The 54,353-nt window shown below is 34.2% G+C and overlaps 8 protein-coding genes and 1 pseudogene across 11 annotated transcripts; 4 read left to right on the top strand and 5 right to left on the bottom strand.

Moving 5' to 3' along the window:
* Positions 1 to 275: 275 nt before the first annotated feature.
* LOC129896972 (enolase 1, chloroplastic) lies at positions 276 to 5,929 on the top strand. Its single transcript, XM_055972978.1, has 7 exons — positions 276 to 903; positions 1,573 to 1,880; positions 2,194 to 2,348; positions 2,435 to 2,752; positions 4,910 to 5,056; positions 5,156 to 5,206; positions 5,680 to 5,929. Exons 1-7 carry the CDS (start codon positions 482 to 484, stop codon positions 5,743 to 5,745), a joined length of 1,467 nt encoding a protein of 488 aa, XP_055828953.1. The 5' UTR covers positions 276 to 481; the 3' UTR covers positions 5,746 to 5,929.
* A 641-nt stretch (positions 5,930 to 6,570) lies between these two features.
* On the bottom strand, positions 6,571 to 11,161 carry LOC129896973 (plant cysteine oxidase 3). Of its 2 annotated transcripts, none has more exons than XM_055972980.1 (5): positions 10,939 to 11,161; positions 10,289 to 10,440; positions 9,641 to 9,803; positions 7,192 to 7,275; positions 6,571 to 7,061 (listed from the first exon to the last, which is right to left on the bottom strand). In XM_055972980.1, exons 1-5 carry the CDS (start codon positions 11,090 to 11,092, stop codon positions 6,937 to 6,939), a joined length of 678 nt encoding a protein of 225 aa, XP_055828955.1. In that variant the 5' UTR covers positions 11,093 to 11,161; the 3' UTR covers positions 6,571 to 6,936. The 2 variants fall into 2 exon arrangements, with proteins under 2 accessions (XP_055828955.1, XP_055828954.1); XM_055972979.1 differs by having other exon boundaries at positions 7,192 to 7,392; positions 10,939 to 11,159.
* A 1,919-nt stretch (positions 11,162 to 13,080) lies between these two features.
* Positions 13,081 to 16,714, top strand: LOC129895079 (protein MIS12 homolog). The gene is made up of 7 exons (XM_055970719.1): positions 13,081 to 13,345; positions 13,446 to 13,503; positions 13,840 to 13,959; positions 15,032 to 15,127; positions 15,213 to 15,351; positions 16,239 to 16,370; positions 16,455 to 16,714. Exons 1-7 carry the CDS (start codon positions 13,224 to 13,226, stop codon positions 16,520 to 16,522), a joined length of 735 nt encoding a protein of 244 aa, XP_055826694.1. The 5' UTR covers positions 13,081 to 13,223; the 3' UTR covers positions 16,523 to 16,714.
* Positions 16,715 to 17,973: 1,259 nt separating this feature from the next.
* On the bottom strand, positions 17,974 to 19,220 carry LOC129893755 (protein STRICTOSIDINE SYNTHASE-LIKE 11-like; annotated as a pseudogene).
* A 939-nt stretch (positions 19,221 to 20,159) lies between these two features.
* On the bottom strand, positions 20,160 to 23,257 carry LOC129893980 (protein STRICTOSIDINE SYNTHASE-LIKE 11-like). Its single transcript, XM_055969451.1, has 5 exons — positions 23,230 to 23,257; positions 22,496 to 22,778; positions 21,921 to 22,065; positions 20,911 to 21,059; positions 20,160 to 20,824 (listed from the first exon to the last, which is right to left on the bottom strand). The coding sequence occupies exons 1-5, from the start codon at positions 23,255 to 23,257 to the stop codon at positions 20,317 to 20,319; spliced, it is 1,113 nt and encodes a 370-aa protein (XP_055825426.1). The 3' UTR covers positions 20,160 to 20,316.
* Positions 23,258 to 27,572: 4,315 nt separating this feature from the next.
* On the top strand, positions 27,573 to 29,502 carry LOC129893754 (H/ACA ribonucleoprotein complex subunit 2-like protein). The gene is made up of 4 exons (XM_055969138.1): positions 27,573 to 27,929; positions 28,026 to 28,095; positions 28,973 to 29,078; positions 29,186 to 29,502. Exons 1-4 carry the CDS (start codon positions 27,791 to 27,793, stop codon positions 29,345 to 29,347), a joined length of 477 nt encoding a protein of 158 aa, XP_055825113.1. The 5' UTR covers positions 27,573 to 27,790; the 3' UTR covers positions 29,348 to 29,502.
* A 133-nt stretch (positions 29,503 to 29,635) lies between these two features.
* On the bottom strand, positions 29,636 to 40,545 carry LOC129893753 (inorganic pyrophosphatase TTM1). 3 transcript variants are annotated; one of them, XM_055969136.1, is made up of 12 exons: positions 40,253 to 40,545; positions 38,392 to 38,754; positions 36,746 to 36,860; positions 35,767 to 35,962; positions 35,557 to 35,670; positions 35,290 to 35,463; positions 34,438 to 34,632; positions 33,647 to 33,769; positions 33,465 to 33,577; positions 33,189 to 33,312; positions 31,155 to 31,427; positions 29,636 to 30,155 (listed from the first exon to the last, which is right to left on the bottom strand). In XM_055969136.1, exons 2-12 carry the CDS (start codon positions 38,735 to 38,737, stop codon positions 29,940 to 29,942), a joined length of 1,989 nt encoding a protein of 662 aa, XP_055825111.1. In that variant the 5' UTR covers positions 38,738 to 38,754; positions 40,253 to 40,545; the 3' UTR covers positions 29,636 to 29,939. The 3 variants fall into 3 exon arrangements, with proteins under 3 accessions (XP_055825111.1, XP_055825110.1, XP_055825112.1); XM_055969135.1 differs by having other exon boundaries at positions 38,392 to 38,744; positions 40,253 to 40,542; XM_055969137.1 differs by having other exon boundaries at positions 29,636 to 30,152; positions 38,392 to 38,744; positions 40,253 to 40,538.
* A 3,650-nt stretch (positions 40,546 to 44,195) lies between these two features.
* LOC129894976 (uncharacterized) lies at positions 44,196 to 47,680 on the top strand. The gene is made up of 6 exons (XM_055970580.1): positions 44,196 to 44,567; positions 45,222 to 45,364; positions 46,003 to 46,146; positions 46,268 to 46,453; positions 46,583 to 46,707; positions 47,251 to 47,680. The coding sequence occupies exons 1-6, from the start codon at positions 44,363 to 44,365 to the stop codon at positions 47,474 to 47,476; spliced, it is 1,029 nt and encodes a 342-aa protein (XP_055826555.1). The 5' UTR covers positions 44,196 to 44,362; the 3' UTR covers positions 47,477 to 47,680.
* A 60-nt stretch (positions 47,681 to 47,740) lies between these two features.
* Positions 47,741 to 49,647, bottom strand: LOC129894977 (alternaria stem canker resistance protein 1). Its single transcript, XM_055970581.1, has 6 exons — positions 49,267 to 49,647; positions 48,889 to 49,115; positions 48,645 to 48,800; positions 48,376 to 48,561; positions 48,098 to 48,282; positions 47,741 to 48,009 (listed from the first exon to the last, which is right to left on the bottom strand). Exons 1-6 carry the CDS (start codon positions 49,405 to 49,407, stop codon positions 47,978 to 47,980), a joined length of 927 nt encoding a protein of 308 aa, XP_055826556.1. The 5' UTR covers positions 49,408 to 49,647; the 3' UTR covers positions 47,741 to 47,977.
* Positions 49,648 to 54,353: the final 4,706 nt, after the last annotated feature.

Raw genomic sequence — 54,353 nt, 5'->3', positions numbered from 1 at the left:
TTATCATAGAGAAGCTAAATATCAAAATTTTAATTTTAAGATATTTGAGTTGATAATAATCCAATCAAAGTTTAAGAATTAATTAAATTGATCCACAAAATGAAGTGTCATATAAATTCCGGGAATATATTCAAACAATTCTTCATTTTCTGGTCCTCAAAAGTTGATTAGGTGGCCCAAGAATTTGTAACAGGAAATCTGATGGAACCCACAAATACCAAAACACTAATTTGTACCTACCAACTCATTGGCCTTTCGAAGTTCATATATATGTATTCTACTACTAACGTCTCCTCCAAAGCACCAACCAACTACCCTCGAAGCCATTTTCATCACCAAACTCTTGCTTTCTTCGCCCTTCGGCGGACTTTCCTATAAACCCTTTTGCTTCATTTAAATAATCCCCAAAACCTTTTTCCTCTCTTCAACTGCAAAATTTCTCTTTCTCTTTCTGCATTTCACGCACACACACACAAAAAAAATGGCCTTAGCTCCCTCTCAGCTCTCTAAGACCTTTTTTTCCACCAAACCCAAATCGCAAACGCCGCTTTTTTCATTACCTGCCACCCAAAAGATTCAATCTCGGCCGTCGTCTTCCACCGTCCGATGCTCCGTCGCCGTTTCTCCATCGGCAACTGCATCCAAGGCATCAGCCAAGGTGAAGTCTATCAAGGCAAGGCAGATCATAGATAGCAGAGGAAATCCTACCGTCGAGGTTGATCTGGTCACCGGCGATGATCTACTTTACCGATCGGCGGTTCCGAGTGGGGCTTCCACCGGGATCTATGAGGCACTAGAGCTCAGAGATGGTGACAAGAGCCTTTATGGAGGTAAGGGGGTCCTCAATGCTGTCAAAAATATTAATGATTTTTTGGGGCCCAAACTTCTTGGTGTTGATGTGAGGTAATTTAATCTTACTACTTAATTTTCACATTTCTTAAAATTCGCGTTTTCTTCCCTTTTTTTCATTTTTATATTGTAAAAGTTTCGATCTTCCACTAGTATTTGCTCTCAATTTGTTATAGTACTTAACAAAATGGTAGTTTTCCACAAGCTGAAAGTTTGTTTAGAGCATTCTTACTGATCAAAGAGAGTTGTTTAGAGCACTTGCACAATCAGAATCAAGATCTTTCTATGTTACAGTTTGCTACTGTCTTTATTGGTTGTCAATAAGCTGACAACTGCATATATGATTTTGGCTAGTAATAATGAAATTTGCTGAAACTTGGCTTGGTTCAAGTTGAGGTAGACAATAAGAAGATGACTGATAGTGTAAGACAGAAAGACAACTCAAAAGATAGATAAGTAGAGAATACTGGTGGTGCTATTGCTTGTATGGTACTGCATTATTGTTACACATGGCCAAAAATATTTATAACAGCTACTCGATGTACACTAATTATACACGGTTACACACATATATACATATATTGTACACTATTTTTTGGTGGACGGCTATTCAAGTTAATTTCTCAATAATAATAAATGCCATAGGAAATGGCTGCCTTGGTGGCTTCTTAATACTTCTTCAGTTCCATTTAAATGTGGCAATTTTCTTTTCTCCTTGTGAAGGAACCAAACTGATGTTGATGCTGTTATGCTGGATATTGATGGAACTCCTAATAAATCAAAACTTGGGGCTAATGCCATTCTTGGAGTCTCTCTCAGTGTGTGTAGAGCTGGTGCTGGAGCAAAAGCAGTACCTTTGTATAAACACATTCAAGAAATATCTGGAACCAAAGAACTTGTAATGCCAGTTCCAGCGTTCAATGTGATAAATGGAGGGAGTCATGCTGGCAACAATTTGGCTATGCAAGAATTCATGATTCTACCTGTTGGAGCATCAACATTTGCTGAGGCACTTTGTATGGGTAGTGAAGGTGAGGATCGTGTAAATATATTTTCCTCCTGTCCTCTGGAATCAGGATTAAGGAAAATAGTGCACATATAAAATTGCTTCCTTTCTTGATGGCTATCTGTCTCACTTTGACAAAATAGTGTTGGTTTCAGTAAATCTGCATTAGGAGAAGTAAAACGGTAGCTAAAATTCTTATTCTGATTGTCAAAATGCTGTTTTGTCCTGAAGTTCCTATAGCCCCATGACCTGTAACCTTTGCATATGATGTGTTCTGCAAACTTGTAAATAATCTCTCTACATAGTATTTTAACTGTCAACACTTGATTGGAGAACAGTCTACCACACTCTAAAGGGAATTATCAAAGCTAAGTATGGGCAAGATGCATGCAATGTTGGTGATGAAGGTGGATTCGCTCCAAATGTCCAGGATAACAGGGAAGGGCTAGTATTGCTTATGGATGCAATTGAGAAGGCTGGTTACACTGGCAAGGTCGCCTTTTTTTTTTGGCCTTGCAGTTTTATTAAATTATTTTATTTTCGGAAGTTATGGACTTCCTAATTGAAAGATTGGTGCAGATTAAAATTGGCATGGATGTAGCAGCATCCGAGTTCTTGACAAAAGATGCAAAATATGATCTCAATTTCAAGAAACAACCAAATGATGGAGCTCATGTACTTAGTGCTCAGAGCCTCTGTGAACTCTACAAGGAGTTTGTCAAAGATTTTCCTATTGTATCTATTGAAGATCCCTTTGACCAAGATGATTGGAGCTCTTGGGCATCTCTACAATCTTCAGTTGATATTCAACTTGTTGGTGATGATTTGCTGGTGACTAATCCAAAGAGAATTGCTGAAGCAATTCAGAAAAAAGCATGCAATGCATTGTTGTTGAAGGTAAAGATTTGTCTTTAAGCAACATACACATTTCTGTAGCAAAGTTGCCTTGTTCCATCAGTAGGCTTCTTTCTCATTTCGAATGCTTAGTTGCTCAAAGTTCTAAAACTTAATTGTACATAAATTAAAGAAGCAAAGTGAAGTTATGCTACCTGTAAGGTACAATACCTTTGAGTTGATCCTGGGCACTTATAAGCAAAATAGCCTTAATACATTGACAGAAAGAGCCTTAAAACAGTGGTGCTTAATTTGGTGCTTTTTAGAAAGACTTACGAGTATTTAACTAGTTCAGAGAACTAGTTCGGATTTATGCTGGGATGCTCAACTACAGAAGCCATTCATCTTATGAGGAGACTGGTGGATCAATATAGGGAGAGGAAGAGGGACTTGCATATGGTATTCATCGACTTAGAAAAGGCCTACGATAAAGTTCCAAGAGAGATACTATGGAAATGTTTGGAGGCTAAAGATGTACCTGTGGCATACATTAGGGTGATCAAGGACATGTATGAGGGAGCCAAAACCAGGGTAAGGACAGTAGGAGGGGACTCAGAGCATTTCCCAGTTGTTGGGATGGGGTTGCATCAAGGATCGGCTCTAAGTCCATTTTTATTTGCCTTGGTGATGGATGCATTGATGCGACAAATTCAAGGTGAGGTGCCATGGTGTATGCTTTTCGCGGATGACATAGTCCTGATTGATGAGACTCGTAGTGGAGTTAATGCTAAGCTGGAGGATTGGAGACATACCTTGGAGTCTAAAGGGTTTAAGCTGAGTAGGACCAAGACAGAGTACTTAGAGTGCAAGTTCAGTGAGACACCTCAGGAGGTTGGCGTGGAAGTTAAGCTTGGTGATCAAGCCATTCAAAAGAGAAGTAGTTTCAAGTATCTTGGGTCTATCATGCAAGGCAGCGGGGAGATTGACGATGATGTCACACATCGTATTGGGGCAGGGTGGATGAAATGGAGGCTCGCTTCCGGAGTGCTATGCGACAAGAAGGTGCCGCCACAACTTAAGTGCAAGTTCTACAAAGTGGTGGTTAGACTGGCTATGTTGTATGGGGCAGAGTGTTGGCCAGTTAAGATCTCTCACATTCAAAAGATGAAAGTTGCCGAGATGAGAATGTTGAGATGGATGTGTGGTCACACCAGGAGCGACAGGATTAGAAATGAGGTTATTCGGGACAAGGTAGGAGTGGCCTCGGTGGAAGACAAGATGCGGGAAATGCGACTGAGACGGTTTGGGCATGTGAAGAGGAGAGACACAGATGACCCAGTGAGAAGGTGTGAGAGGTTGGTCATGGATGGTTACAGAAGAGGTAGGGGTAGGCTGAAGAAGTATTGGGGAGAGGTGATTAGACAGGACATGGCTCAGTTACAGCTTACCGAGGACATGACCTTAGATAGGAGGGTGTGGAGGACCCACATTAGGATAGAAGGCTAGTACATAGTCTCGTTATTCTTGCCTATTCATAGGCGCACTAGCACATTACAATTCCTTGTGCTCTCATTTCTGCTATTTCTGTTACTATTTATTACTTTCAGTACTTTTGATTACTCTATTTTATCTGTGATGCCTTCGTTATTTATTTTCCTATAGCGCTTTGAATTTCTTAACCTTATCTGACCTCCTTTTATGCCTTTTTTGAGCCGAGGGTCTCTCGGAAACAGCCGTCCTACCTTGGTAGGAGTAAGGTCTGCGTACACTCTACCCTCCCCAGACCCCACGTTGTGGGATTTCACTGGGTTGTTGTTGTTGTTGTTGTTGTTAAGAGTATTTAACTAGCAGAGATTATCCTAGAAAGATCTTGGTCTGAACAGTACAATAGTAGTATGTTTATTAACCTTTTTGAATGAACACATTTTCATAAGACAGAATACTTCACGGCTTATGTTTTGTCTGCATATATTTTTATGGTGTGATTAATCTGAGTCCCTCTTTTCAGGAGTGACTTGAAGCACTTGACTCGTCAGAGTTCACATGAACTATATCACTTTGTTTTCATGTATAGTTCTATTTGAAGTTTGAATGGAAAAGGAGGAGAAAGTTCAGACATATAAAAAACTATTTATACATTATCACGGATCCAGTCCTGTTAGATAGAAACATTGCATCAGGTTGTGAGGACTTGGCTCATCAACTTTCAAACTGTTGCAGGTTAACCAGATTGGCACTGTGACAGAATCCATTCAAGCAGCGCTAGACTCCAAAGCTGCGGGCTGGGGAGTTATGGTCAGTCACCGAAGTGGTGAAACAGAGGATAATTTTATCGCAGATCTGTCTGTTGGTTTGGCCAGTGGACAGGTACTCTCGACTTCCAGCTGTTAAACGTTGGTTAATCTTTTCCACTCTTATAACCACCAGCAGCGCATTAATATTCTTTTAAATTTTCCCATAATGCAGATCAAGACGGGAGCACCCTGCCGGAGTGAGCGGCTGGCAAAATACAACCAGGTTGGAACACTTTAATTCCCTTTCTTCCTTTGTTTCTTTCATCTTATTTTTAATTGTTACCTTTGTTCTTGTTTAAGTTATTTCATTAGTAATATATTTATTTAGGTAGTAGTCTCTTGTCAGAGTGTTTAGTAACCTTTATTCATCCTGCTTTTGGCAATTTTACCGTGACTGCTTGGAAGTTGATAAGCTTTCTATGTGGATACTCATCTCCATTGCCGATTGTAAAATTAGTACTCTAGTCGTTCAATCTTCCTCCAGAAAAGTCCCCCCCGCCCCCATCCCCACCCAAAAAAAGCACCTTGTAGCATTTCAACTGGATTGTGTTGATGTCTGATGTCCCATTATGTTTAGTTTGATCTAACTCTTCTGTGTTTGTTGATAACTTAAGGGTGAATGCGTCTATTTTATTTTATTTTGATAAAAATGTTTCTGCTTGGTTGAGTGGCTAAACTCTACTATACTGACTGCAGCTTCTGCGTATCGAAGAGGAACTTGGAAATGTTCGCTATGCTGGTGAATCTTTCAGATCTCCGTGAGAAAGCAATCAAAAACTAAATTACTATAGGGAGAATCCAGAAAGCTTTTCTTTTTTTGTATACTCAGTCGGCGTTGTTGTTCGATATGTATTCATGGAGGATCAGGTAGGCATTAGAAGCTACATCTGATCAACTTTTCGTGCAGTTCTTTTTTGAAAATAAACAAGTCTTTCATGCGTGTTTATTTTATTTTCCACAAACAGAATTCCGTCTGCAGTAGTAGTGCTCTCTTAATCAAAAGAATAAGGGCCCTCCATATTCTTTTGGATGTCATGACAGTACTTATATCTAGTTGTTGTGGAGGATTAGTGGCCTGATATCCACTCAAGTCAACAAATTGTTGTGTTTAACAAATATTTCAGGTTTTCTCGTTTCCATATATCAGTTCTCCAGATGTTACTAGGGACAGTTCTCTCATATAATCACATCAAAAAATTAACACCACAAAGTAACCAACCAGAGAAATCGCATTCCTGATAATGGGCTGCATGACTACAGCAAAGGCTACCAGTTTTACTGAAACTGACTATGCTTTTCACTAAGCTACTCGATAGGATTATAATGCTGGAAATGCAAGTTCTGAAACACAAACATGAAAAATGACCATCTAATATCAGTCTTTATCGAGAGTTCTCTGCTGATGTAAATCAAGACTTGGAAACTTGAGTGCAATGGACAGTGCACTTTCCAATTACACTTAAAAACTTAGCAGCATCAACTCCTAAGACGAATGACACATTAACAAACACTGGAGTAATTGAAAGATCTTGAATTCTGTGTAGATAAACAATTTCCTTTTTGACATGAGGAACATGGAAAAAGAAATTACAATGGCTCAAAAGTTTATATTGAGGAAAATACTTCGTTGACATGTGGGGAGCAGATGGTGATCATATGGAACTAATACTACCTACTGTAGTCCCATAAGTTGGGAACTAATACAAACTCCAATATAAAGTTCCAAATGCTTGACTACGATATAATACTGTAGCATTTTCATGATTCTAACAACATGATCAACAGCCTTCTTGAAAATTATGAAGAAAACGGAAGAAAGAAAACACAGTAACAATACACAGCAGTTAAGCATCAATAACTGATTTATAGGTCAATCTTGGGTAGGGTCACAATAAAAGGGCTCCATGAACATCCACACTCCATACTTAATCAAATGCCGGAAAACGTATATTGCTACCTCTGGATGTCTGGACCCATGTAACTTCCTGGGCGCATGTACAGATCCTCTGGTGTATCAACCACAGCAAGCCATGCATAGTCTTGTTCTTTTCCATTACCTACAATTTCATCTCCATTTGCTGCAAATGCATGACATGTTTATCTCAATACAACTCTCGAACAAACTGATTACATCTGACTCAAATCCAAAATAGCTAAGCAATCCTTGAGAAAGACAAGGCTTCAAAAGGAAAGTAGATAGACACTAACCAAAGCTGGAATAAGGATAATCATGGTAGTAGGTACATCTTCTGCCAGCTGCTTCAAGATAAGAAGGAGCAAGAATGTCCAGAACTGCACAAGGTGTAACGGCAGTAAAACAGTGCAGATTCCCTCCACTCTTGGGATACAAAACAGATGTACCATGTGGTGCACTTACGACCTTATCAACCGCCAACCTAGCTAGTCTCACTGTCAAATAAATGCATCATGTTTCTATTTCTTAATGCTTTTCGTATATAATAAATCATAAAGATCCACAAATGGAAAAAGTAGGGAAAATAAGATAGTGATAACTATCAAAATCAGCAATTTTTTTTGTAGTCTCAGAGATATTACCCAGAAGAAAATTTCAGAGATCCTATTGCACTTTGAATTAGCAGCATGTATTCAAATAATCAAAAGGATATGCAAATGCATGTCGAGTGCTATGATTCCGAGTGTCTAAGACGGTGCTGGTGGATATCGATTTTTGACAAGGATAGTCTATGTACATGAAGTGCAAACATTTAAGAGCATACCTCTTAATCAGTGAAAGAATATACGACAACAAAGAGTTTTTCAAAGTAATATATACTGAGGAAAGCACCAACAAATAGGACAAAGCAGTAAAATGCTATAGCGCACAAGGCGAAGAAAGTAAAATCTCAACGGGGATCGACTCAGTCCAGCTCAGCTCAGATGCTACTGGACTCAACTTGACAGACCCCAAAATGAAATGGATCAAGCACTAGCAGATAGATTGCAACAAATAATTGAGCTCGTAATGAGTGGGATTGCTAACCAAGTGTTGCCAAAACAAGAAAACTGGAACCATAAATTTCTCGACCATCGCTTGTAGATTTGTTAAACATTATCAATATATAAATATGATGAAATGAAGAAAGGAAAACAGCAAAACACGATATTTTTTACATAAAACCAAATAAACCCCAAATTACATGAACTAGCGCTGAAATACCGGATTCTCCAAAAACACAAGCTCTAGTATAAATCAATAATGCAAGATAGTTCTGTCATGTTAGAAGAATGGTTCTCTCTTGTTTACCAGAGTCAACAAGCTGCAACCTAAGATTCATCCATAGAAATCAGGCAAGCGCCAATCCTCAAGAAAATAAGAAATTAAGAATTTCACTTATTAATCCAGGTTGCCATTTAGTACATCAAATCTTGATTACTATCCCGTCAACTGCAAAAACTTCACACCTCCAGTAATCGATTTGCCAAAGTGAAGATGGGTTCTTGTGAATATACTAGGGATCAAGAATTTATCATGGTAAATACTGATAGAACTTAAAGGGGAGAAGTTATGGCGCTGAAGATGTCACTGCATACGGTGGTGGTAGTGATGAGAGTTCTGCCAAGAGAGATGTGTTTTCTGACAGTCCACACAACATAAGTAATGGGTAAAAAGAATGAGAAAGAACAGATCCCACATATATTTCAAAAGCAGAGGATGTACAGGCAATTGCGCAACAACTAAGAATGGTTATGCATTCTAGCCAAAAAACGATGGATGGGAGCAGAACAGATCTGTCATTTGAGAGAGAGGAGTAGTGGGTATGAATTCTAGCCAAAAGGAACGTGGGACACAGTGGAGGAATTCGTCCGTTCATATACAAGGAGGCACCGCTCTAAAGACAATGCTGCAATCAAAAGAAATATAGACAAAAGTGATCGGTAGCTAAAGAAATATAGACAAAAGTGATCGGTAGCTATTGCACATACCATCCTCTTATTTGTCTCTAAGTTCAAATTTTAAAATTTCAACATAACTCTGAAGTGCAAGAAAGTTCCTCATTAAAAACCTTATAAAAGAAAAGTTTGTTTTTAAGAAGTAAAAGGGTGATCTCTTATCATGATGCTGTTTGAAAGAAATGAGGTCATCTAAATAACTACCCTAACAAAATCTCAAGTCCATTGAGCATCATAACAGCCACTGAAGAGGGACCATAATGGACGGTCGAGTTGACAAGACCATCAAATATAAGTACCATACATATTGGTGAAGCTAAAAGAAAGACACGATCATATCCTGAATTGCTACAAATGCAAATCCTGCGCTATTATTTTCAAATTTTTTATCATACAATTTCTGGACGGCTGGACCATGTAGAAACTTTGCTGTCTAAAAGTTCTCTTAACATATTGCGGAGCCTCGGCAGCAAGAGGATCTAATTCAATATATTAAACTTCCATGTTAATAGTTTTGCCTGCTTGTCCTAGAAAAGTTTCTATATATAACTAATGGTCGTATCAAGTCAATGAAGTGACTTCTGGCCACTTTATCATCCACACCCACAAATATTTAGATTCTCTAAAGTTCACTTAATGAGTACTCTAATGAACAGAATGTGAATGCTTTATTTCTTTGGCACCTCGTCTTACCAAGAGAGGATTTTAGAAGCACTTAAACACTTGAAATTCGTTTAAAACTAACCTGTAGGATGACCAACACGTTCACTTTTCCTGATGCAAGCTGGCTCAACCCAATCATAAGCTTTCACGTGCAAGGATCCATAGAGGACTTTACTCAAAACAGTCATTCCAGGATGATCATGCAATGGAATGACAGCAGAAGTTGGGAAACAAAACATACACATCTGCATACATCATTTCCAATTGAGTTTGTAGTAGATATTACACAAGCTTGAAATACTCATCTAATGAAAAACCATACATTTGATACTACTAGAAATAAAGTAATGAAGGCATGATGTCAATAAACGTCTTACGTCTGACCATTAAAATTTTCCTACAATATAACTTGAAGAATTATTTTTTAACCATAAAAGTAGACCTGTTCATTCAGGCTTTAAAGTCAGGTGTATTTTAGAATGTCCTTGCATGCATCCAATTAAATTTGTATGTTTTTTTCTCAAAGGTTGGATGGTGGAGATCCCAAAAAAAAACCTCATTGGATATACAAATAGTGAGGATATGTAGCTTTCTCCTTCTGTAGTACATTTCCAAAGGCTGTGTTGACACGAGGATAAATCGTTATTAAACAACAATCCAATGAGAGACCAAGTAAATGCATATGGCAAATACACATGCATTAATGCAGCAAAATAAGAAAATATCTTACTGTAAAGTTTTGACCCTCGTGAATATCTACATATGTTATCGGTTGAGCCCACCGATCCACCCTGTTGAAGACATTGAGTCCAAAAAGACCATGACCTCTTTCATCATCTAGGCTTTCATCTTTCAGTCCAACATCTTCAGGACCAATTGTATCTGTAAAAAAATGTTAAAACCTCTTGTAATACGCAGTCTATGATACCATAAACCGTACCTTTCCTGAACTTCGATTTAAAACACTTATAACAATCCCCATTACTTTCTTGTACACTCTGCACATTTGTATGTGATACAAACAGCAAAATAAATGTTTGATTACCATATTTGTGAAAAAAGATTTCAACTTTCTCCATGTTAACTATTGCCACTCATACAACATTTTGTAAATCAACTTCCTTCGTTAGCATTTTCTATCTTTGGCAGCTATGCCTTGCACCAAGCCCCCCTCCCTTTAATCGACTTCATTCATCATAATTCACATCTAACATTAATATTATGTTCATAAATAACTTCGCTTCCTCAATTTCCTTAATAAAAACGGCTCCGGAGCTCATAATTGTCGCATTAAACAAGAATTAGCACGCTAAGTGAAAATGTTAAACATTGAGATAGAGAAGAACCGGTTCCTGAAGCAAAAGGGTAAAAGGTAAGTACCCAAAAGGGAATACAGTTTGTGGATAGCTTGAGAAGAAGGTGATGAAGTCGCAGAAGGCGCAAAAGTCTGCTTACAAAGGTCGTATAAAGCTTGAATGGAACAAGGACTCTTCTTCGTCATCGTGAAGAGCCCTCGAATTCGTTGCGCAAACATTACCAGTTTGCGGATTATCGGTCAGATGAAAATATCAGTAACTTATTAGATCATTTTGACATATTCCGGAATAATTGAGGACCTAAACATAAATACCAATAAGTGCTCATTATGAGAACGGATATACTTTTGAATTATTGAAAATAGAGAAAAAAATTGCTACGTCTCTGCTTTTTATCACAAATGTGAGGTACCGCTTGTGACGTCATGAGAATACACAATTAACAAAGTGAAGCAAATATGTCTGTCTCGTGACTTCACATCAAATGTAACGACATAATTAAGAGTGATTACATGCGGAGACAAGCATAAACAACATAGTATTCATTCCGTTTATTTTAAAAGTATAAATACTAAACACGAAGGAATTGGAGTACAAAATTAAGTTTTTAAAAGTATTTAACTCGCATTCATTTTTAGTTAATTGGTCCGTAACTCTATTAGCTTATTGATATAATTTCTTTTATTGAATTAAAATTTAAATGGTAAGTAACTAAGAAATCATTTGATTGGGAACAAGTTATTCTAAGATAAATTATTCTATCATTATGATATAAGTAGAGGGATAAATAATATGAAGACTACCTAACCAAATACAGAATAAAATAATTCGGCATTTTATCCCCGGATTATTATGCCTTATATCTCGCATTGAACGACTCTTAAAGGCTTGTTTGGTACTAGAGATAATGGATAAGTAATCTTGGAATTAATTTTAAGATAAATTTATCCTATGTTTGGCTGAGAAAAAATTGTGAAGAAAAATTATTTCGGAATTAATTATCTCAATATTGTAGTGTTGGTGAAAGATAACTAATCTAGGGATAGTTATATTTCCGTATAACTTTTTTTCCAATCAAATGAGCCTTAATTCTAATAAGACAATCAAGGGGTCGTTTGGTTTGGATACAAGTTACGATGATATTAATTATGTTGGTATAAGTTATGCCGGATAAGTTATGATGGATTAGTTATGCTGAGAGCAGTTTTGGTTGCTTGTTTGGTTTATCATAGTCAAAATTATATTCAGTGCATAATTTTTAAGAATAAGTTGTTTGTTTACAAAAATACCCTCCACCTTATTTAGTTTATTTTTCTAACATTTTCTTTGCAAACTTTAATTATTCATTCTTAAAAATAAAATTTTCATCTTATTTAACTTTAATATTTTTGTGTATGTATTTTAATGATTGTACCGTGTGTTTTTAAAATTAAACTTTCATCTTGTTTAACTTAAAAATAAAACTTTCATCTTATTTAGCACAAAAAAAAAACTTTTATTTTAAGTTTATTAAAGTAAAATAAATTCTATAATTAAAATTATCTACATTTTAATTGATATATAAAATATAATTTTTAAGTGAGTAATAAATTATTTAATTAAAAATATGTAATTTAGTATTGAAGCGGACATTTTAAAAGAAAGCAAAATATAAATAAACATAAGAATTAGACAAATAAATTCAACTTATAATATATTAATAAATAGAAATTGTATTATAAAATATAATTTTTTAATAGAAAAATATATTATCATAAAAATAACGATTAATTAAGGTTGTGAATGTTATTATAAATGTTGTTAAAAATTATGTTAATATACATGAATATAAAAAGTGGTGTATAAAAGAGAATTTAAAAATGGTATTTTTGTTATTTTACATACTTTATCCCATGATAAGTTATCCTGCGATTACTAATCCATCTAGGGAGGGATAACTTATCCCAATACTAATTGTTAATCCTAAGATAACCTATCTCATCCTTTACAACCCAAAAAAGATTTAAGAACACTTAAAAATTATCTCGAAATTAAACCCTCTTATCCATCACACCAAACGACCCCTAGCAATATTACACAATTACTAAACTAAATTTTAACAATAATTCCAACAACAAGATAATACAATTAGTAATCTAAATCAAATTAAAACACTTTTTTAAAACCAAAATATAGCTTAAACAGCAGTCCCAATAATATTTTACTGCCTATTTGGGATTGTTAAATGAAAAAAATAAATCCGACATGGCGGGAAGCTGAAGCAAAAGAAGAAAAAGGGCTTGGGTATCAGAATTTTGAAATTGCAGAAGCACCAAACCCTTGAGGAAATTGAAATAAGGGAGCGGGCAAATGGAAGGCAGCGAGAGCGAGAAGGTGTTCGATTCATTGAACCTAAATCCCCAACTCTTCATCAACGAGGCCCTCAATTGTGTCGATGATTTAGTAGACGATGCTTTCGATTTCTTCCACCAGTAAGTAGTACCTTCTCCAGTCTTCATTTTTTCAAGTAATTTTCGGTCATTTGTTTCAACTCTTGTGCCATTTATCTTACCTTATGATGCTCTGTTGTAGAGAGGCAGCAAAGCTTCTGAAGACTGATGGCACAGATCGAACCGAAGATCTGAGAAAGGTTGGAGTTCATACTATTTTAAGCAAGTGCGTCTTTAGTGCATTACTCCCTCCGTCCCAATTTATGTGGCATGATTGGAATTTCCAAAGTCATCCAAATTTTTGTGGAATTTATATATTTTAAATTATTAATTATTGTGATTTATCCTAGATAGTTTTCAAATGTATAAACTTTAGTTCAAAAAACTTAAAACTTCTGTATCTGAATTTTCTGTCAAAGTTTTAGAAGTTTGAATCTCGAAATTTCAATTGTGCCACATAAATTGGGTTAGAGAGAGTATTATTTTGTTAAGTTTAAGCATCTCAGGCCACTGACAGGCAAAAAGTTCACTTGTAGGGTGTGGCCAACATTAAGAACATAATCCAATTGGCTCTGGATAAGCGGTTGAGTATGTGGGAGAAGTACTCTTTGCACCACTGTTTTACGGTTCCACGAGGGTTCTCTTTGCCCAAGGCTGTATGTTCTCTATTATGGATAGTATCCTGTGTCTTTTTCTTTACCTCGGTTGAGAATTATCATTTGTCTCATATTAAGCGTGTAGTTTCATTTTCTGCATATTGGAAAATCAATATGTCCACTTAGTAAATTTTAGAATGTCATTTATTTCTATTCCATCCTTTGTTTTAAGACTTGCATATTTATAATCTACATAGATTTTACACCTAAGACAAGTTATATGAAGCATCAAACAATTTACCTCTGGATCTTTTATATATGCATCAATCATCATGCTGAAGAGCTGATTGAAATGGTAAATTTTTCTTTTTCATGCTTTTTGTTTCTCTTTGTCGCTTGATGAAGATAACTCAATATATAAGAAACTAATCTTTCATAATTATTGTTTTCCTAAAAGGATATTAAGTAAAGTTTGGAGGAGATCTGTTTAATTATTCTGCCAAATGTTGTTTCAATAGCACATCTCGAGTTCAGATATGGAGTCTGAGAACAAAAAAAATTTGTTTCTATGAGATGATTGACCACTGGCTCTTTGATCGTTTCCACTCCCTAAGAAATAGGAGTACCTGGTAACCCAGATGGTTAGAGTCTTTCTGTGATAGCATACAGATAGGGAACACGGCGATTCGGCTTGGTCCACTTTTGTAGCCAAATTTATAAGTAGGAAATAGTAATAGAATAAAAAGTAGGAGTGGAGAGGATTCATGCAAGTTGTTCATATGGATGTGGGTCGAAGAACGTGCTTCCCAGGGCACATTACACTGAAGGTGCACAATTGAAAAGGTAACTATCATCTATTGCAACCTGCAGTTGAATCCATATTCAATTATCGGAAAGTAGAAGGAATAGAAGCATCAATTTTCTATTGGTCATTCGTCTGATTGGGACTAAATGGAGCGCTGTATATGAGCAGAATGCCTGAATGGAAATTAAATCTCAATCTTGGGGACTAGGCTTCATGCATTTTATTCTTTAATTGTTATTTAAAAGTTGATTCATTATTTGCTGATGGTTAGTAGACAGTAATTACTCATATCTATGATTTAAAATTAATTTTGGGATGTTTATCTAGGACGGACCATCCAGCGACTCTTCACTTGATACTAATGGTATTGAGAATCCGGAACTAGACTCAAAGTTGGATTTTTTAAGGAACAAACTTTCTCAGGTAGGGGGTCCTCAGAAAATTAGTAGATGCCTCATTTCTTTATAAACTGATAATTCTATTTCTTTGCAATTTACTATCTATGCAGGTGGGAAAAGAGTCTGCTGAGCTCAACAGAGAACTACGATCACTGGAAAGGCAGTCTATGTTAAGTGGTCGCTCTGCTGCCTCTCTTACTGAAGCATTAGATTTGTATCAGCAACAGTCAGTGCATGAGAAGTTTGAAGGTAAATCTTCTGCTCAACTCTGGAAATGCTTCTTGACTTGAGAATCATGAAACATCATTTTGGGAAACATAGCAGCCTAGTCTGGTTACCTTTCTTTAGATGCAAGTCTTTATTATTGAAAAGCAAAAACTGTGTATGTGGTATTTTATGACTAGATAATCCCTCTTTTGTATTTTGGGTCAGAACGTTTAGCAGCTGGGCTAACAAAAGATACATGTTACTGAAAATGATCCGGATTTTCACATGAAATATACCTTCCTTTGATCTTGACTATAGTCTAGGCATTTTTTTTTCCATCTTTACTAACTAATATAGGTTACTGTTCTTCCTTTGTCAAGACCGTGAATGACTTGGTATTTTGACACCTTGTTATTAATCGTTTCCTTGCTCTTCCTAGGGAGGTTCAGCCACATATGGTAAATTCAGTATCTGCACTGACTCATGTGTGTGTGTTGAGGTTCTGCACCTTGACTTAGCTTCTATTAAACAGCAAAGAAGGAAAGAAGATAGAAAAAGAGCAGAATTAGACATGTTATCTTAGACTACATAGAAGATTGCCTTTGCGTATGGTGTGGTTGTAGCTTGTGAGAAAAATAGATTTGGGAACTCTATGTGTGTTCTTGAATAATGTGCTGATCATCTAACATCTCTTAAATTTGAGAGTAGAATCGACTTAATCTAGCCTCTGCTTCTAAACTTTTCCTACTTCAGCTCATTATGTAGCTCCTTTATGGATTTGAACTGGTGATTACATTCCATATTGGGAATCCTTAATAGGGATCACTTTGAAACTTTCGTTTGCACGGTTTTGTGCTTGATGATATAATTCCAGTAAATTCACTGAAAAGCTATTGAATATGATGCCCTTAATTGGCTGTTTCTTCCAGAATTAGTACGAACTGCATCAGATTTTCATACCAAATTGGAGACATTCACAACCAGAATGCTGGAAGAGCACCCAAGAGCAAAGAAAAGTCGCATTTCAAATGGAGAACTGTATAGATTGAATAACGATAAAGGTCAGCATTCTGGCAAACTTTATTCAATTATCTGAGGATGGACTTGATATAGTTGCGTGCTAAATCTTGCATTTTATCTTGTAGGCCTGCTGAGTGCGACAATGGAGGAACTTCAAGAACTTGTGGATGATATAAAGACTCTTCGTAACTAAGCAGTGGCTTAATTCACTAGTGCTGTAAAGAAGTGCTCCAGTGGATTCCTATAAGTCATGTAAGAAGTTTTCGATGTGATATATTTCTTCGTTTTGAAATGCCTAATATGTGAGCGATAACAGTAAGTGGTTCACTAGGACATGATCAATGATAAGTACGGAAAAACAAAAAGTTAAAGCCTCTTGATATTATGAGTATCTGAACAGATGCAAATATTCCATATGTTTGCATAGATAATTAACCACCAAGATCATATAAACAACTAAGCGATTATCCAATTAACATTGCTTGTTCATGTCCGTTTAATCTTCTGCAGTATTAATTGCTCCCCGTGCCTTTGCCTGTAATTGTGAGCTGCCTGTAAAATAATTCAGGCCCTATTTCAGCTAGCAGTTTTCTGTTGCACTGTTATTCCACTGCTAAGCATATTAAGTTAATCCCTGTACTGTGATGATCATTATAAATTTTATTGAGGAAGATGGAATATGAGATTGTCTAACCTGGGACACATAATGGCTTGTGAAATTACAAAGTAAATAACTCTGGCATCATTATTGAAGTCTAGTAAGTTACGATAGGCAAAGGGCGCTGTCTATACTTGGGCTCATCTATCAACAACAACCATGAGGCCATGACTGATATCATCCATTTATAGGTCACTAATTAGGTGGTGAAATTGAAGGCTCGGGGTCCTCCACATATTGGTTTGTGTATTAAGGCCATTATTGCCGATGCATTTTTCTTTCTTAAAGGGGAAGCATATGACTATATCATGTAAAGAGTACCGGTTCAAAAAGAAGGAAAATAAATGTAAACAAACCTTAGGAAATTGCAATTAGAACAAAGAGAGAGGAATAACTAATATTCCGAAGGACCTGTTTGAAAATAAACCATTTCAAGCTTCCACCTGTTCTTTTTTACTTTTTTATTGGTCAATTAAAAAGAGGGAGTGAGGATATGGAACACTAAGTTCATAGGCTCTTGAGAGGATGGAAATTTGTTCAAAGGTAGGCAAAATAATAGTACAAAGAAAGTTGTTACTTCAAAAATCATTTATCATCCTAAAAAACTCTGGATGAGATTGATGATGTTTGGTTCTTAGTCCTATCAGTAGTCCAATAGTAATGGTAAAACAAGTCACTGACCCTTGTCGATAATTCAAACTAGACCTGCTACCAAGTGTGGTTCGTACTCCAATAGACGGCTAAAATTATCCAAAGTTATCTGGGTAATTGATGAGTAAATTAAAATTTTGTGTACATTAACTAACTGGAAATTGACATTACATGAAAATGCATTGTTGGAATAGTCCACAATTTCTTTTGTAAGTTCAAGATCACTGTCCAGGTAGTACAATTGTTATGCTTTAAGTAAGGTCTACAACCTTTTTATTTAGAGTAGATAGTAAATGCTTTATATCATAAAGCTTATTCTTGAACGATAGAAGACATCAAACTCTAAAAACACCAATGAAGTTCTGGTCTACAGACCCAACATAAAGTCTGCCATTATATTCTTGAATTTCAGTTATCCCACTAGAACTATTATATTGAGCTGTGAAATTACAAACTTTCCACGACTTCTCTGAATTGACTGATCCTTTGTCCTACTGAAAATGTAGTAGGTTGTTTCATGGTCCTCTTAATGTTATCTGGATTTCCATCAACATTTGTGAAAACATCTGATGAATTTGCTTTTGCGCCTTTGAGCCAAAACCTCTGAATTCTTTGAGCAATATAATCTGTGATCAAGACATATGAATTATCTTTGCTGAGTGCCACCCCAGCTGGCCCTGAAAGTCCACTTAGCAATAATGTGACCTGTTTTGTTACGATATCATACTTGAACAATCTCCCTGATGTATCTCCGCTTTCAACTATTCTAGTCCTGTTGCTGCCAAAAGTTTTCAAGTTATTTTGATTTAGTAACCCCTCTTTCTTAAGAATATTCAAAGTAATACTGGAAAAATTAAATTGGACATAAGATAAGTTTTTATGCGACTAATCCAGTTTGGAATATAGCTCCTGAATCTACGAAATAAATTGCTCCGTTATTTTGATCGATGTCTAGTCCATCGAGAAAGGCAAAATGCCTGCCCTCAAAGCTAGTAACACTTGTAACAAGCCCTCCGCTTGGTCTAACCACCACGAGTCCATAATATGCATCAGTTATGTAGAGGTCACCAGTGTTGTAAAATCCAAGGCCAAATGGTCGTCCACATATTTGTTGTAATTCTGGGCCATTTTTTCCATCACATCTCTCCTTGGTCCTGAAGAGGAACAGTATGAAGAAAACAAAAGAATATCAAACTTTGAGTATGAAGTAGATGAAGGGGGAGTTTACTCTTTTTCAATATGAAAAATTTATCTATTTGGTGATTTAACAGCAAAATCAGTGAAGCCAACTTTTAGACCTTGATATTTGACTACTCTGCCATCTGCAATACCTGTGTAAGGTCCGTCACCTTTTCAATCGAAAGCAGAGCCTCAGGGCCTATGGTTCGTGATGGAAGTTGGAGCTTGCTAAATGCTGGAAATCGACAGCGAGCAACACTAGGAGAAACATTTAGCATGATCCAAATCTGGACCAACAATACTGTTTTTTTAATTGAGATTGTTTCCATCTTTCTGGTGTACCCAGTAAAATGATATGCTGTTGATACTTATACTAGCAATTGCCCACCGCCCCTAGCTTGTTAAAGAAAATAGATTGGGTCTAATTCAATCTCAATAGTTGAGCCTAACACCCTTTCCCCCTCCCTCCCCTCCCAGATTTGATTAGATTACGGCTCAACATTGAATAAGTCAAGAATTAGGGATAAGTCTACCTCTCTGATATTTATAAAAAAAAAGATCATGGGTCTAACTCAACTATATCAAAAGTTCGTTCGATGTTTGTCCAAGATCATATAAGGAGACAAGTACTTCCCTCAACCAATATGAGACAATCTAACACAACAATAACAACTCTTACAATGAGTTTGCTGATTGACATATAAAGTGTTATGGAGTGAAAACCTATATATGTGTAAAAAAACAAATATAGACAGTTACGTATACATTTCCAAATTCAGGATTTTAACTAAGAAATCATATCAAAATTCTTAATCTGCCACTGATCCAGAGCCTCTGATTTACTAGCGTCCCTCTCTTTTCGAGTAGACATTGGAGGGTGTGGGTTGGGAGGGGGGGGGTCTTAAAAGAAAATTTCAATGTCAAATCTTTGTGGTCACCAAGAAAGAGCTAGCTGTATATTTAGCTAGCTTCAGCTATACAGTCTAGTAAGTGATGAAACTTGCTCAAATTAAGTAATTAATCCTATTTCCCTGCTGATCCATTTCAAAATCTAAACTAGATGAGATGAATTGTTATAGTATTTCAAATCATTCATGGCACCAAAACATTTTAAAGTTTATTTAAAAAATACGGTAGTTGTCTCATCAATAGTCCAGCAGATGCCTCCAATAATTGTGTATATTATTTTCTTTGGTTTCAAATAACCGTAGTTTTTTCATCAATATGATTCAAGCTAGACCAGCCAAAAAGTGTGGTTCATATTCCAATAGGCGAGTAGAAATGTCAAATACTCACGGTTGAAAGTAAAATTAAAATTCTGTATACATTAACCAACTGGGAATTGATATTACATGGAAAATGCATAGTGTTAATAGTAAGAAATTACTTTTATAAATTCAAGATCACTGTGCACATAGCACAGATGATAAGCTGTATCTGCATCATTTTTATTTGGTGTAGGTAGTATCATAAAGCTTATTATTGAGAAGCGAAAGACATCAAACTGTGTAAACTCCAATGACGTTCTGGACAAATGCTCTGTAAACACCAATGAAGTTCTGGTCTAAAGACCCAATATAAAGCTTGCCTTTATATTCTTGAACTAAAGTAAGGCCAAGAGGAGTATCATTATATTGAGCTGTGAAATTACGTGTTTCCACAATCTTTCCCAACTGATTGATCCTTTGTCCTATCGAATATGTAGTATTTTGTTTCGTGTTGGCAATAGCCACCCCAAAGTCCCCCAACGCAGTCCTTATGTTATCTGGAATTCCTTCAACCTTTCTGAAAACATCGGATGAATTTGCTTTTGGACCTTTGAGCCAAAACCTCCGAGTTCTTTGAGCTATATATTCCGTGATCAAGACATATGAACTATCTTTGCTGAGTGACAATCCTACTGGCCCTGAAAGTCCTCTTAGCAATAATGTGACCTGTTTTGTTGCTATATCATACTTGAACAATCTCCCTGATGTATCTCCACTTTCAGCTATTGTAGTCCTGTCACTGCCAAGTAGTTTAAAATTCAGTTAGTTTACCTCTTTTTGCATATTAAATGTACTTTTTGCAAAATAATTTTTAGAGGGACTAACCCAATTCGGAATATTGCTCCTGCATCTACAAAATAAATGACTCCGGTTTTCTGGTCAATGTTTAGTGCATCGAGAAAGCCAACACGAGTACCCTCAAAGCTAGTAACAAGCTGTGTAGCAAGTCCTCCGAGTTTTTGGCCAAAATCATCCTTAAACTATACCCCAAGCTTAGATTACACTCTTAAAATATTATTCTTAGCAGAAAACATCTTCCAAGTATTTAAAATTTAACAATTTTCATCCTTCTGTTAGAATTTTTCAGAAAACTAACAGATCCTACAAAAATCAAGTCACCCATTTGTATTTATTATTCTAAAATATGCCAAAAATATTATCATGAACTTTTGGGGCAATTGAGTTTAGTATTATGCAAAATCTTTTAATTCACAGTTTTTTTCATTTATTTTTCATGTGATTTAATATTAAAAAATTATCAGTTGAAATATGTTTCTTCTCAACTGAATCTGCTTAAGCGATGTTTGTAGGAGACTTCCACTTCTAATAATGGAGAATGAAACTCAAATGGAGACATAATCAGAATTTTGATTAAAAACTCGAATGCGAGACATAAATAGAATTTTGATCACCTTAATATCAGATTGCACTGAAAAATTATTGATCTAACTACAATTTGACTTTAAAAAAGGTAAAGATAATTAAGCTCCAGCTTTTTTCCTTTGGTAATCGAGAAGAAGAGCAAATCATGTATCCTCACGTTTTCCTAACATTTTTTGTTTCAGCAAGTAATGGTGTTCACAATTTTTAATATTCTTTTTTTTTCAAGAGCTTTTTATAGAAGGTAACGAATTATGCAGAAAAACTTTTTGTTCACATGAATTGCACATGTTTTTGTAGGATCCTTTAATTTTTTGATAGTATCTAACTGAAGGATGAAAATTGTTAACTTTCAAATACTTGGAGGATATTTTCTGTCAAAAAATATATTTTAAGGATGTAATTTAAATTTGGGGTATAGTTTAAGAATGTTTTTGGCCAAAAGCTTCAAGTACTCTGGTTGGTCCAACCACCAAAAGTCCATAATATGCATCAACTGTGTAGAGGTCTCCAGTTTTGTCGTAAAACTCAAGGCCCAACGGGTTCCCACATATTCGTTGTGATTTTAGGTCATTTGTGCCATCACATCTTTTATTGGTCCTAAAAGTACATAATATAAGGACAAGAAAAATAAAACTCAAACTTAGAAATTGAATTTAGAGCCCGGATGGGCTTAAAAAAAGTAACTTTTATGTATGAAGTGCTTTTAAAACTTTAAAGTGCTGAAAGTTATTTTTATAAATAAGCAGTTGAGTGTTTGGATAAAAGTGCTTAAATGAGGAAAATTATGTGAATTTTAGGGTTAAAAGAATAAAAAGGGTAGTTTGGAAATTTAGTTAAAATATAAGGGATATAAAAGTAATTTCCATGGTCAAAGAAAATGACTTAAAGCACTTAGAAAAAAAAAGTTAGGAATCCTAACTTTTCAATTTTAATTGACTTTAAAAACGCAAACACGTCCAAAAGCTGAAAAGGAGTTTTAAGTTGGTTTTGACCAACTTAAAGCCAATCCAAACGTGCTCTTAGTTACCTATTTGGTGATGTTATAGCAAAATCAGTGAAGCCAAGTTTTGGACCTTGATATTTGATTATTCTGCCATCTGCAACACCAGTGTAAGGTCCGTCACCTTTTTTATCGAAAGCAACAGATTCAGGGCCAACGACTCGTAATGGAAGTTGGAGCTTCCTAAGTGCTGGGAATTGACAGTGAGCAACACTGGAGGAAACATATAGCAATATCCAAATCTGGAGAAGGAATATTGTTTTCGTAATTGAGATTGTTTCCAAGTTGGTGTAATCAATAAAATAATGATCTGTTGATACTTATACTACCAATTGTCCACCACCCCTACCATGTTAATGTTAAGAAAATAGACCTGAGGTGAAACAATGTGAGACAATCTAACTCGCCCCCCACCCCCAATTCAGATTTGGTTAATTGGAGCGTGAATAATATAAGATGAGGGCTCAATGTTGGGAATATCATGAAATAAGGATGACTCTTCTAATACCTTATTAAATTTTTTTAAAAATATTGATGGTCAGTATAACCCAATTAAATTTACATAACAGTGGTGATTCTTATAATGAGTTTGCAGGTTCGATAGAATCAAGTGAGCTTTGGGGTAAAACCCTATATATGCGTGAAAAACAAGTATAGATGGAGTTAGATATACATTTTAAAATCCACTTTTTAACACAATCGAATTCATATATATGTAATTTGTTTGATCTATCACGGATCCAACAGAGCTGCTTATTTACTAGCTTCTTCCTCTTTTAGAGTGGTCATGAAAGGGAGCTAGAGGGATATTCGCTGGCGGGAACTTACAAGTACTATCAAATATTAATCGAATTTAAGTTATCTCTCTATTTCTTTCTGTACTCTGATTACTCTATTTAATCTGTGCCGCTTTCGTTATTTGCGTTATTCGTTATTTTTGCTTTCCCATATCGCTTTGAACTTCTTAGCCTTATCTGACCTCTTTTTATGCTTCTTTTGAGCCGAGGGTCTCTCGAAAACAGTTGTCCTACTTTGGTAGGAGTAAGGTCTGCGTACATTTAACCCTCCCCAGACCCCACGTTGTGGGATTTCACTGGGTTATTGTTGTTGTTGTATATCATTAGTGTAAAAATTCTACATCATCAGATTATTTTTATCTATTATTACAGGTAACTTGTCTTGTAGATATTCTTTAGGTAACTTGGTAGTACAAATAATTCTTTACACTAACTCATATTAATCAAACTTCCACATCTTAAAAAATAATGAGAGTAATATTTACGTCGCACTGCTACCTAATGTATATATGGTCCTTCATTATACTACACAAAGAAAAGGAAATGTTATAGGTTTGGTGTAGGTTTATATATGAGGAAAATAGTCTTCCATAATGTTGGAGGTCTCAAGTCCGAAACTCCTTGGTAGCAAAAGCAAGAAGTTTGCCTTCTGGGTTGAGCTTTACCTAAATTGTCTGATTTACGAGCTATTGCATAAAAGTGGAATTTTTACCTTGTACGTATCTAAAGAATAGCAGTTACGAATTTCCCTTATCATCAAAAGGAAATTTAAATAAAATCGTAAGAGCTAGATGTATAACTCACTTCAACTACATCCTCTAATAAGTGAAACGTGCCAAAAATAGGTAACTAATCCTATAGTATCTACCATAGGATTAGCATATTGACACATGGAATAATATAACGAAATTATAATTTAAAATCATTCTAAAGTAAAAAAGATTTAAAAAAAAAAACAAAAAAACTATAGGTTAGTTTTAGCATTTTAATATCAATATTGAGTGATATTAATTTGCATAAGTGGCATATGTTATAATTCTCTCTTTAGTGCATAAAAATGTCTTTCATTATCATCTTTAGTTAGTGCAAGATTATTCATTTCATTATGTATTTTTAACCTAATTATCACTAATAAGTGGTGCATTAAATCATAATGGTGCACTAAATGATAATAATGAAATTTCATTATTTTTTCATCTTTGAATGATTTCCTCTCCTATAAATAGAGAGGTCTTCTTTGTTTTGAATAAAAGATAAGATAAGATTAAGTGCATTAAGTTTGTTAAAAAAAAAAGAGTTCTTATAAGTTGAAGGGAGGTGTTCTTATTTGTGGAGCTTTAAACTCAACTCTTATTCAGAATTTGTTGAGTTACATTTTGTGATAAGGCTATTGTATCCTAGAGGGGACAAGTCAAGAGGACTACTGCTGAACCGGTAATTTTTTTTACTGCAATGGGCTTGAATCTCCTTAAATAGAGCGAGATATCCGCGCCTCAGCCAAAAAGTGAATTTATTTTCTTCATTTTATTTTTTAATTATAATTTGTAATCTTGTAATATCAACAACACTATAGTTGTTTAATCAATAGTAAAGGCATTTGCCTACATTAATGTGTGTATAATATGACTTGAGAGAAGAATTGAACAATTTTAGATTTGTTTGTTCTTGACTTTCGGTTTCAGTTCTTGAATGCTTCGAATATAAAAATCTTAAAAGAGCTTTCTCTTGTAGTGTGCAAATGCGCTTTTTCGTGTCTCTTTCTAATATTATGAAAATCTCTATTTATAGTTGTATAAAGTAATAGTTGTATGTAGGTGAACTCTTTCGATTGATTTAATTGGTCTATTTTATTTAATTATTAAATACCAATCAATCATAATGATCCGGTGATAAGCTCTAATCTAATTGGCCAGAACATGTCATATGTAATACATAAATATGATTCTTGACTTGACTTCAGCTGACATCGATAACTTCTAACTTTACTAATACAAAAATAGACATTTTAGTTATTTAAAACTTGAACAAATAGACATATTCGTCCTACATGGCATCCTACAAGACAATTTTGTGTCCTACGTGCATTGTGCCGTGTAGGACATGCGTATCTACTTATTCAATTTTATATAAGTTTAAGTGCCTACTTGTGCACACTCAAAGTTGGAGGGCATAAATATGAAATGAGGCCAAGTTAAAAAGCATAGATCGTGTGATTTGACTTGCCATGCCACATATCTTGCCACTTGGTTGATCGTATTGACTCATTCATATGACATGACGCGATGAGAATAGGCTTAAGATAGCTATTTGGACCTTGGGCTAGTAAAATAGGCTCATATTTTGGAACACCATTAAACAATTTATTTTGATTTGAGCTTGATAGTTCTTGAATTTAAGAGTTAGTCCAAATTTCACATGGACTTTAATTCCATAAAATTCATTAGCCTATACTTCATAATAAAAAGAAAATTTAATGTTATGCATATATTATAATTAAATGGAATGCTATTACATGAGAAAATATACAAGTTATAGCACAAAATTGCTTTTGTTAATCTATGATTCCTCCCGCACCTCACCATTCTTCTTTTGCAGTCCAAATGGAATGATTTTGAGTTCTCTCATCAAAAAGATTTAAGGATATTAATAGGATCTGGCATATATAACAACAACATACTCAGTGAAATTCCATAAAGTGAGATTTGGACAAAATAGAGAGTACACAGATTACCTTATCTCTCTGAGGTAAAGAGGTTGTTTTTCATAAGAAAATAAGTATCTAGCATATGTGAATCGCAATAAGGTGTATAGATCACTTGCAGATAGTACAATCGTGATGTTGTAAAAAAATTCTGCAGCATTTTTATTTAATATATAGAGTAAGATATTACATGATACTCTTTATCATAAAGCTTATTCTTCTAAAAAGGGGATTTTAATTAAAAGAGACTTTTGAGTTATCTATTTGAGGATATAGGACACAAGTTTTAAAAATTGGGTAAAAGGGACTCTAGTATAATTAGGTATTAATGAGTTATGCTAATTTAAAAAAGAATATTTTTATATACCCCAAAGTTTTGCTATTTACAAATGGGTCCAACATATAAGAGGGTTGTAAAAAACACATATCTTCTGGTTGTTTGAACTAAACAACTTTTGATTGTTTAAACAACTTCTGGTTGTTTGAACTAAACAACTTAGGATTGTTTAAATATCTTCTGATTGTTTGAACTAAACAACTTTTGGTTGTTTAAATAATTTTTGGTTGTTTAAACAACTTCTGGTTGTTTGAACTAAACAACTTAGAGTTGTTTAAATATCTTCTGATTGTTTGAACTAAACAACTTTTGGTTGTTTAAATAATTTTTGGTTGTTTAAACAACTTCTGTTGTTTGAACTAAACAATTTAGGGTTATTTAAATATCTTCTGGTTGTTTGAACTAAACAACTTTTGGTTGTTTAAATATCTTCTTGGTTGCTTGAACAACTCATGTTTATATAAACATTTACAACATATCCTCTCTTCTGTTCTCTTCTCTTTTCATCAAATTTTTAATATAATTTTCACAATCAAATCGGAGTGAAGAAAAAAATGAGAATGACAACATCCGAAAAAGAAGATGAAAACACAAAAAGTTTAAAAAGAAAGGGAAAAACGGAGAAGAAAAAAAGTAAAGAAGTTAAGAAAGAAGAAGATGAAAGAAAAAGAAACAAGAGCGTTTAAAAAAATGAAGAAAAGAGAAGAGAAGAGAAGAGAAGAGGAAAATGAAGAACAAAGTTTTAAAAAATGGAGTAAAGAAAAGAGAAGAGAAAAGGGAAATAGAGAACATAAATTTAAAAAAGCGGAGTAAATGAATGAAAATTAGGGTTTTATTAAAAGTTTTTAATCTTTTAATTTTTATCCTAAACTTTTAAATATTCTAATTCAACTCATCTCTTCATAATTAACATCTAATTAAATATTTATAATAAAAAAAATAAAAAAAAAATACAAATCCCCTATCCTTTATTTCACTCTCAAAGGTCCCTTTTACCTTATTTACCCTGGTTTGTCCAGTATTTGACAATTTTGAACTTCAATTGTCAAATTTCCTATAAAAAAAAAGTAGAATCACGTTCAAACATAAGTTAACTTTCAAATACTTTTTTTTCAACTTCATCTTCGATTATTCTCATTTTTGCTAACTTCAACGAAATATTATCTGCAGGCTTAATTGACATGAGAAAAGTATTAGAACGACTAACCCAGTTCGGAATATAGCTCCTGAATCTATAAAATAAATGATTCCCATTTCCTGGTCGATGTCTAGTAGCAACTGGTGTAATAAGCAACATATGCCATTTCTTAAAGAATTTGTTAAACTGAGCCGAAGATTCAAAAGCACTCCTTATTGACCCATAAAGGCCCAACTTAAAGTTTTTCTTGGTGGAGGCTGAAAACTTGGTCCTTTTAACCCTAGTAGTTTATTGAGTTCCCATTTCGACAAACCCTACGGCGACGCCCTTCTTTTGCTTCAATAGAGAGATGGGTGGTAGTGATAGCGAAGTAGAGAAAACGGCACAGAAAGAGAAGGAGAGAAAGAAGTTATTGGCTATAGCCCCTATTGCTAAACCTCTCGCTGGAAAGAAACTCAGCAAACGAACCTTCAAGCTCGTCAGGCGAGGTATCAATAAACTTCTGGGAACTAAGTTTTTTTTTTTAACTCTTTTTGTTCTGTTATATTAATATTTGTTTAATCACACCATTGTTCTGTTTTCAGCAACGGAACATAAATGCTTGAAGAGAGGAGTTAAAGAGGTAGTGAAAAGTATTCGACGCGGTCATAAAGGGTCAGTCCACTTTTTTTTCATAGCCAAACTTAAACTGTTTAACTCTCGAAATTCGAATGGTATTAACCACATAAATGGGGAGTAGTTGGGACACAGAGAGTAGTAGGCTTTCTTGTTTTGGAATGCCTCTTTTAGACACGAATTCATGTACATTGTGGCATATAGAACCAGTAAAGAAATGGATCTCAAATCTTACTTGAGCTACATCCAAAACCATATAAGGAGAGACTCATCTCATTAACCACCGAAGTGGTACTTCTTCTGGCGAGCATATTGAAAACTGAAAATTGAGTATTTCTTGATGATTGTCCTCAGTCTGTTTACATGTATCATAGTCCTATAGGATTAGATCAAGCCTCATGCTTTAGAATGGACTTTAAAATGGATAGACAACTACTTCTAACCTTAGGGATTCACGGTTCGGTTTGGATAATTTATTGTTTAAAATAAAAAACCTAAATTAATTTAGTTGGTTTTTAAATTTTTAAAATCAGAATAGCTCATGTGAAAAATTTAGGCCTTTTAGTTATTCCAGATTTCTTAATTGAAGCAATCAAATCAATATCTAACTGTCTATAAAGAACCAACACTGATTCTTTCATTGCCACTCAGTATCCTTTTGTGAGGGTGGGGATGGGGGGTTAAGTTGTACAGCATCAGTACCTTATTAGCTGCTCTATAGCATAGCCCATAAGCACTTGTACAAGCAAATTCCACAGCTTGCTAATTTGGCTCAATGGTAAATTTTCTACCTTGAAATATTTGTGACACGAACTTGTCTACATGCTATATCGTACCTTGATGTTAAACTGCATATTTGTGATTTAACACATCATGTACAAGCTTATGAACATCATTTGTCTTTTGGGAATTACAGATTGTGTGTTATAGCTGGAAACATTTCTCCTATAGATGTCATTACCCACGTTCCACTCCTATGTGAGGAAGCTGATATACCATACATTTATGTTCCCTCAAAAGAAGTAAGCTGAATCTTGTCAAGCTTTTATCTCAAACACACGATATTATTACATTCTTGTGATGTTTTTCTGCCAGTTTCTTTCGCGGTTATGATAAACTGTGTTTTCAGGATCTAGCAAGTGCTGGAGCCACCAAGAGGCCAACTTGCTGCGTTTTGGTATTGACAAAGCCTACTAAGGGGGAACTTGGGCAGGAAGATCAAGAGAAACTGAAAGAAGATTATGATCAAGTTGTATCAGAAATTCGCGAAACAACTTCCTCCTTGTTTTGATGAACAGAATTATGATATTGAGGGTTTCACTTTTATTGCCCTGCACCTAATTCTGTTAGATAGCTGCACCATGTCCGCTCTGCTTCATTCTGGAAGACGATGTTTAAACATCTGCTATTTATCTACATTACCATCCAATCACGATGTTTAAGTTACGAGGCATAAGGAATGAAAGATCACTCAATGTTTTAAAAGAAATCAAAATGAGGATGTCTCAACAAAAGACCTAAAATCATTTGACTACTACTATCATAATTATTATTATTATCTAACCCTGTAGTCAGTCTGTTAAATTAATAATTAATAATTAAAATATGCAAATAAAAATGCATGAGCTATTCTTGAGTACAAGGTCTAGTTATACAATTGGACAAGCAACCTAAAAAAGGATACCGTTACACTATACCTTTACACTAACCATCCAACATGAAATATACTCTCCATCTCCAAGAGACTGCTATTTCATCCTCTTCATGTATTTATTGTTAAAGATAACGAGGCTAAAAACATATGCATTTACACTGTTAAAATTTTCTCTGAATATGTACAAGAGTCCTCTAGTTCACAGTTTCAGTAGTGTTAGCTGAACCAGTTATTTTTGAGACAAGGTCCTGAACAACAGGATACCTACACCGCCAATTGCAAGAGTTAGAAGCAGAGGAACACCAAATGATTCAACAACTTCAGCCATTCCTTCGGTCCTATCTGTTCTGCCTAGGCGAGATCCGTTGAGCTCACGGACGATATTGCTCAGATTATCTATTTGGTGCATGATCTGACGCTGTGATCTCCCAATGAGAAGTACCTGCTAAAAATTATGTTGGCATCAGAAGCATAACTATCTAATCAATTTCTCAATCTTCTTGACACTGTGTTGAACTTGGACCATGGTTGTTTTTAGAGAAATTTTTTTGTACTTGGAAGCAAAAGTTATTAACATCCAATGCAGTCTCAAGTACTACAACAACAGCAACAACAACAACATACCCAATGTAATTCCACAAGTGGGATTTGGGGAGGGTGGTGTGTACGCAACCTTACCCCTACCTTGTGAAGATAGAGAGGATGTTTCCGATAGACCCTCGACTCAAGTAAATGAGAAGGTAAAAGCATTAGAATAAATATTAACGATGCAATTGAAAGTACCGACCAAGCTATTCAAGTTTGATTTAAATGTTGTCCTCTGAGCTAGAAGAAGAGGAGAGTTCTTGAACTCATAATTATCACCGAGGTGGTAATTGAGGTTCTTGAATTTAGAGTTGTGCTTGGAGGAAACTTTACTAGCTATCGAGTCTTTTAATATGGTCAATTCTGGTCTTTGTTATTAAGTCAATTGTTGTAGTCTTTAGTTGTCTATTTATCTGATGCTTTAGACCACAAAAAGAATGGTTATGGAGTTCTTGTATTATTAAGTCAGTTTTTCCATTTGTTTCCTCTTTAGTCTTTAATGATGCTTTGTGTTGCCTAGATTGGTAAATCAATTGAAATTTTCTATTGAACTGGGGAACAGTGTGAACGTGATAGATCAAAGAAAACATCATGGACTCATTAGTGTTCTTTTATGTTTCCATTCCCAGCGAGGTTAATGCATTTACATTTTACATCAATTACTCTTTGTGAGATAAAATAATTATTTTCAAATGGACGAATTATGCAATAACCGAATTCACCCTAAAAATTGGTCATATTGACTCAAAAGGCAAAAATTGGACAACTATTGGGATAGAGAGTATATCAAACTACCCGCCATGCCTCCTTTTTGTCTCTACTTAATGCAAAAGATGAGCACGAGATGATCGTAGAATACCTCTTCCATTAGAGAAGACTCTCTTGCCAGTTGGGAAGACGATGATGAATGAGGTAAAAGAGAACCAGCCAACGAGCCATTGCCTAACCCAGCCACAAAAAGAGAAGTGGGTCCAGACCCATTGCAAGACTCAGTCTGCACTGCCAAATTTTGTTGGCTAGCAGAAACTTTATTGGCAGATATTTTTGAGTTTAGCTCTTCAATCCGAGTTGTGAACTCATCCATTCGCTCACTCAGCGTGGAAATCTGTTCTGTAAGTTGAGAAACAACTCCCTGAAAAAAGGCAATTCTTGAGTGATTGAGAGAGAAAATGAACAAAAAGGCAGATGTAAGATTGAGACATTAATTATATTATAAACAGTTCAGCAGTATTGGGAGGTACTGGTAGTAAATTGACTTCTCTTCTGATGTATAAGAAATGATGAAATTAAGCAGGAAATCAGAAAAGGAAAAACAGCATACATGTTATGCTGGACAGATATGTAGGAATAAACAGAACACCATTCACGTTTCTAATTTCTTATTCTTGCTAAATTGGAAGCTAACATACAACATACAAAAAGTAGAATATTTGGCTCCAACCATGTAACTCATTGTATTTAGAGTATTCCCGTGCACATTAACATTATTTACCACTCTCTTTGCTGGTAAAGACTCCAGAACCCAAGTTCTCAAAAAGATTGCAGGACCAAGTTTTCCATATCGATGAAACAAACTATCTTTTTTAGCAAAAATGAATGGATCCTTTTTTTTAAAAAAATGAAGAAAAATAATTTTATTGATAAACAATGTCGGTACAATTTTGTTTGTTCCCTTGGTTATTATTCTCTCTTGAATATCTCCATGACTCGAGAGCTGAAGCAATGTGTTTCTCGACTAGGATGATACGAATTTGATCTCCATGAAGAAATGATTCCTAACTTTTTTTGATATATATTCCCTATTCCTAATTGCTGTTTTTTGGAAAATACTGGAAAGAGTGGACAAGGAATTCAAATATCCTTGCCGATGTATTTTGACATCCCACAGCTTCGGCAGATCATTAAGCCCCGTTCATTTTGGCACAAGAGAGCCCGATCAGTGAGATGTTACGCAATCTTTCAAGGGTAGGGTGTATGAACAATTAAAAGATTTATAAGACTTAAATAAAAGTCTCTTCTCAATTTTCTATTGATTAAACAAAGCAAATATGCTTTTTGTACATCTATATGAACAACTGTAAATCATTAAAAAAAAAAAGGACTCTTGCTGTTCTGCATGATTAAAAAGGGATCCATCAGTTTTAGCAGGAATTTCCAGTCACCGATCCCAAGGTTGCCAGTTTATCATAATTTGACTTGCTTTTTCAAAGTTATAAAGTCAACTTATTTTGCAAATGATGAGATCCAAGTGTTTGTTTTCTTAACTCCTACATGAAGGACTCATTTCATTCTGCTGAACAAACTTTCAGCAGGATTCTATCATCAAACATCCAGGCAAACGTAAATCATTCCACAGGTTAGTTGGTTTGAGTTACACCATATTCTAATATAAGGGAATATTCCAATTACCAAAAGATTTGATAGCCTGTAACTGTGGTCAAGGGCGTGGTTATGAGTTCATGGTGGTAGTGGCTAAGAGGAATGAGCATGAAAGGGTGATAACAATCTTGAGAGTCAATAAGTACAATTAAGAATCAATTAATGGTGTTCAGAATTGGTATATCACTTGTATACGGCTAAGTTGGCCTTGTTATTATCAATGAAACCTTTTACTTGATTAAAAAAAAAATGGTGTTCAGAAAATGATGCAAGACAGTGGATAAAGCTCTTTTCCTTTTCTTGGAGTAAAATATTATATTAGAGCTAAAGTTGTGCAATTTATGTCAAACAAATGCACCCAAGTAGGCAAAACATTTTCTAAGAGAAATTAACACCGAACTGAGAAAAAAAATGGAAATCAGTTCACGCACCAAATACAACTTTAATATGTCGCCAAAATTGTGGAGACATTAAATTCTAACAAAAAACTCAACCTATTGCTCCGAATAATTACCTGATTAGCCACTGGCGCTGGAGAATCAGGGGTTCTACCATCATATCTTCTAGTATTAACCGCAAGTTTTGTCAGCTTGGACAGGTGTTTTTCTCGTTGTGTTGAGTATGAATGAGGAATACCACTGGGAATAGTTACAGGCGAACAGATGATGCTTTTCCGGTGCATGACTTATGCAGAAATAAGTAGGTGATGATTGTAAAAAGTAAAAACATCCAAGTAATGGTGCATATAAAATACTTTGAGCAGCAGATAACAATTTAGCCTATGACCTACCGATTAAGAAACTTTGTTCTCCTATCTGCCGAGGCTCGGGATAAAGCTTCTCTAGGGCTTGAGACCAAATCATCGTCTATGCTCAGCTTTGTCTTCAGATCATCTGGCAATGCCTGCATGGACTGTAATACTGAGAACCAGGAACAACGGAAAATTTGGTATTTAATTAAAATTTATCATACCATAACATCGTTTAAAAGCTTCTCCAGCTGAATTTGTTCGATGTAAGTGCGAGGAATATACGAACCATCCAAACCCAGAGAGTCGGCAACATATTTTACATGTAAGCGATCTTTTCCTTGCACCTTCATAAGGAAGAAAACACAAATAATAATAGTAATTAGCTCCTCAGGCTAAACGATGCCAGAATTGAGAAAGAGGAAACTCAGGAAACTCATTCTAACAGACTTCTCTTTGTTCCTTGGGTCTTCAGCAGAAGGGAAACTTAAAAATGAACTCCCATATTCATCAGAAAATAGCTCCATACAAAAATTTACTTCGTTAGTATTTGTTAAACTTCTTCAACTGAGATTTTAGGGAGTTCCCCCTTTAAGTAAACACTTCAATGATTGTGATGCGCAAAGCATTGCATCTCTACTGGATATTTCTCCGAAGTATAATCCTTACATTTGTCTCAACCCCAAAAATCAAAGTTGCTCCAGTAGATTAATAAAATGGCAGGTTAGCCGATTGTGCCATGCACAAGCCTCACAAAACATTCAATTACCCACAGCCTTAGCCACATTCTAAGTCTAAGACTTGGCTAGGAACAGCCTTAAAGAGATTCTTTAGGAAGTCTACGACACATATCTTTACCTGAATTCCAGATGAAATAAAATTAACCCAAATTCTCAAAACAAGAGACAGATAGAAATACAAAAGAAATTCTTCTTTGCAAATAATGATTCAAATATTTAAAAGAAATTATAGTAAGATGAGATGAGAGCGATTTAGTAATTTGTGACTGTCATACCTGAACATATCGACGATTGAGTTGCTCCAACCAATCTGTTTTCACACAAACCTTGTCATCGGAAAAAATGTGGCTGCTCCTTTTCAAAATGGTTGCAATTGAATATCCTAATGCCATCAACCCACCAAGAAGTCGTACACTGACCTCAAAGGTGATTCTTGGTGATATAATGAAGGGACTATCTGTAACCCACTCCTGAAAGAAATACATGAAAATCATCAGAAGATACAAGGTTATTAGTGTCAAGATTACTATATCTTGACATTCCTCACAGTAAAGCTTTTAGAAATTCAATAGATACCAAAATTGCACCCAAACTAGGAAACAGAGACAAGGCGCAGGAATGCTCTTCCAGGGGAAGACAAGAATGCAAATAGATCAAGATGGAGAGAAATTTGATTATGATAAGTCGAAAATTTTCAAAAATGAAGTTAGTCACACGATAGACTGTTCTATGGTTTAGTGTCCAGATAGCTATGACAGAACAGCAGGGTTCTACTAAAAAAAGAGTTAACTTGTATTAGATTGATTGCTACATTTCTTCTGCTGTATCATACGGGACACCTCAAGGCCATATTTCTTTCTAGCAAGCTCTATACCCAGTAGATCCTAAAATTTTAGATGTTAGTTCATTCAGCATACAGCCAATGACCGGCAGTACATGCTGACAGTATTCTTGGTACTCATTAGCGGTATAGATGCATTGCAATCAAATAGAAGATACGAAGGATCTAAGTAGCTTAACCAATATCAAGCAAGTTTACCATCTGAAAATGATAAAACTAGGTGACAAGTAGCCCAACTATTACTGACTGATATGTTCAGCATATAGACAAGGAACTTATTTGTCACCTCAAACATAAGAGTGTATTTTCCATCCTTGTTCCTCATCCTCAAATATGATTGGCAAGCTTCAGGATCTTCACCAGGAGGTAGGAGATATATATCATAAGTTTCCTCTGTAATTTCCTTGTGTTCATTTGGAAACACAGCCTTGATCTGGTCTACATTCACAGCTTTTGTTGACTGTAAAATATATTTAGACTCATCAGTCCCAAAAGTTGTGCTTGCATAGTCACAATATAAATGGAACGTAGAGAGAAAGGTCAAAATGTTAACCTTTAGAACATATGTGGGGTTCTGAAATCCAGCGAATGGGTTAAACTTGTTGATAATTTTGATATGAGCTGTCTTTAGATCAGGCTCGATAAAGGCTTTGTACATAGGATACACCTGTTGGAAGAATGCCATAAAGATCATTGTACTTGGTTGTTGAAAATGTATAAAGAAATTTGAATTAGATATATTTGAAAATAACAGAGACGGAACCGTTTCCGAGATTTGTTGGATTATCTCCTCGGGCTCTTGTCCAGCACGGTGGATGTCCCTAAGAACCCGTTTCACTAAGTCAAAGTGCACTCCACCAGTGACAGACACACGGAGATCTAGCAATGGCCTCAATTTTTCGCTCAAAGCATATATCCCTTCAATTATAACAATTCGAGAGCTTGGAGGTTCAAGTGTCCTGTGAAATCAATGGTCCAAAAGAATTATGGGATCAGACAGAAGTAGGTGTGCGTTTTACATAGGCAAGTAAGGAAACAAAGTATTTAATAGGAATTCAGATTTTCTTCCATGAATGTCTGCTGCGTGAAGCCCTTAATTGTATTTTGATTTGACAGGTCCCGCCCCCCCTCCTCCTTTTCTTTACACCATTTTCTTCTTATATTTCTTTTACTCTGTTCACGTATACTACTAACTCTTTATATTCTTCTTGTTGATCCTTTATTAAGAACTATCTATGTATACACGAACTCTGTATGAATCAGGTCATGAATGTAATTAAGCGCCAGATGGACCAGGGCGCCGGTGGGTGTGGTATGTTGGGTAATCACAACTGTCTGTCCTCTCCACCAAAATAAATCCGACAAATGGTTCGCAAAACTTCGCACAAAAAGATATTGCATATCGGTCAGATTAAGGATGACATGCAATGTCATTCTTGGGCTTCAATCAAATGTTACACACATACCACTGAAAGAAAACTGAGGTCTTAGTATCTTTTAAATATCAAAAGTGGTTAATGAGCAGTACAAGTACTTTTTAAGAATATGGTAAATCCCACCATTGAGACCCCCTCTCCCTGCACAACAAGTATTTTTCTTCAATCCTCTGCCGTGAACTCCAAGGAACATAGAAGAAAAAGAAGAAACAATCCTAGTACCAAGGAACAAAAAAAGGCAGTGTGTTCTCAAGAAAAGTAAACAATCAGATAGCAGAAATGAAGAGAAGAAGAATGAAAACTGACTTATAACCCACGCGAGAGCTAGATTTAAAATCGTATATAGGAACTTGAACAGGCTTCCCCGCTTTCAGCCCATGTATATTCTCGAGCAGTGTCTCATAGTCGGTCAAGCGTGGATCTGTTTCAAAATTACCAGCACATAGATGTTACTGCAAATCTTCATCTTAATTGTATTAGTCACAGCATAGCATACGATGGGCCCAAAAGACACAATTAGAAACTAAAGCAACAAAAAATGCGACTATGCTGACATGATCCAAAACAGTAAAATATGGCCTAACCATTTCCACAGGATCACATACTGAGATTTATATCTCAAAATATAAGAACATTCAATCAAAGTACTTTGTTTATTCTTTATAGCAGAAACACACATTCAAAATACAAGGTAGATATCAATTCTAAGTTTTCAATTCAAGAAGAAAAGTGCATTGTTTTCTTAATGAACCTTGTGGCATTCTACAGTAACACCTTATGCACAAGGCCTTCAGTGCGCCTGATACAGAGGCAGCTATACATCAAGATTTTTCAAAAGTTGTTTATAATCGAGGATTTTAAAACTCTATTGCTTAACCTTCCATCAGCTGAAAACAGTTAAACCAAGAGTCTCATCTGTTTATTTTACTTCAAAAGCATTGAAGTTGCATACACTGACACAATTTCACTGATGGGACAAATTCTGAAACTTTAAGCAAAATATATGTGATGATTGGTTCCCAAACTCAGCATCCATAAATTCCAGAGAGATTTAGACTCATGAACAGTCATTACCTAAAAGAGAATTATCTGAAAAACAAAATTAAGGAGAGGTGACAGCTGTACAAATCTATCAGAATCCTTGAAAGAAAGGAGCAAAGAGATCTGCAAATTGAGAAACTGGCTAGCACCCAATATTTATTCATTAATTCAAGAAGACTTTGCATTGTTCTTTTTTGTCATATACTAACAGTGGTCATGCTTTAGCTGTGAAAGTAGTAGTCCTTGTTAATATTTTACTCTTATCATTCATTATCACATTAACCAAGAACAAGTAATAGACACAAAACATAATGCCTTAGTTTATCGCTGATTAGCAACATGGCCTAAATGCAGCCTGAATATTCTTATTATGATTTGACTTTTAAGAGATTCATAAATTAAAAAATACAATCTAGAGTCAGGAGATATCACCCACAATGTTGCAGACCAAAACATAAGTACTGCAGGAAATCATATAAAGTCTTGGTCCGATGATGTCTTCATATTTCATATGCATATACATATATATTTAGATTAAGATGAAGTTTGAGAAGTGTTAAAACTACTAGTTCTGAAACTTCTTTTTTTTTGATAAACCGAGAAATCTCCAAAGGGTCAGTAGTGCACAGATTGGAACGTGGTACATAATAGTTCCACCCCTCTATCTTCTCCACTTAAATACCGCTTGTGGCAGGATTTGTACCCGTGATGTACGTCTTAACCCACACATCACGTGTTGCATTCTCACCACTAGACCAAAGCCTTGGGGCAACTAAAAGAATAATAAAAAAACATCTCATATAATAAAAAAATTACTACAGAAGGTCACTACAAGAATAACTCATAGACATCAACAAAATTATGTCATGTAATAACCTATTAGAATTTAAAAAGACCGAAAACAAGACTACCATCGAAGTTTCCATCAACGATACGACTGGGCTCATTGTAGTTGTCCATGTTTATGATAGCAATACTAGGCATAACATTCAGGATCTTTTCTGTGAATACAGACTTTCCGGCTCCTGAAGGACCAGCGACCCCCACCAGTACAATTCCTTCATTCTTCTGAACCAACAACTGGCATGCACGGAGTACTATAAAGAAACCCTTCTCAAATGATAGATGATCTTGAATTGGGGCTATCTCATAACGAGCAGAAGCACTTCTTTTAACCAATTGAACTTGATCTCTTAATAGACCAGACCTTCTTCGCGGTGAATCGGCACTGGCAAGAGTATCCTGGGCCTGGGCCATCAAATACCTGGAAAATTCTGGAAATTAAGATGCAAATAAGGAATTTAAAACTGCAATCGATATATTACAGTAATCTATGGCCCCCAGAACATCTTTTAGGAGGAATAGGCATCACCTGCAAGAGAATTTCATTCGCAAAGAAAAAGTTTCAATTTTTGTATTTGTTTGGAATGCTTTAAACAAAAAAATAATTTCTGCAGATATCAGGTAAAAGTACCATTTCTTGAAATGATACTGATCATGAGAAAATGAGGTCTCAAAGAAGCTTTTGATGAAATCAAAGCAAAAGAGAAAATGCACATCTGTGTGTGTGCGCGTGTAATAAGAGTAATGCATTTTACAAGATATAGCAACAACGGTACTTAGCATCTCACTTTTCAGCTTGAGTTCAGAAAATTGGAGATACTCCGGAAGCGCATACGACAACACTTGGCTACTTATTCTGCCCCAAACTGTTCGTCACATTTTGCTTCCCGATAGTAAACCAAAATGATCCTTGAGTTAATATTTTAAGACTATAATTTGTCATTTTAAATCCACTATGTACCCAAGCATAGCAGGTCTGGAACTAGTTAAAGGCAACGATGTAGTAGGTTGAGGGTGTAAAAATAGTTTTACACGATGAATCTTTGAAAATGGATACAAGTCAACCTCTCTTATTTAGAACTGACACAAAATTGATGGATTGATTGATATCCTAATGTGTTTTTGATATGATTAATTAAAAAAAAATTAGAGTACTTTTTATAAGCTTACAAATATCTACAATTAATTTTCAAATGATTAACAAACAACGTTTTAGCACTCAAAATTTGTCAAATTAAACTAAGAAGTGAAAGTGAGAAACAAATTGGATATCAGAGGGAGTTAACTTATTTTATCGCAGAGAACTCTGAATGAGAGAAACAACAATTTCTCTGAATAGATTCTAAACAAAGAGTTTAAGCGAGCTACCAAGAACACAATTGAAGAATTCTTGCAGAGGTTAAGATAGCTACCAAGAACACAATTGAAGAATTCTTGCAGAGTTTAAGCGAGCTATCATGAACACAATTGAAGAATTCTTCGAGCTACCAAGAACACAATTGAAGAATTCTTGCAGAGTTTAAGCGAGCTACCAAGAACACAATTGAAGAATTCTTGCAGGGTTTAAGCGAGCTACCAAGAACACAATTAAAGAATTCTTGAAAAGTAAAATGAAACTAAACTAAAAAAAAAAATTGATCCAATAAGCACTATAAAAATTATAGTCAACCGCTGGCAAACCTGAATATTCAAAAGGGCAACATGAAATAATCCATACGATTAAATTCCTCATTCCTGATATCAATAGATAAAGTGAAGTGCTAATTTCAAAAATCAACAAGACTTTGAGATAATAGAAAGCTGCATCACAAATTCAATCAAACCCCCCAAATAATTTGCAATTTTATGCAAAACCAAACAATTGATATGAAAAATGTGAAATTAAAGACCTTGAGAGTTCTATATAAGTCTCTCGGCGAATCATCATACCTCTGATCAAGTGAAGAGGCAAGTATTAGAGCAAGAAAAGGGGTTAGAAAGTTGCAAGAAACTTGATTTTTGATCTCTTCGTCCAAGTGAACCGAACGGGAAGAAGAAGAAGAAGCCGAATATAGCAAAGAGAAGAAGACAAAGTGGGTGGACTGGTGTTGGAATTTAATTCAGAGGAGTTACTGAGTTTGTTTGATATTTTTGGCTTCGCCCGTCGCTGTAGGACAGGGGAAAGAAACATGTGGACTTGGAAGAGAAAAGGGGGGGAAATAAAAAGTAAAAGCACCCTGTAGCGTTGCGTAGAGAACAATTTGCTACTTATTGACATGAGTTTTTTATTTTATTTTTCACTCTTTTCTAAGAGTTTTCATCCTTTTTCTGGCTTGGATATTCAAACTCACAAACTTAAATAAAGTTTAATTTTAATGCATTGTAAGTATATTATTTTCCTATGTCATCAGGTAATATTGACCTAATATTACAGGTTATTAAGCCTTTTTAGCAATTTTTATTTATTTATTTATTTTGTAAAAAAATTAAACATTGAAAAAAAATTATCTCTTTCTTCTCCATCTCTCTGTTTCACCCTATCTCACCAAGGATTTATTAGTATTTTTTCATAAAATTTAAGGGTATGTTTGGAAAGTCACTCTGATAATTAAATTTGGTATAATTGGGTGTAATTACACTGTCTGACATGTTTGATTGGTCATGTAATTATTTGGTCAACAGGTAATTTGGTGTAATTGGCAGGGGTAGTTACACTCTTCAATTCTCAGGGGGGCTATGAATTGTTGTAATTACATGGTGTAATTACAAGCTGATTATTTTTTAATTTCTTCTTTATATTTCTATTTATATTTCTTTTGTTTTAATTTATTTTTTAAATTCTTATTATTTTTATTGTCAAGGATTTTTTCTGCAAGAAATCTGTGATTTGAATCAGACTGACCAACTTTCCAAATGGTCCAACGAATCCTTTATTCTAATATTTTTTAAAAATATATTTTTATTATTTATTATTTATATTTCATTTCCTTTTCATTCTCAATCTTTACTTCATATGATTCCATGCAATTTTTTGTATTACCTTTTTTTTTAATTCTATGTTTATGTTTTCATTACCATAATTTTGTCAGTATTCTAATTTTTAAATTAAAGTAGAAGTTATTGTTGAACAAAGTTGTATACTTACGTTTTTCTTTTCTTTTAAATCATATTTATGTACTTTGAAATTTGACATAAAAGTATTATTATGTTAAAAAAAATTATTTAAAATTTAGAACTTATGTTATATTTTCAGTTTTATTTATTTTAGTATTATTGACTTGATATTTCACACTGCAAACTAATTATTTTTTAGTTAGACTTAATAGATTATCTTTTTGTCAAATATTTTAATAATTTTATGATATTATATTTATAATATTAATATTTTTTTCAAATATGCATTTCATAATGTTCAAATAAATCTTTTATTTAAATTTTCTTATAATGATTTAATTAAAATATACTAATTAAAATAATATAAATCAATTATTTTTATAATATTAGCAAGAATGTATTATTAATTAATATATTTTCAAGAGACTATATTCATCTTAAATATTTAATTTAATATCATTTATAAAGGTCCTTATTTGTCTAATATAAATTTTAAGTTTAGATAATTAACTTTAATTTTTAAAATGTAATATAACCTTGTAATTACACTTGTGCAATCAAACAATACATTTGTAATCACACTGTTATTACACTGTGGCAAACAAACATGTTATTGTAATTACTAGGCTGGTAATTACTACCATAGAAATTTCAACAATTTCAATTACCAAGTGGCTTTCCAAATAGACCCTAAGCGTTTTTTGAAGTGCCAATTTCATTTTTTCACTGTTGTATTTCTCATAGAACACGATATTTTTTTGGGATAATTCCATTTATCTTTCATCTCTTTCAAATCTTGTTTCTGGTTACACGTTATATTATAATTATTATAAATGTGAATTTCATGAATTAAGTTTTTTTGAAATTAAAAAATGGAAGAAGAACGGAATAATTTAAGAAAAACGGAAGGAACAAAAAATTGAAAAGAAAAGAATTGCAACATTGTGTTTCGTTGTTGTCATGACAATAGAGAGAGAAAGTGGTGGACTAGGAAAGGAAATAGTCTAAAAACTAGGAAGGAATTTGGATTACAGTATAATTAAGATTCAATTATCTTTAGTGTTTTTCTAAACTTATAAAAAAAAATTAAGATGGTGCAAATATTACTTAAAAAAATTATGATAATTATCTGTTAAAGTATCTGATGGTGCAAAAAAATCTAATACACTAACAGTGCATCAAAGTTAAACTAAAGCTTTAATATAACTATGTTGTCAATTAGTTTCTTGCTTATGTCTATCTCCTATCTTTATTTTCTTGTTCTTAGATTTCAGAATTACTCCTTATCTTTCGTGTACCCGGGATTAGTTCACTTTGTTACTAGGACTGATATTTGTTATTCAGTTTATTTGCTATCTCAATTCATGAACCAACCTCGACAGAGTTACTGATTAACTGGTTTTAAATATTGTGTTATTTAAAACTTGCATCAGGCTAAGGTATTTTGCTTTTTAATATCCAGTCTTTTGTATATAAAAGAGTTTTGTGATTGGATTGGGTAAGTTGTGCAGTCACTTATTGTTCAATCAGTGTATATATCATATTTCTTGGTCGTTTACCTATTTCATGAAAAAGCAAAAAATAAATAGTTCTGTTACGCTTTTCTACTTAATCAGGATACCGTTTCATGAAAACAACAACTTGTGAGATCATTTGGTTATGCCAGATATTTTCACATTTATACAACCCTTATTCTAATTTGATTTTTTTTTCCTATTGTGATAATTAAGCCACATGTCATATTGTTAATAATCTAGTCTATCATGAACAAACTAGCGTAATCTAGTCTATCATGAACAAACTAGCGTAAGTATATTGAGATGGACTATTATTTTATTGGGAATTGCATTGAACTGAATTTGTTGGTTTATCATCACATTTCAACACAACATCAGCTTTCAGATGTTTTTACTAAAGTTTTGTTTTAAATATTAATTACCAAGTTGGATATTCAGAACTTTCATGCTCCAACTAGAGGGGAGCGTAATATCGTACAATAACTATAATTATAGATATATATTATTCTACATTTTAAAATTATGTGTGCAAAGTTTATATTTTATAGAATTTTTTTAGGTATAGAATTTATGTTCTCGTAAGAGTAAATTGTAATCATTGTTTCTATATTTTGTATTTACGAAAAAGCATCTTGCTCTTTTATTTGAATAAGATCGATGCTTTATTTTATAGGATTTATTAAATACTATCAAATATGATATAGTTTGAAAAACTTATTATGTGTCTCCTACAATTAATACTAATTATATGAGACCTCTTTTTCTCTCACAAATAAATGGACTCACTTTTGAATCTCAATATCCACGAGATAAAAATAATCTCACATAACTAAATGTCAATTGTATGTCACAAAATAATTATTTTTCATTCCTAATTAAAAAATAACTAGGTCCTCATATATTGACATATTTACCCTCACCCAAACCCCACCGACATTACATGTAGCAAGGAGAAAACAGATAAAAACACAGTAAAGTTGCTATTCGAGTCTGTTTGAATAATTTTTTTTTAAAGCTGTTTATGAGCTGAAAACTGTTTATTATAAATTAAAAAAAAAGGGATAATTCAACTTATTTTTTTGGCTTATAAGTTATTTTTAGTTTATAAACTGTTTTAGATAAATTAAGTAAAATAAACTCAATTATTTATTAAAACTTATTTTAGTTATAAAATAACTTTAAATTGATCAATCAAACATCGAAAACCGAAAAATAGCTAATCCAAATGTCTTAATAGTATAATAACGTAAAAGGGGTTTCACCTTTTGTAAGTCAACCGGGGTAAGTAAAGTAATTAGAACTCAATCCACAGGCATACATGATACATGTGGCGGATCCGAGAGTGAGAAAGAAGAAAACGGAAATATATCTTAAGAGTGTTGAGATCTAAGACTGAATAGTAAAGAGGGAGCTGACCATTTGATCAGAGATGGGTTGCTCGTTCTCCGGATTGAATGCTCTATACGACGCCGTTAATGGTGGTGGCGATGTTTGGATCGATGAGAATCGCTTCAGAATTGTCAGGCAGCTTGGCGAGGGTGGTTTCGCTTACGTTTTCCTCGTCAAGGAGGTTATTTCCGACCCTTCTAATCCTGGCGTTTCCAAGAAATTTAAGGATTCTTGTCATATCTCTGGTACTTTTTCTCTCCCTTCTAATCCTGACTGACTGTTGGTTCAGTTTTCTGCAGCATAATGGGTTTTATTCCTTTTTCACCAATTGTATGCATTTGTTTTGGTTTTTGTTACTAATAAGTAGAGTCAATCTTAATTGCTTATATGATCTTTCAATTGTGAGGTACTGGGGTTGGGGTGTTTGCTCTTAATTGCTGTGCGTTCCCACCCTCCAATGCTTTTCTATTTTTATTTTTATTGGATCGGAATATTATATGTATATATGTAAGGTTAATCATCTTCAAATTTCGGATTTTGATGATTCTCTGATGTTGGAATTGGCAAAGATTGCTCAAGTTTACTATTTACTGGATGCCTACTGTGCTCCAGAATGTGCTTCTTTCCTGTGCAATTGTATAGTTTGCTGCAGTGACCTTGCCTAACTTAGGAGCTCTTTTTTTTTTCTTTCTCTGCTTGGTTTTCTTGCCATTGCTAATACATTTCCACTGAAATAGACTTTGGTGGTTTATTAGCCCACTCTAATCTGATTAATGAGATCTTTCTCTTTGAAGAAGTGCAAAGAATAAGTTGTCTTTGAACTTTGGTTTGCAATTATTGTATTGTAGTCATTTATTTTATTCTGTAAATAACTTATTGAAAACTCTCTTTATATGCAGATGATGGAATTTATGCCATGAAGAAGGTTCTTATTCAGAACAGTGAACAATTGGAGTTGGTTAAAGAGGAGATCCGTGTTTCATCTTTATTTACTCATCCCAATCTGCTTCCTCTCCTTGATCATGCTATCATAGCAGTCAAGGTAATTGCTGCAGTCACCTTGGGCCCCCACCCCCATCAGCTCTGTGTTCTGATCTCTTTTTTTTTAGTAACCTATTCATTGTCTATGCTTTGTGTGAAGTGCGAACATGAGTGCTTTGCACAATTAGGTGGTGGAAAATTAAATTTTAGGTGGTGGAAAATTAAATTGAGTCCATGATAGGTTATCTTATCCATTGCCATTCCAGGAACTCTAGATGTACTTCGAGGAGCTGAATCCTTTCTTTAAAGATATTGCACACTGTTCAGTCATAAAATGATGGCAGTATACTAAATGTAACGGAGCTTGAACGATCATGCAGAGAGTCAAACAAAGTTTTCTCTTTAATACTTTTCTTCTTTTGTGGTTTTTTTTGGTAGAGGGGTGTGGTAGGAGGGGAGTGGCAAACAATCATAGAAAGTGATGAGATATTGCTCTTCCAACACTCTCTGCTTATTGAACATGGAGTTTGAGCAACTCTCAGTTGTCATTTATGAAAAGGCTATTTATAATCATGCTATGGGCTTACAGCTGCACTGCACGCTATATGCCTGCGGATTTGCGTCTTCCTTGTACCCTTTCCTCTACCACATGTTCAATTTCCATTACATTTTATCTAAATATCTTACTCTGTTGGATAGGCCGCGCCAGATCAGTCGTGGAAGCATGAAGCTTACTTGTTGTTTCCGGTACATTTGGATGGGACATTACTAGATAATGCCACAGCCATGAAAACTAAGAAGGAATTCTTTTCCACTTCGGATGTTCTTCAAATATTTCATCAGGTATTTAAGGACCAGTATTTTTGCAAAATGTGCATTTTCATGGATTTTTGAGAGAATATATGGGGAGAACCTAATCAATTCTGGAGCCTAGAAATGTATTTTAAGAAACAATGTTATGCAGCTTTGTGCAGGACTCAAGCATATGCACAGCTTTGATCCTCCTTACGCTCATAATGATGTCAAACCCGGTAATGTCCTGTTAACTCATAGAAAAGGACAGCCACCTCTTGCAGTATTAATGGATTTTGGAAGCACGCGTCCTGCAAGAAAGCAAATCCGCTCTCGTTCAGAGGCATTGCAGCTGCAGGTACTTTTTTTTTAAAAAAAAAATATATACATACTTTCTGCCATTTAATATGCCTGTAAACTTCAAATAGGTTCCTTCTTTTGAACATGTCTGGGCTGAATGTTTTCACCTATGCTATTGCTTTCACAGGAATGGGCAGCTGAGCATGTTTCCGCACCCTTCCGAGCACCTGAATTATGGGATTGCCCAAGCCAGTGTGATATTGACGAAAGAACTGATATCTGGTCATTAGGTTGTACATTATATGCAATAATGTAAGAATCCTCTCAACTCTTGTTAATGCTTGAAGCGCTAGCTCTCTGTAGAATAGAAAAAAAATCTTTTGTCCAGTACACAGCTGATAGTTGCATCAAGATTCTCCAAAGTTGGTTCAACTATCCTATTTCTTGCACTTCCTGCGCATGTATGTAGCATTAGTATTTTGGTGTTTGTACTGCGTTGTAGTCTTGTGCAAATGGCCCTTTCTTGGAGCTGATATTCCAAAGTATAAATTGATGGGAAAATCAGATAGTAAATAACAAGTTTTATTTAGTAAAACAAAGTGGTTGGTTTTACACTTCAAAGAGAGCTCCCTACTTTTTCCACCGAGACTACTTTATCATGGCAGCACTTTTTATCAAGGTAGAGACCAAGTTTAATTTTCATGTCTTATTTGTTTTTTTTCCTGTGACAAATTAATTGAGTTGTCTCCTACCATTGGCATTCAAAGGATGGAAATATCTCTTGACCGTTAAAGTGGTTGTATGTGGTGTATATCAATAAGAGGTAACCAAATATTTTCGTCATCTCTATTGCAGGTATGGAGTATCTCCCTTTGAATATGCACTTGGGGAATCTGGTGGAAGTCTGCAGTTGGCTATTGTAAATGCACAGATAAAGTGGCCAGCCGGACCTAAACCTCCATATCCAGAAGCCCTTCACCAATTCGTGACATGGATGCTTCAGCCTCAGGGGACAGTTCGACCTCGCATAGATGATATCATAATTCATGTTGACAAATTGATCTCAAAGTTCTCCCATTGAAAAGATAGGACCAGATTTGTGGGGTTAGTTTACGGATGAATCATCTTATAGCATCATTTAGCTTATTACATATTTTACCGCAAAGTTACTTTTCATTCTTGACTTTTCCCTGTTGAAATGTGTGAGAAGCAGTTGTTTTTCTCTTGTTTAGGTTATATTTGTGGCAAGAGGCTTTGGCGGTCATATGTTCTTTCTTTAAAATTATTATTTATAGTTGGTCAATGCTTAAATATGCAGTGAATTTAGCTGTTTAGACTTTAGAGGTGAAACGAATTAAATTGAACAGTTCATAATTCCAACAGTGATTTTTTTTTTTTAAGACACATACAGGCAAATACTCATGAATGGAACCCGAATTAAAGAATTTCTCTACAATTCCCCTATGTTTAATTGTTCATCAATATGAATTAATGCTGCCTCTACAAGAAATACAAAATATTTGAATGCTTCGAACATCAGCCTGGACCATGAATCATACTTTTGATCTTAGCTACTGAAGGATCAGTCTTCGTGCTCATCATCGGATTCAGAATCTGCAAATCATAAAAAAAAATGTTGTGTAAGATCATAAGATGTCATGATGGAAGTAAATATGATCAATGAATCAGAGAGTTTGTTAACCTTCTCGAACATCATCAGTAATGTGGCCTCTTGATAGGATTTGGTTCTTAACCATCCGGAGTATGATTTTGAACCAAAAGAGGTGAAGAACCAGCAAGCATATCAGCAATGCATTGAACACAAAGTAAAGTATGATCTTAGTAGTCCGGTCCTCCTCCGTGTCCACTACTAAGAGAAGTTCATAGCTGCACACAGTTGAGAAAGAAATAGTGAATCTTAGAGACAATGAACTAACAGAAAACATGCTTACTGTGATTGCAGTTGATAGTGGAACTCACCATGTGCTACGGATTATCCAGAAAGGAAAGCAGATTATACGAAGTGATGTAAAAGCCAACGCGAAAAGAGAGAAGAAAATATCAGCAATCAAATCAAAGCCACTGTATTTCGACATCTTTGCAATTTCCATAAATACATCACTTCCATCATGAAGTGCTAGGACCATTGATCCAACACGCGCAAACCTGCAAAACAGAATGTTCGGATTCTTCAGAACTCACTCACACATACACCTTTCTGCAAATAAAAGCTGAAAAAATGACTGTACCCGTATACGTAAGACAACACAATGAGTGATACTGTTGTTACGTGATGAATTATTTGAGCAGCAAAATCTGAGCGCCTTGTTTCCCAATAAAGCGTTGCGAATATGGAGTATAAGTAGAATCCTCCAGCATACATGTACAATAATTTCAGCTTTAATCTGCCAAATTTGAATTAAACAGGTTATAAACACTCTGTCCCTGATTCAGATATCAATACAAAATCCTAAAAAATGAGAAGAACTCTACTTCATTTTCAGATCAGGCCAAACCAGATCTCCAGGTCCTGCCCAGAAATACCGACTATTTGTGAACCAAGGCTCATTACAAGTCACAGAAAGTGCAAGTAGCTCAGCAGATAGAAAGTATATAAATTTCCATGCTGACTCTTTGAATTTGTTGATCTTCTTCCTTTCATCACGACCGTTGATATTTACAACCGTGTTCTTTCCAAAAATCATGCGCTTAGCCAATGCCTAGCATCAGAGTACAGTATATAAGCCTGGATCCAAAGCAATCTCAAATTTCCAAAAAAAGAAGAAGAAGAAAACCCCTTTTTAAAAAATTTGTGGGCAGGGAAAAGGGAAATCGAATCCTCGTGTAAAAGTTCCGTTAGTCTATGGTTACCTCGAAAAAAAATCTGTCAAGTATGAATCGAAGGACGGGGAAGAAGAGAGCGAAAAATATAAGAAAAATCAAATCCTGATACTCAGGGAAAGACTCTTTTTCCCAGTCAACTGAAGCAGCGGCGTGATACAGGTTTTCCATCTCTGCCTTCTTTTTCAAAAATCCGTTGAAATGAACCTTTTTTTTTTTTTTTGTTGTTGTTGCTGTTGTTAGAATGAATTTCAGAACAAATGTTCGAATTGCTGGGTTGTAAAGCGGTGATGATTTGTAGCAAAAGCCATGATTCTCTCTGAAGATATGGCCAGGAAGTTTCGATTGAATAATTATTTTGAGTAGAAAAATCAAATTTGGCGGGTCGACTCCTTTGAATTTTTTAGTCGCAATTGGGTGGAAAGGACCAGAATCCCGAGACCTTAACTGTCAAACATTTCTTTCTTACGCAAAACTCAATTATAGCATTTTTGATTGTTGTCAATTTTATATATATTTCTATATGTTTGAACAAAATAGTTCTGAGGTTGGCTGGATTTTTCGATCTCTTTGCTGAATGAAATCTCTTGGGTGAGATTTTTCCTAAGATGAATTGTACTTGATGTTAAGGGTACAATTTGAATTATCTGGTTCCTTAATACAATAATACAAAATGATTAGTTTCAATGAAAAAAAATATTTAAGTTTTTTTTTAATCAAAATTTCTTCAAATACAAAGGAAAAATTAAAGTAACCAATTAAATGAATTATTAAGATTCTTCAAATTTCATTATAATAAAGTTATAATAAAAAATAAAAAATAAATTCTACCTATTATTTATATAAAGATTCCTAAATCTTTAAGTGCGGCTTACACAACAATTTCACCTTCAATCTTCTCGACATGTCTTCGTGTCTAATTAAATTGACTTGGCTTTACTAAAATACTTATTTTCATTTGTCGAAAGTTTACGTGTGATTGTCCTTTTCAATGTGGGTTTCTTGTGTACTGCATATTTCTCTGTTAGTACTTTAAAATGAATTAAGGTCCTATTAAATAAAGAGAACCTTCTTGTAATGTCAAGATAATTAGTCTAAGTTTACATACTATGTTAGCCTAAAGTTTGACGTATTAGATGAGTGGCCAAAATGAGTGGCTCAAGATTGAGTTGTCAAAATTTTGAGCCAAGTAGTTTTAAAAGATGCAATTTAATTTTTTGAGCTAAATAGGTCAAAAGGAGATCAATTTAACAAGTTGGATTTGCGATCCAATATTTAAATGTAGCGGACAAGACTTTATATATTTTTCAATATTGTAAATAAAAAAATAGAACTAGAGTGAAGAAAAATAAAGATAGAAAAGAATAATGCCCGTTATAGCAAGGGGCGGCTCTTGCTTATAAAATTCAAGGCATATGCCTTAGATTCCCAATTTTAGAAGAAATCAAGAAAATATTATTTTGACTTCTTACATTCTTTTTGCTAACGCTCAAATTTGGACTAATCAGACTCCAATGCGGACCTCGGGGACCGGATGAAGAAACAAAAACTAAAGAAAGAAAGAACTCACACATGTAGAAATTAACTAGTTCACTTGCCTTAGCTTTTCTGCATCAACGAACATCAAACCTGCCACGAGCAAACATATATAGCTTCAAAATTCAGTTTGTAGTTCATTAATTCTAACTTTTTTAAAATTCAAACTGAGCCTCCTTTCATCATAGATGTGCAAAATGTTAATATTTAATTTTGGCATCCCAAACTACTACATGATCATTAAGTCGAGACTAGTGATATTTGACTATCCTAAACTAAAAAAGGCCAAATGAGGCCCATCTCTAATGATCTAAGGCCAATAGTGATGTAATGAAAAATCCAAAGTTTATCCATTGCTATCTCTAATGATCCCTCCTCCACCACATTGTCTTTGTTAGGGCTGTACAGGGCAAACCGATAAACCGCACCAAACCGACAAACCGAACCAAACCGGAAAAAAAACCGACTAGTGGTTTGGTTTGACTTGATTTGGTGTTTGGAAAAAAAACCCGACCATTATAGGATTGGTTTGGATTTAACTAAAAAAAGTCAAACCGAACCCAAATCGACCCGATTATAGATATACTACTTTTAAATTATGTTATACATGAAAATATTTATTAAAATGTAATTTATAAATATTTTTTAAAAATTTTTCATAATTTTTTTTTATTTCTTACATTTAGATTTGGACTTGAGAAGTCCATCTAAATAATATACAAAAAAAAACCATCTTATAAAGTTATATTATAAAGTTAAAACTTCAAACAGTGTTCTGCCTCCATCTTATATGTTGATATTTTGTACTATAACTCTTTTTAAGAAGCACTGCTCTGTGCTTTTTATTAGATACTATGAAAAATCCGAGAAACTCGAAAAAACCCGAAAAACCCGAAAAAACCCGAAAAAAACCCGAAAAACCCGAGAAAAATTGATATAAAAAAATCTGACTTTTATTGGTTTGATTTGGTTTATAAATTTAATAACCCGACACAAATGGTTTGGTTTGGTTTGTAAAAAATCCGAACTAATCCGATCCATGTACACCCCTAGTCTTTGTATACAACTCCCATTCTAACTTACCTACTAACCAATTTGGACACAAACTCTATACTAATTAAGTTTAAGGATGATGCCACAAATACCCCTTGAACTATTACTGAAATTTCAGTGACACATTTTAACTTAATCAGAGTCCTATTACCCCCCTGAACTTATTTTTTTTTGCATTTTCGTGCACCTTTTATGCTGATGTGATACCTTCAACCAAATAAGTTGGTTGTGTTTGTATACACACCTGTCACGTCATTTTTTTTATTTTTTTTAAAAAATATTATTTTTATTTTTATTTTTTAAAAATATTTTTCTTAAGTTTTTTATTATTTTTGAATCTTCTTATTTTCTTTATCTTGTATTTAAATTAATTTAATACGCGTAATTTTTTAATTTTTTTTCTTGTACTTAAACCTTTTTTAATTTCCTTTTTTACTTTCATTCATTGTCTTTTCTCTTTTATTTTTCTATTGATTTTATTTACTCTTTTTATTTTCTTTGTCTTCCTTTTTGATTTGATTTTAAATTTAATTCTAAATGCATTGTATTTAAAATAAGCTAATTTCGAATGGATATCAAAATAAGTGAAGAAAAATAAATAAAACATAAGAAAATTAAAACGTTAAAAAAAAGACACTTTTAATTATTATTTTTAAAAAATACAAAATATTTTTTAAAAATATTTAAAAGTGAAAAGATAAAGAAACTAATGAAAGAAAAAAAAAAGAAAAAAGAAAAAAAAATATTAAAACCAAAAAAAATATTTATATCAATATTTTTGAAATAATATAATTTTTTTCAAATCCTATCTCAAGGATGGACCTTTATTTTTTCAAATCTTAACTCAGCCATGTCCAAACATCCCCCCTAACTCATTTTGTTTACCTAAATTATGTATATAAATATTTTTGAAATAGTATTTTTATTTACTTATCAAGCGTCAGATAAATAAGACGTCCAAACTCAAATAATTTTGATTGGGTATCAAAATAAGTGAAGAAAATTAAATAAAACATAAAAAAAATAATTAAAACATTAAAACTAAAGGACACTTTTTTTTAAAAAAAATACACATAATTTTTTTAAAATAATTAAAAGTGAAAAGATGAGAAATTAATAAAAGGAAAAAATAAAAAATTTAAAGTGAGGAAGAAATTAAAATTAATATTTTACATAGAAAGAATGAAAATAATTAAATATATATAACTTTTAATATCAATAATTATGTGTACTAACTAATATGAAGTTACCAATTAAAAAAGGATATGTGTCATTTTTAAACTCATCACTTGCCTTCAAGAGAGTGTGCACACTCTCTATGCCACGTCAACTTTTAGGGTATATTTATTCTATTTTAAAATAGTTTAGGGGGGTAATAAGACCATAATTAAGTTAAGGTTTGCCGCTAGGATTTCGGTCATAGTTCAGGAGGGTACTTGTGCATTATCCCTTAAGTTTATAACCAAATGGCATAATGTTGAGATACACGTTAAAATCTGCTCTATCCGTTTACTTTTACTTGTCACATTTGAACTTGACACACCCATTAAGAAAATAATAATTGACATGACTATTCACCACACTATCCCTATTTATTTATTTTTTATCCCTCCTTAAGAGTTCCTATCTTTTACTTTTTTAGCTTCTGAGTGACTTGAACTCACAACCTTATGATTAGAAATTTGTGTTTACCATTCGAACAACTTCCTATTCTTGAACAAGTAAAAACGAACAAAGTAGTTTTGAATTGTCTAAAGAAAAATTCATCCGTTACAAATAAGAAACAACTCAGACTCGTAGCGGTTAATAAGTAGAGATGTTGGCATGTTGAAGGCACATGGAACGACTCACTAAGTCCCCAACTAATTCTTTTAAATTTTGGTCTTACCATTTAATTTCATGCCTTTTCAAACTTCACTATAAATCCCTAACGCTTCAAGATTGAGTTGAAAAGGTTGCTACCATCATCATGTTGCAGCTTTTCAAAACATTGAAGCCCTAAAGGTATATTATTTCTACTACAAAGATTAGTGTTCTTTCTATTTCAAACAGAAATTAATTAGCATGTGTTTTTATCAAATTTCTTTTGAACTTGTTGGTGTATATCAATTTTTTATAACTTACAATACCAAAGATGAGAAATTTCTTGCCCGGAATATATCATTTTTGGAAATCTTTATTGTCACAAGTAGAACATACATTGATACTAGTTGATTTCTTGATTTGAATAAACTCAACACAGATTTTTCTGGTCAAAATATGTATTTTCCAGCCAAGATTATATTTTATTAGTTACCTATGCTTTAATGACACGACTTTTGTGGGACAAAGAAATAGGAAAAATGATTTCAGTATTATAAAAGGGATGTTTGACTAAGCTTATAATTATTTTGAATGTTTACTAAACGCTTAGACGAGTCAAAATAAGTCATAAATCGGTAACTCAACTTTTACATATTCCGCTTATAAACACTTTTGTTTTAATTTGGCAAATATATTTAATGTTTCTATCATTAATTTCTTTTTAA

Source organism: Solanum dulcamara, chromosome 7 (assembly GCF_947179165.1).
Source record: "Solanum dulcamara chromosome 7, daSolDulc1.2, whole genome shotgun sequence".
NCBI classification, from domain to species: Eukaryota; Viridiplantae; Streptophyta; class Magnoliopsida; order Solanales; family Solanaceae; genus Solanum; species Solanum dulcamara.
Note: the sequence above shows the minus strand (reverse complement) of the source record. Positions and strands in the feature narration are given on the sequence as shown.

What these genes read in the sequence shown, in the direction of transcription:
- LOC129896972 (XM_055972978.1), top strand. Translation starts at nt 482, where the DNA reads ATGGCCTTAGCTCCCTCTCAGCTCTCTAAGACCTTTTTTTCCACCAAA. An exon ending in CTTCTTGGTGTTGATGTGAG is followed by an intron (nt 904 to 1,572) that starts GTAATTTAATCT and finishes CTCCTTGTGAAG; the next exon opens with GAACCAAACTGATGTTGATG. An exon ending in ACTTTGTATGGGTAGTGAAG is followed by an intron (nt 1,881 to 2,193) that starts GTGAGGATCGTG and finishes ATTGGAGAACAG; the next exon opens with TCTACCACACTCTAAAGGGA.
- LOC129896973 (XM_055972979.1), bottom strand. Translation starts at nt 11,092, where the DNA reads ATGTTTGCGCAACGAATTCGAGGGCTCTTCACGATGACGAAGAAGAGT. An exon ending in CAAACTGTATTCCCTTTTGG is followed by an intron (nt 10,441 to 10,938) that starts GTACTTACCTTT and finishes ATTTTTTTACAG; the next exon opens with ATACAATTGGTCCTGAAGAT. An exon ending in ACGAGGGTCAAAACTTTACA is followed by an intron (nt 9,804 to 10,288) that starts GTAAGATATTTT and finishes TGATGTATGCAG; the next exon opens with ATGTGTATGTTTTGTTTCCC.
- LOC129895079 (XM_055970719.1), top strand. Translation starts at nt 13,224, where the DNA reads ATGGAAGGCAGCGAGAGCGAGAAGGTGTTCGATTCATTGAACCTAAAT. An exon ending in GCTTTCGATTTCTTCCACCA is followed by an intron (nt 13,346 to 13,445) that starts GTAAGTAGTACC and finishes GCTCTGTTGTAG; the next exon opens with AGAGGCAGCAAAGCTTCTGA. An exon ending in GGTTCTCTTTGCCCAAGGCT is followed by an intron (nt 13,960 to 15,031) that starts GTATGTTCTCTA and finishes ATGTTTATCTAG; the next exon opens with GACGGACCATCCAGCGACTC.
- LOC129893980 (XM_055969451.1), bottom strand. Translation starts at nt 23,257, where the DNA reads ATGACCACTCTAAAAGAGGAAGAAGCTA. An exon ending in TCTAAAAGAGGAAGAAGCTA is followed by an intron (nt 22,779 to 23,229) that starts GTAAATAAGCAG and finishes AAGTATCAACAG; the next exon opens with ATCATTATTTTATTGATTAC. An exon ending in GGAGCAATATTCCGAATTGG is followed by an intron (nt 20,825 to 20,910) that starts GTTAGTCCCTCT and finishes ACTACTTGGCAG; the next exon opens with TGACAGGACTACAATAGCTG.
- LOC129893754 (XM_055969138.1), top strand. Translation starts at nt 27,791, where the DNA reads ATGGGTGGTAGTGATAGCGAAGTAGAGAAAACGGCACAGAAAGAGAAG. An exon ending in CTTCAAGCTCGTCAGGCGAG is followed by an intron (nt 27,930 to 28,025) that starts GTATCAATAAAC and finishes TTCTGTTTTCAG; the next exon opens with CAACGGAACATAAATGCTTG. An exon ending in ATTCGACGCGGTCATAAAGG is followed by an intron (nt 28,096 to 28,972) that starts GTCAGTCCACTT and finishes TGGGAATTACAG; the next exon opens with ATTGTGTGTTATAGCTGGAA.
- LOC129893753 (XM_055969136.1), bottom strand. Translation starts at nt 38,737, where the DNA reads ATGGCCCAGGCCCAGGATACTCTTGCCAGTGCCGATTCACCGCGAAGA. An exon ending in TCCAACAAATCTCGGAAACG is followed by an intron (nt 35,671 to 35,766) that starts GTTCCGTCTCTG and finishes TTCTTCCAACAG; the next exon opens with GTGTATCCTATGTACAAAGC. An exon ending in CAGCGCCAGTGGCTAATCAG is followed by an intron (nt 31,428 to 33,188) that starts GTAATTATTCGG and finishes GCCTTTTTTCAG; the next exon opens with GGAGTTGTTTCTCAACTTAC.
- LOC129894976 (XM_055970580.1), top strand. Translation starts at nt 44,363, where the DNA reads ATGGGTTGCTCGTTCTCCGGATTGAATGCTCTATACGACGCCGTTAAT. An exon ending in ATGCTATCATAGCAGTCAAG is followed by an intron (nt 45,365 to 46,002) that starts GTAATTGCTGCA and finishes TCTGTTGGATAG; the next exon opens with GCCGCGCCAGATCAGTCGTG. An exon ending in TTCTTCAAATATTTCATCAG is followed by an intron (nt 46,147 to 46,267) that starts GTATTTAAGGAC and finishes AATGTTATGCAG; the next exon opens with CTTTGTGCAGGACTCAAGCA.
- LOC129894977 (XM_055970581.1), bottom strand. Translation starts at nt 49,407, where the DNA reads ATGGAAAACCTGTATCACGCCGCTGCTTCAGTTGACTGGGAAAAAGAG. An exon ending in GTGTTGTCTTACGTATACGG is followed by an intron (nt 48,562 to 48,644) that starts GTACAGTCATTT and finishes TCTGTTTTGCAG; the next exon opens with GTTTGCGCGTGTTGGATCAA. An exon ending in TGGATAATCCGTAGCACATG is followed by an intron (nt 48,283 to 48,375) that starts GTGAGTTCCACT and finishes AACTGTGTGCAG; the next exon opens with CTATGAACTTCTCTTAGTAG.